This window comes from Papaver somniferum, chromosome 9, assembly GCF_003573695.1.
Source record: "Papaver somniferum cultivar HN1 chromosome 9, ASM357369v1, whole genome shotgun sequence".
NCBI lineage: Eukaryota > Viridiplantae > Streptophyta > Magnoliopsida > Ranunculales > Papaveraceae > Papaver > Papaver somniferum.
Window position 1 is genome coordinate 121,341,865 of NC_039366.1, and position 72,089 is coordinate 121,413,953.

A 72,089-nucleotide genomic window follows, 5' to 3' on the forward strand; every position below is an offset into this window, starting at 1 on the left:
ATTAGCTTGGTTGAATCGGGTTTTTCATCTAACTGTGATTATTGAATGCTTTGTTACCAAGGTAACTTGGATTGCAAACCCTGATTTGAAAACTATATAAATGAGAACTCTAGCAACCGGGAAAACTAATCCCCACACCTCCTGTGTGTTACTAGTTGCATAACTAGAGTCGATTCTCCTTTAACCTTAGGTTTCTTCTCGAGATCCTGTAGGTCAACGACTTGAACACTTCATTGGGATTGTGAAGCCAGTCCCAACTATTATATTTGTAGTTGCGTGATCTGATATTGCTGTTTATATCGTGTTGAGTGCAATTGAAATAATTGGCTCGAGATTTTATATCTCCGGTAGGAAAGATAGAAAAGTAATCACAAACAAACTTCGTCTCATCGTTTGTGATTCCACAATAACTTGTTTCGCTAGTCTCATCGTTTGTGATTCCACAATAACTTGTTTCGCTAGTCGATTAAGTTCATTGTGATATGATTGAAAATACTAGGTTGTTCTTAGGGAATATAAGTCTGGTTTATCAATTGGTTCCTGTTCACCTTGATTTATCAAAATACGGAACAAAAACTCTTGGGTATTTCTGTGGGAGACAGATTTATTCAATCCTATAAACTTTTCTGTGTAAGACAGATTTGTCTATCAAGTCTTCGACTTTGGGTCGTAGAAACTCTTAGTTGTGGGTGAGAACAGTTAAGGGAATCAACTGTGTAGTATCCTTGAATCAGTGTGAGATTGATTAGGGTTCAACTACAGTCCAGTCCGAAGTTAATTGGTAGTAGGCTAGTGTCTGTAGCGGCTTAATATGGTGTGGTGTTCAATCTGGACTAGGTCCCGGGGTTTTTCTGCATTTGCGGTTTCCTCGTTAACAAAATTCTGGTGTCTGTGTTATTTCTTTTCCGCATTATATTTTGTTATATAATTGAAATTTCACAGGTTGTGCGTTAAGATCAATCAATTAGAATATCCAACCTTGGGTTGTTGATTTACATTGATTGACACTTGAACATTGGTCTTTGGTACCGTTGAAGTAACTCCTCTTATATCCAGTCAGGCTCGCATATTTCTATTTGCTGATTGCGGATTGAATTTAAAGTTAGATATATTAAACTCTTTGATATACTTTATTCTAGATTGAGTATGATTGTCTAGTTGATTCTCTAGAAAGTGTATAGGAGTAAGTCCTCTCAGATTGACAAACGAATTTTTGGGTGTGGTTGTTAGACCCCCACTTTTTCAATTGGTATCAAAGCAGACAAACACATTAAAGACCTAATAAGTCTATGTTTGTAGCGATCTGATATGGACAAAGGTGCTATCTCTATAAACGTACCACCAGTCTTCGATGGATCTAATTACTTGTGGTGGAAAATTGCTATGCGTGCCTTTCTTCAAGCGCATGATTTTCAATCATAGGTTTATGTAGTTAATGGCTATGATGCTCCCGTTGTGGCAGTAGGGAATGCAACCGTTCCAAAGAACATTGGTGAATACAATGCTGCCGAGATAATTGCTGCAAAGCAAAATTCCGACGGTTTGAATGCCATCATACATGCCATTACCCCTGATCTTCAGCACCATGTGACTACGTGCACTCGGTCTAAAGATGCGTGGGATATCTTAGAAACCGTATTCGAAGGAAATACCAGTGAGAAGGAAGCGAGGCTTCAAAACCTTAATTCCGATTGGGAAAACCTTCATATGGCAGATGAAGAGTCATTTGATGAGTTTAATCACAAAGTGTCTGAAATTGTTAATGCATCTTTTGTATTGGGTAAGACTATTCCTGAAAAGGACATTATGATGAAAATTCTCAGATCGCTGCCATCTAGATACGATTCTAAGAAGCATGCCATCGTTGAAGGAAATAACCTTGATGCTCTTTCCAGAAACACGTTGGTTGGAAAGCTAAAGATCTTTGATCATGAGCATACATCCAAAATTGGAAAGGATGTTGCCTTCAAAGCACAAAGGAACACTAAATTACTTGATACAAGTAAAAAGTGTTTATGTCTCTGAGGATGATCTTTCTGAGGCTGATTCGTCAGATGAAGATCTTGACAAATCAGTCTCTATGATCACAAGACATTTTAGGGATCTTCTATTGAAGAGAAGTAAACGGTTTTCCAGAGACAAACCTAGGTCGTCAGTTAAACCTCACAATCGCATTCCTCCTAAAAACAGGGACGCTGACGAGGCTGATGAGAAGGATATGCCACAGTGCTTTAAGTGTAAAGGTTTTGGTCATTTTTCAAATGAGTGTCTGAACCGTAAAAATTACATTGGAAACAATGGTATTGCTGCAACTCTTGATGAAATGTCTGATCACTATGATTCCAATGAAGACGAAATCAAGTGTTGCACTTCTTTGTGAAGATATCGATTTTGATAACTGTAGCAATACATACATCAATCTTGATATTCTTCCAGAAATAAATTCAACCAATCTGGAAGAAGAAACTAACCTTTCTGTTGGAAACTCTCTGTCTTACTTTTCAGGTTCCACTCTGTGCCTAGCGGCTTGCACATTCCGGGCGTCTGAATCAGCTTATCCATTGACATACTCTTATTGTTCACTCAATGGTCATGAACTTTCAAAATGTTTCAAGTATAAACACAAGATGAGACATGTCAAGATACTTCAACGAAGAGCAAATCGCCTAGCAAACAAGCTCAAACTTGTTCAAAAAAACCGCTGAGGTATGTAAGATTTTATCCTCTTCAAAGAAGTTGATTTCCAAAGATAGGTCAAGACCATTAGAGAAAAGAGTATAGTCTAAACATTTTGATAGACATGGATTTATGAATTCCCTTCAAAAGGGTCATGGTGGACAAATTGTTGTTCACCACAACACAACTTGATTGTGTTATTTTGGTGCATCTTGTCTCATGTGCCTGATTAAAAGAGACAAGATTGTTCACACCTCAGGCTTAAAAATATATAAAAAAAAATACACTTTTTGTTTTAGTTTTCTTAGATTTGTTGTATGATTTGGAATTCTTTCATATCTAATTGATATTGGAAGGAACCTCCATGTTTATCAAAAGAGGGTTATTCTCGACAATTCTACTCTCTTTAGGGTTGTGAATTGTGCGTGCGTGAACCTGTACTGTTTAAGGTTCCGTGACCCTACATTCTTTTTGCCTTCTCTGAAACTCTTTTCATCTTAAGACTGCCTGTTGAGTTTATATTGTGATTTACTCTCACAAACCCATACACGTATGGAGGCTCCAAGCATCATGTGTTCTGATGGAAAGGATGTTAATACGATTGTTAAGCCATCAATCATGAAGGAAAAAGAAAAATCTACGTTGCCTCCAACTTTGAAAAAGAAAAAAGAAGGAATGTGAGGAAGCAAAGAGTTGTTCCTTCAAATTATCAGAAGTTTCTTGATGTTCTTGAAGAATTGAAGGAAGCAAGGAAGGAGATTAAACAAATAAAGGCTTTTGTTATGAGAACTCTCGAAATTCAGAAGGCCCTAGTTCGACATCATCAGCCTAGAAGGTTTGTTGGAATTGACTCATTTTTCCATGAACCCTATATACCAATGGTTGTTGACGACAAGGAGTTCGGGGATGATAAAGAATTCTTCAGAGGTCTCAATGTCTAGTAAATCTTCTTTTAGAGAATTTGTTTCTTGTTTTTAGAAGAATAACTAGAGTTTGGAATAGCCATTATTGTGAGTACACATAGCTCTGTCGAACGATTTTCATCTTCTATGTTTTTAGATTTATTTATTTAAATTCTAAAATTTTGGAAGATGATTTCTTTTTTGCAATTTTAATCCTTATGATTTTATATATTGCAAATTGTTATGGGATATTTTGTTTACGTCCGTGAACCTGTGACTGTCCCATACTCTTTTGACATTACAAAAGTTAAAGCCTTTTATGTCATATTTTGATGGAAGAAAGGATAAATTTTTTGTTTACGAGGATGAAGCGTATTGTATGTCATTGTGCAAATAGTGATGGAAAATAGGATGAATCCTTGTCTATTCCGCAGTATTTGGTCGATCTCCGATCCACATTTTTGTGCATATATTGTGATTGTTCCACAAGGTTTCTTATGTTGAGCACAACCGACTGAGTTGATCATTCTCTTATGATTAACTTAGTTGTTGCTCCGTAAGGTTCCCTATGTCGAGCATAACCAACTAAATTAATCATTCTCTTTTGGATATTTTAGTTGTTGCTCCGTAAGTTCTCTTATGTCGAGCATGACCAATTGAATTGATCACTTTGTGGTTAATTTGGTTGTGTATTTCAATTAAATTAATCATGGGATTTCTTGTGATTAATTTGGTTGTATTTTTCGATTGAACTAATCATGGGTTCTCTTTTGGTTATTTCAATTGAATATTTTTGGATTCAAATTCATGTTTTTCATGTGATTTGTTTGTCCAAAAGAAATCCTTCTTTTCTTGTGAAAGTAAGGTCGCCTTTGTTGTTCCTTCGGGGATGATATTTTATGGGGAGAGTTCATTTTGAACTTGTGCTTAAATGCCAAATCTTTGTGGGGAGTGCGGCTGTGGAATATTTAGGGGTTATCTTGTAACTTTATTAACTCCTTGATGAATGCATTTAGCTTCGGCTTTATGATTGCATTTAAATTTGTTGGTATGTTAATACACCTTTTGGTCATGAAGTATCTCCGTGGAAATTTCATTAGGATCCCACTAGTTTTCGTACCTTTGCCAATTTTTTTGACAAAAAGGAAAAAAATTAATGTGTAGTTCACACTACAAATACATATGGTTTACGGATCATTATGTAAGGGGGAGTGGTTTTCATGTTGAGATATGTATTGACTAAGGGGGAGTGATACATATCACCATAGTATTGTTGTCAAAGTTGTGATACAATTGAACTTTGATGTTGTGTAATAATACTATGACAGTGTATAACAATGATTGAGAGCATTTTATTTTCTCATTGTTATAGCTACGGATCTTCAACAACTGTGATGCTGAACTTACAACCTTTAGGATCATGGAGTACTTGGAAGTGACGAATATTTCGAGTCGCGTTGAAGATGCCAAGGAGATCAAGCATGTGGATAAGAAGCTACATTTTTTTATCTTTTTTGTAATCCATATGTATTGATAGTTTTGTCACTAAAATTGACAAAGGGGGAGATTGTTAGAGCATTGCTCGGTCGAACTCGCATGCGTTGCTATCTCAAGCATGTTTGTCAATGTTGGTGATCAAAACTATAAGTCTTGATTTCTAGCCTATTTATAGATGTTTCAGACTAGGACATAGATAGTGTAGTTAAGCTTAGATCTCTCGACGTTCATCTATTGAAGACGAAGAAATACTAAGGGGAGCTTGTGGAAATTCTTCGACAAAAGGTATGTGGAGACCTGAACTCATCTATCACTTGGAAAGTCTATTTCTACTATCTCCTATATTGAGACATAAGTCATGTTACGATATAGTTTTCTCTTTACACATTTGAGATTTCGAGCTGAGTATATCTCGCTTACATATTTCACAAAATATGTGTTAGTAAGCTTTCGCTTCGACCAAGTTCATCTTATATCATGAGAAAATTTCCGAGTAACATCTTACATGGTTTGTGTGATACAATCATTTGATGTAGGCTTGGAATGTTTCGATGATGATTATTTCAATATCTTGAAAATTGGTTTGATGCTAATAGTGTGTGAAAACGGCTATTATCATTATAGAAGAATGTTTCAATGATTGAAATAAAGATTTGATGATGTAACCATCTTTGGATATAAGCATATATAGTATGTTCACACATTAGTGTGTAAATCCATAAACCGGAAGCCAAGAGTATGCATATGTGTGCATACCAAATTGGTGAAGGAGACAAAATAAGTACACATACTGGTGGAAGTTTTCGAACCGAAAATATCTGCTGAGTTTGGGAATTACAAACTCCTAAACTAGTCACCTTAAGTATGCGTACCCGTACGCATACTGGCGGAAGTTTTCGAACCAAAAATTTCTGCTGAGTTTGGAAACTTAACAAGCTTAAAATCCGGTTGCTTAAGTGCGCATACCCGTACGCATACTTAAGCTGGTTACTTTGTTAAATCGGCCAGTTCATGGACTTAAACATTTAAATCATAAGGAATGCAATCTTTGCAAACCGTGGCTATAATGTCCATGATTAATTCAAGTGAATCAAACCGATTTGATTTCGATTGTGTTTTCTATACAATTGAACAACTCTTTAACTAATTTTATTTGAGTCATTTGAAATAGTTATAGTTAAGATGAATAAGGTTGATATGAGAGTAATCATATGGCTAACCTCGGTTAACTATTTCTGAACCAACCTGGTGTACACGTTTAGGTACGGTTACATAAACCTAAATGAGGGTACATTTCATTTGTGTGTAACAAGTTAAGTTCGATATAATGGTTGAAAGATATTAGCTTGGTTGAATCAGGTTTTTCATCTAACGATGATTATTGAATGCTTTGTTACCAAGGTAATTTGGATTACAAACCCTGATTTGAAAACCATATAAAGGAGAAATCTAGCAACTGGGAAAACTAATCCCACACCTTCTGTGTGTTACTAGTTGCATAACTAGAGTCGATTCTCCTTTAACCTTAGGTTTCTTCTCGAGACCCTGTAGGTTAACGACTTGAAAACTTCATTGGGATTGTGAAGCCAGACCCAACTATTATCTTTGTAGTTGTGTGATCTGATCTTGTTGTTTCTATTGTGTTGAGTGCAATTTAAATAAGTGGCTCGAGATTTTATATTTCCGATAGGCAAGATAAAAAAGTAACCACAAACAAACTTCGTCTCATCGTTTGTGGTTCCACAATAACTTATTTCGCTAGTCGATTAAGTTTATTGTGAGGTGATTGATAATACTAGGTTGTTCTTTGGGAATATAAGTCTGGTTTATCAATTAGTTCCTATTCACCTTGATTTATCAAAAGACGGAGAAAAAAACTCTTGGGTATTTCTGTGGGAGACAGATTTATTCAATCCTATAGACTTTTCTGTGTGAGACATATTTGTATATCAAGTCTTCGACTTTGGGTCGTAGCAACTCTTAGTTGTGGGTGAGAACAGCTAAGGGAATCAAGTGCGTAGTATCCTGCTGGGATCAGAGACGTAAGGAGCGCAACTGTACCTTGAATCAGTGTGAGATTGATTAGGGTTAAACTACAGTCCAGTCCGAAGTTAATTGGTAGTAGGCTAGTGTCTGTAGCGGTTTAATACAGTGTGGTGTTCAATCTGGACTAGGTCCCGGGGTTTTTCTGCATTTGCGGTTTACTCGTTAACAAAATTTTGGTGTCTGTGTTATTTCTTTTTCACATTATATTTTGTTATATAATTGAAATATCACAGGTTGTGCGTTAAGATCAATCAATTAGAATATCCAACCTTGGGTTGTTGATTTACATTGATTGACACTTGCTGATTGCGGATTGAATTAAGAGTTAGAGATATTAAACTCTTTGATATAATTTATTTTAGATTGAGTTTGACTGTCTAGTTGATTCTCTAGAAAGTGTATTGGAGTAAGTCCTCTCAGATTGCCAAATAAATTGTTGGGTGTGGTTGTTAGACCCCCGCATTTTCAATGAACTTGTATATGTTTTTCGTCGAAAAAGCTCCCGATTGCTGATGTTTCCATCTAATTTTATCTGTTTCTCCTTTATTTGGTAAAATAGGTAGAATTTTTTCTTTTATATTTGGAGAAAAAAATATCCTTTAATTTCTCATTATCCCAATTTCCTTCAGAATTTATTAGCTCTTGGACTTTTTCCGGTAACAGATCTTCTTTATCGCTCGGTGTTCGAGCATTGCTCGGTCGAACTCACATTCGTTGCTATCTCAAGCATGTTTGTCAATATTAGTGATCAAAATTATATGTCTTGATTTCTAGTATACTTATGACTAAGTCTCGGTCTAGGATAGTTAGAAATAGTTGAGCTCCAGACTCCATGGCGATTATCTTGCAAAGACGAAGAACTACTCAAGGAACCAGTGGAACTTCATCCGAACAAAAGGTATGTGGAGACTTGAACTCATCTTGTCACTCAAAAGTCTATCTACTCTATCTCCTACTCTTGAGACAAATGTCGTATAAGTATGATAGTTTTCATACATACACATTTGCTATTTCGAGCCGAGTTTACTCGCCTATCTTTTTCTCGAAATACGTGTTGATAAGCTTTTGCTTTAACCATCTTCATCTTTAACCGTGACGAAAGTCATGATGACGTTTCAATCTTGAAAATACCTTTGATGACGATAGCCGATTCTTTATGTCTAACGACTGTTATAACATTATAGAAGAATGTTTCAACGATTGAAATGTAGAGTTGAGAATATATAACCACCTATGGATGTAAGCATATAGTGTGTTCGCACATTAGTGTATAAATATGTGTGCCGGAAACCAAGTGTGTGCATGCGGTATTGGTGAAGGAGACAGGTTGGGTACGCGTACTGGCGGAAATTCACGTCCGTGAAATTCTGCTGAGTTTGAAGTTTACGAACTCAAAAACCAGTCACCTTAGGTACGCGTACCCGTACGCGTACTGGCGGAACTTTTTCATCCAAAAAAGTCTGTTGATTTTGGAAACTAAAACCAACTCAAAATCCGGTAGCTAAGGTACGCATACCCGTACGCGTACCCAAGCTAGTTATTTCTCAAATCGTTAGTTCATGGACTTAAAACAATAAATTATAAGGAATGGAATCTTTGCAAACAGTGGGTATATTTTTTGTTTCAATTGTGTCTATGTGTAAATACCTAAGCAATTGAACAACTCTTGAACTAGTTCTTATGAGTCATTTGAACTAGTTATGAGAAAGATGAATACAGTTAATATGAAAGCACTCATATGGATAACCATTGGTCAACCATTTGTGAACCAACCAATGTACACGTTTAGGTACGGTTACTCAAACCTAAATAAATACATTTCATTTGTGTGTGAAAAGTAAAGTTTCGATCTAACGGTTGAAAGATATTAGCTTGGGTAAATCAGGTCTTTCATCTAACGGTGATTATTGAATGCTTTGTTACCAAGGTAACTTAGATTGCAAACCCTGATTTGAAAACTATATAAGGAGACGTCTAGCAACTGTGCAAAACTAATCCCCACACCTCCTGTGTGATACTAGTTGGTTTGCTAGAGTCGATTCTCCTTTAATCGTAGGTTTGTTCTCGGAGACCTTGTCGATTAACGACTGAAAGACTTCATTGGGATTGTGAAGCCAGACGAAACTACTTCTCTTGTAGTTGAGCTATCTGATCTTACCATTTTCTATCGTCCGAGTTCAATTGAATAATTGACTTGAGATTATATCTCCGATAGGGCAAGATAAAAAGAAATCACAAACATCTTCGTCTCATCGTTTGTGATTCCACAATATCTAGCTTCGCTACCATACGATTTAGATTATTGTGAGGGAATATAAGTCCGGTTTATCAATTGGTTCTTGTTCACCTTGATTTTTATCAAAAGACAGAACAAAACTTTTAGGTTTATCTGTGGGAGACATATTTATCTATCCTTGTAGACTTTTCTGTGTGATACAAATTTGTTTATTAAAGTCTTCGACTTTGGGTCGTAGCAACTCTTGGTTGTGGGTGAGATCAACTAAGGGAATCAAGTGTGTAGTATCTTGCTGGGATCAGAGACGTAAGGAGTGCAATTGTACCTTGAATCAGTGTGAGATTGATTAGGGTTCAACTACAGTCCAGACCGAAGTTAGTTTGTAGTAGGCTAGTGTCTGTAGCGGCTTAATACAGTGTGGTGTTCAATCTGGACTAGGTCCCGGGGTTTTTCTGCATTTGCGGTTTCCTCGTTAACAAAATTTCTGGTGTCTGTGTTATTTCTATTCTGCATTATATTTTGTTATATAATTGAAATATCACAGGTTGTGCGTTTGTATCGATCAATTGTGAAATCCAACCTTTGGTTGTTGATTGGATATTGATTGATCCTTCAATATTGGTCTTTGGTACCATCCAAGTTTATCTCTCTTGTATTTAATCGAGACTCACAGATTGCTTGAGTAAGATTTAAATCAAGAGATAGAGATATTAACTCATTGATATACTTTTTATTAAGATTGAGTCTGAATGTCTAGTTGATTCTCTTAAAAGTATATTAGAGTTAGTCCATACAGATTGTTAATCGAAATATTGGGTGAGGTTGTTAGACCCCCGCTTTTTCAATTGGTATCAGAGCAGGCAAACACGTTCAAGACCTCAAAATTCTATGTTTTTTAGCGATCTGACTCTATGGACAAGAGTATTATCTCTGATGAACGCGTCACCAGAAATAAAAGTTTTGTTTCTAATAAATCTATCAAAGAGAAAGATCCCTCAATCTCTCTTATAAACGAACCCAGTGTTCAAACGAAACAGACTAACACTGACATGTGTTTCTCTAATGAATCTGATTATGTTATTCAATAGGAAACAACTAGAGAGTGTAAACTAATTCTAAACCTTGTTTGAATTCAAGATGATAGATTCAAACAGTTAAGAAAACATGTCAATGTTCTGTTTGGTGTAGTAAAAGAATGTGGCTCCAGTGAAAAGGCTTCTTCTAAAGAAAATCCTGAAGTGCGATCAACTCGTATCTTACTTGAGGCAAAACTTAAAAAGGATGCTTTGTATATTGAACATCTTCGGAATAATCTCTCCATTCAAGGATGTTCAGAAAAGTCTGTTATGTCATCTACTTCTATCCAAACTGAAAGAGCTCCAGTTTCAGAAGTAACTTCAGATTTTCTTCCCACTCAAACTAATGTGCAGGGGATTCACACATCAGTTGGAAGAAAGAATTATCTGAACGATAATGTTAGGTATAAAATCTTTAATCACTCTCGTGATCAGAAAGTGTGCTTTTTTTGTAATTCAAAAGGGCATACTGTGCAAAAAGGGAAATCAAAGTTTAAAAACAAATCGTTGGTTCAACTTCAACACACCTTAGATTTAATTCTTAAAGGTGTAACTGACATTCGTATGTCTAAACCAGTTGGTTTTAGTACACACCCTGTGATCCCTACCAGGAAGGTCAGTTCGATGAGTTCCTCAAATGCACAAAAGCATAATAGACATGTTAACGTTTATCGTACAAGAAGAACTCATGTTCTCTCTCCTATCAGAAATGGAGATAATATTAATCATGATGTGAATCATTTATCGAGTAAAGAATGCAGATATGAGCAGATGGATGACAACCTAAGATTGATTATTGAGGGATATAAGGATATCATCAACAAATTGTGTTCTCCATCGAGACAACACTCTTGAGGTAAAAATCCTCACTATGTGTCATATTATGATGATAGTAAATTCTATGATAATTTTTCACATCATAACAGTCTTCTTCTAAAGTACATAAGAAAGGGGTTTAACCATAAACAATTTACATTTGATAAGATGAAAGCTCATACTTGTGCCAATTAATCACAAGGTTGGAATCTCTCACACAAAAATCCTGGTTGAGAGGTATGTTCAGGTATACTTGTTGTCAAGATGTTTTTCGGATTCCTATGCTGACTTCTTATCGTCTTTAGCATGTGTATCCTGCAAAAATGCCTGCACAAGTATTTGTTTGTTATGTTCAAAATTTATATTTGTTTGATTGGTTAAACAAGGTGCTACTCTTATACTCTAAAAGGGTTGCTTCTCTATGAGACTTTTTTTGAGTCATTTTGATTGCAAGAGCCTTCAACAAGGTTGTGTAAGCACGACTTTTTGTCTTGGGTTGAGATTGTTCTCGTACAGGTTCCCATGTAACTGGCACGAGTCAATTAAGGAAACCCTAAAAATCCCTTCCCTAATAAACCCTTTAAATGCCCGACCTATTGAGTTACGCATCACATACGCATACTCTAGGTTATTCTCTGGGTTATCAAGAATGTCTTCTTTCTCATCCAGCTATGGTGATTTTGCAAAGGGATTTCTTGAAAAAGGTTTTGGTGTTGAATCGAAAGGGAGGAAGGAAAGAACTCTTGTACAAGAAGGTGCACCTAATGCTTCGTGCTACTATGCATACTCACACCAAGATGTTGAGAATGTGGATATGGTTTCGGCTGAAACGGTTCATGACTTTCTTAAGTATTTTGAGGAAGCAAAACTGCAACTTGTTGGTACAATGAAGGATCTTGATGTGATCAGAACTGAGGTGAAAAAGGTTACTACTGACCTTGGTCTCATAAAGTCACAGGCTAAAGAACTTCTCAACAAGGATATCTTCTCCGAAGACACAATTGATAATATGAATCACAAGCTCAAAAGCCTCGAAACCCGCGAAGCTTCCGAACGCGAACTTTGATTTAGCTGGTGATCGGTTTTAAAGTAGATGTTTTACTTTATTAATGTCTAGAAAGTCTTCTTATGAGAATTTATTTCTTATGTCTTAGGAAGAATAACTAGAGTTTGGAATAGCCATTATTGTGAGTACACATAGCTATGTCCATCGTTTTTTCATCTTTATTTTTTTAGGTTTATTTATTTAAATTCTAAAAATTGTTTGGAAGATGACTTTTGCATTATTAATCTTTATGGTTTTATATATTGCAATATGTTATGGGATATGTGTGTTTGCGTCCGTGAACTATTATTGTCCCATATGATGTCAAAAGTTATCTCTTTTATATGTCGATATGCGAGTATTGATACAAGATCGATGAACTTTTGGCAAACAAAAGTTAAGCCTATTATGTCAATTATTGATGGAAGATAGGTTAAAATCTTTTTTTTACAAGGATTATGTCTATTGTATGTCATTGTGCAAATAATGACGGAAAATAGAATGAATCCTTGTATATGCCGCAGTATTGATCATTCCCTGATCCATATTTTATGTGTATACTGCAATGCTCCATAAGTTTTTCTTCTGTTGAGCATAAGACGATCGAGTTAATCATTCTTTTATGGTGAACTTAGTCGTAGCTCTGTAAGCTCTCTTATATCGAGCATTTCCAAATAGATTTTTTTGTGGTTATTTTGGTTGTGTATTCCGATTAAATTAATCATGGGTTCTCTTGTGGTTAGTTTAATCGAGAATTTTGGATATAGAAAATCATTTCTTTATGGTTTTTGGTGTCCAATAAAATCCTTCTTTTCTTGTAAAAGTAAGGTCTCTCTTGTTGTTCTCTTGGGAATGACATCAAATGGGGGAGAGTTCTTTTGAACTTGCGCTTAATTTCCATATCTTTGTGGGGAGTGTGGCTGTGGAATTATTTAGGGGTTATCTTGCATCTTTATAAACTCCTTGATGAATGAATTTAGCCTCGGATTTATGATTGCATCTAAACAAGTTGATATCTACGTTTCTTTGGTCTTGAAGCGTCTTCGTGGAAATTTCATTAGGATCCCGTTTTCGTACCTTTGCACTTTTATTGACAAAAAGGGGAAGAATTAATGTGTAGTTCACACTATAAATACATATGATTTATGTGTTTTACGGGTCATTATGTAGGGGGGAGTGGTTTTCATGTTGATATGAAAGTATTGACTAAGGGGGAGTGATACATTGCACCATAGTATTGTTGTTGAAGTTGTGATATGAGAACTTTGATGTTGTGTAATAATATTATGACACTGCATAACAATGATCGAGAACTTTTGTTTTCTCATTGTTATGGCTACGGAACTTCAACAACTATGATGCTGAATTGAACATCTATGGAATCATGGGAGTACTTGGAAAAGACGAAGTTTTCAAGTAACGTTGAAGCACCAAGGAGATCAAGCATGTGGACGAGAATCTACAAAGTTTTATTTATTTTATAATCCATATGTATTGATAGTTTTGTCAGTAAAATATACAAAGGGGGAGATTATTAGAGCATTGCTCGGTCGAACTCGCATGCGTTGCTATCTCAAGCATGTTTGTCAATATTAGTGATCAAAACTATATGCCTTGATTTCTAGTATACTTATGACTAAGTCTCGGTCTAGGATAGTTAGGAATAGTTGAGCTCCATACTCCATGACGATTATCTTGCAAAGACGAAGAACTACTCAAGGAACCAGTGGAACTTCATCCGACCAAAAGGTATATGGAGAATTGAACTCATCTTGTCACTCAAAAGTCTATCTACTCTATCTCCTACTCTTGAGACAAATGTCGTATAAGTATGATAGTTTTCATACATACACATTTGCTATTTCGAGCCGAGTTTACTCGCCCATCTTTTCCTCGAAATACGTGTTGGTAAGCTTTTGCTTTAACCATCTTCATCTTTACCCGTGACGAAAGTCATGATGACGTTTCAATCTTGAAAATAGCTTTGATGACGATAGTCGATTATTTATGTCTAACGACTGTTATAACATTATAGAAGAATGTTTCAACGATTGAAATGTAGAGTTGAGAATATGTAACCACCTATGGATGTAAGCATATAGTGTGTTCACACATTAGTGTATAAATCCATGTGCCGGAAACCAAGTGCGTGCATATGTGTGCATGCGGTATTGGTGAAGGAGACAGGTTGGGTACGCGTACTGGCGGAAATTCACGTCCGTGAAATTCTGTTGTTTGAAGTTTACGAACTCAAAAACCAGTCACCTTAGGTACGCGTACTGGCGGAACTTTTTCATCCGAAAAAGTCTGCTGAGTTTGGAAACTAAAACAAACTCAAAATCTGGTAGCTAAGGTACGCATACCCGTACGCGTACCCAAGCTAGTTGTTTCTCAAATCAGTAGTTCATGGACTTAAAACAATAAATTATAAGGAATGCAATCTTTACAAACCGTGGGTATATTGTTCATGAATTGATTCAAATGAATCAAACCGATTTTGTTTCAATTGTGTTTATGTATAAAGACCTAAGCAATTGAACAACTCTTGAACTAGTTCTTATGAGTCATTTGAACTAGTTATGAGAAATATGAATACAGTTAATATGAAAGCACTCATTTGGCTAACCATTGGTCAACCATTTGTGAACTAACCAACGTACACGTTTAGGTACGGTTTCTCAAACCTAAATAAATACATTTCATGTGTGTGTGACAAGCTAAGTTTCGATCTAACGGTTGAAAGATATTATCTTGGATAAATCAGTTCTTTCATCTAACGGTGATTATTGAATGCTTTGTTACCAAGGTAACTTAGATTGCAAACCCTTATTTGAAAACTATATAAGGAGACGTCTAGCAATTGTGCATAACTAATCCCCACACCTCCTGTGTGATACTAGTTGGTTTGCTAGAGTCGATTCTCCTTTAATCGTAGGTTTCTTCTCGAGACCATGTCGATTAACGACTGAAAGACTTCATTGGGATTGTGAAGCCAGACGAAACTACTTCTCTTGTAGTTGAGCGATCTGATCTTGCCATTTTCTATCGTACGAGTTCAATTGAATAATTGACTTGAGATTATATCTCCAGTAGGGAAAGATAAAAAGAAATCACAAACATCTTCGTCTCATCGTTTGTGATTCCACAATATCTAGTTTCGCTACCATACGATTTAGATTATTGTGAGGTAATTGATAATACTAGGCTGTTCTTCGGGAATATAAGTCCGGTTTATCAATTGGTTCTTGTTCACCTTGATTTTTATCAAAAGACAGAACAAAACTTTTAGGTTTATCTGTGGGAGACAGATTTATCTATCCTTGTAGACTTTTCTGTGTGATACTGATTTGTTTATTAAAGTCTTCGACTTTGGGTCGTAGCAACTATTGGTTGTGGGTGAGATCAGCTAAGGGAATCAAGTGCGTAGTATCATGCTGGGATCAGAGACGTAAGGAGCACAAGTGTACCTTGAATCAGTATGAGATTGATTAGGGTTCAACTACAGTCCATACCGAAGTTATTTTGTAGTAGGCTAGTGTCTGTAGCGGTTTAATACAGTGTGGTGTTCAATCTGGACTAGGTCCCGGGATTTTTATGCATTTGCGGTTTCCTCGTTAACAAAATTTCTGGTGTCTGTGTTATTTATATTCCGCATTATATTTTGTTATATAATTGAAATATCACAGGTTGTGCATTTGTATCGATCAATTGTGAAATCCAACCTTTGGTTGTTGATTGGATATTGATTGATCCTTGGATATTGGTCTTTGGTACCATCCAAATTTATCTCTCTTGTATTTAATCGAGAGTCGCAGATTGCTTGAGTAAGATTTAAATCAAGAGATAGAGATATTAACTCCTTGATAAACTTTTTATTAAGATTGAGTCTGTCTGTCTAGTTGATTATCTTAAAAGTATATTAGAGTTAGTCCATACAGATTGCTAATCGAAATATTGGGTGAGGTTGTTAGACCCCCGCTTTTTTACTCGGCCTTTGGAGTTTATCTGAATTGGGGATCCAATTTTCTTCCTATATATTTGTGTTAGCTCCATTTTTCACTTTCCAAACAAAATATCCTTAATAATACTTGGGCCTTTGTATATACTTGTCCAAATCCAGGAAAGTTCATAGTTTCATGTAGGTTCCATGGGATTAGAGTTTTGAAAATATTTTGCTTCGAGTAGTTTCACCCATAATGGATCTTTTTCTGTCATTAGCCTACTTGTCAACTTCGTTAAGAGAGTTATGTTGAATTTATGAGGATTTTTGATACCTAGACCCCTTGCGATTTTAGCTTGCATATGCTAATCCACGCTTTTATATAACCTCATTTTCTTTTTGTCTCATCTTTATTCCACCCAAAATATCTTTGTATTCTATCCTAATTTGGTAAGTCGGATAAGCTTGGAGGATGGATTGAATTAGGACTTTCCTACCCGCTTGAGATAGAAGTTTTGTTTTCCAACCTTGCAATGTCGCATAATATCTATGGAGAAGGGGTTCAAATTTTTCTTTCCCATTTGTATTAAAGAAAATAGTTGTGCCAAGATATCTATCTTTCTTTGTCATCAAGGGAATTTTTAGGATATTCGCTATTATTTTTCCATGTCTTGGATGAATCTTAGGCCTAAAATAGATTCCAGATTTTTGGAGGTTTACCATTTGTCCCGTGATTTCTCCGAAAGTAGATAAAATATCCAGTAATTTTTTTTGCTTCTCCCAGGTCTGCTTTAGTGAACAAGAAGCAATCATCTGCGAAGAATAGGTGTGATATTGTTGGGGCATGTTTATTTATTTTACTCCTTGAATTTTTTTTATCCTCTGTTGCTTTTTCAAGGAGTCTTGATAAGATCTCCATGCAGATAAGAAAGAGGTAAGGGGATATATAGGGGATCACTCTGTCTAATTCCTCTAGAAGTCGAAAAAAATTGGGTCTGGAGATCCATGAAGAAGAACGGAGAAATATGTGGTGTAAATGCATTGTAAAATAAGGTTAACCTAGGCGTCACAAAAGCCTAAAGAAGATAGGGCTTTCTTGATAAACATTCACTCTACCCTATCAAAAGGTTTAGAAAGATCTATCTTTAAAGATAAAAACCTTTTTTAGCTTTGGAAGTTTTCATCGAGTGTAGGAGTTCATGGGCGATCATTATGATGTCGGTGATTTGTCTCCCTGGCAGAAAAGTTGATTGATTGGGCGAGATAATTCTATTTAGAACAGGTTTTATCTTGCTGGCTAGGATTTTAGAAATAATTTTATTGATGGTGTTGCTTAGGCCGATTGGTCTAAAATCTGTCGGAGTTTGTGGAGTAGAAGTTTTTGGAATAAGAGTAATATACTAGTGATTAAACTCGTGCACCATCTCCCATGTCCTAAATAATTCTTGAATATAATGAATTATATCCGGACCTATGATTTCCCAGTTTTCCTTGAAGAAACCCGGGGTTAGACCATATCTCGGTTAAACTCACCAAGCATTGGTATGTCAAGTTTGGTTGTCATATTTTAGTGTGTCAAAACTCATCTAAAGTCACTTGATTATATATTAAAGTCAACTTCGTTTAGGTTAGACTAGAAAGTCTAGGAATATTGAGACATACAAGTATTACTCCGAAGACCTGAAGAATGTGAAGAAGTAACGAACTACAACGACGACATCATCCTTCCAATTGAAGTTAGTAATATTGACTTGAATTGTCTCATTCCTAATGTATATTTCAAGTCGTGCTATATTGAAAACATAACTACGAAGCTGTATATACTGTACATATTGTATAATGCTCTAGTGATGTGACATGGTCATATTTGTATGATTTTAGAATTAGGGAATTAGACTACGAAGTATAACGCTTATCTTTTGAACTAACATCGACATAATCTTGTATATATTGTTATGATTATGTGAATGGGTTACGGTAAAGATTTCATCCTAGGAAACAATATTTTACATTTGTTTAAAGGAAGTACATTCATGAACTTACTTCATGAATCAAAAGGGAAATCATTAGGCTTATTGGTTCGACTATTCATTGCAAATATTTGGATTACCAATATGTGTGAGATGTTAGAACCGATCTTAACCTTGGTATAACTAATCACAATGCCTGACTTATGATTTGGTATGACTGGTTTTTATTAATTGGTGTAACCAATCCTAAGTAATCACCATGATATGGTATGATCGATATTTGTGATTGGTGTGACCGATCACAGAGTGTTGTGTAATCGATCCTTGTAATTGGTAACCGGTCCTGGTATAACTGGCATGGAAAATCCCAAGCAATACCATGGGAATATGGTAACAGGTCCTGGTAACTGATGTAACCGGTCCTAGTAACTTATGTGGCCGATCACAAGTTCTTCCATATTGAGGTATAACCGATCCTAGTGATTGGTAGAACTGATTGAACCCATGTATGTGATTTGATTAATCACATAGTTATCTTGGAATACGGGTCAACCAATTCTAAATTTTTTTGGAAGTGTGGTATAACCGATTCCAAGAATGTAAATCCATGTAAATATGAATAGGGATTTACGGTGAAGAGATGTCAACATACTTTGAACACGCAAAGTAACTCTTATCATTTATTTTTCAAAGATATTCCTTAGTACTCAAGGATATCCTGTGCCGAGATAAATTAAGAATCTTTTAATTAAGATTTTTGGTTTTATATGCTTTAATTACCAGCAATTAAATGCATATCTCTAGAGAATAAAAATTGGTAATGTGCATTTACTAATTGGAGATTTCGGAAATCTTGGACAAGCATTTATTGGAATTAGGAAAACCGAATCTTACCGTTCATTGCATATCTTGAAAATATTTTCGGTTTTGGAAATTCCTTGATGTCCAAACATCCTTGGTCTATAAATACCTAAGTTTTCATTTCTAGCAAACTATCCTAAGAGCTAGGCAAACTTCATTCTTGTTGTCTCTGGTAGAGCCGTCTATTCGGAGAGGAAAGTATCCTAATTAGGTGAAATCTCTTACGACCTCTCGTTTAAAGACTTCTGTGTGATCAACAAACTCTACAAGTATTGTTGGTGGAAAACTTGATAATTGCAGTATTATTAGTTTTCGATTGATTTGATTGACTAACGATTGTAGAAACTATGATTGCACCTGGTTTGTTTATTCTTGAGAATCTTCTCTTCTGATATAAGATTCACTCAAAATAGATAGAAGTATCGACGGGATCTTTAGAACTGTTGTTAGATCTAAAGACATCTTGTGATAATCCATTGTTAACAGACTCAGTCATGTGCGTGATTGATCACAAGAGATTCAAGTGGTGTTGTGCAGGTTATTGAATATTAAAGAATATTTGAAGACGAAGAAGATTTCTTATTGGTTTTCGTATCTTGTGAATTTGTGTGTACAAACCTTGATCAGCTGGGAATCAACTAGAATCGGATTTATTCGATTAATTGGTTGCGTGAGATCGGCATTCACAATATATCTCTTTGAGATTTATTTTGATTGAGTGCAAATCTAAACTTAATTATTTCGGTAGTTATTGGATAGATTGATCTAACCAGACAAAGGAGTTTATTAGATTAAACATAAGAGCCTTTGTCAACGACTCATCTACATCTTGTATCAAATACTGATTAGAGTGGTTACCAAACAGATTCTTTCTTTGCTGCTTGGATTACGATCCAAGGGACTTGCTATTCATGTGTGCGACTCTAGAAGTCGAAGGCGCAGGGATACTGAGGGAACTAAGTAGCTAGGGGTAGTCTTCTTGGTCTCAACTATACGAAGTTAGTTTAGATTTTGTATAACGGCTTAATTCTGAGAGTATTCAAAACTGGAATAGGTCCCGGGGTTTTTCTGCATTTGCTGTGTCTTTTACTTTGATTTACGCATTATAATTGTTTACTATAATAAAGTAAAATACACAAACGTAACTCCGATAAACTTGATAGTGATCATATAGAGTTTGGTTATTACCGAACCTATTATCAAGTATCACACTTTGATTGTTGTCGTATTGTCTCGATCTCGTATCCATAGACAATCACGCAAAGTGTGAATATCGAAGTTGTTGTATTATCTCGACTTTGTCCATAGACGATCACACTTGATAAGAGGATTTACAGGTTGAAACAAAAAGATTGTGGTATATTTGGGTACCCTCGTCTTTTCACACAATAATTTTGTCATGCATTGTTATGCATCCAAAATATTTTTAAAAAATATTGTAAATATATACGTCACTTTTAGAAGTGGTTGCATAATTTGTCATACAGTCGAAGAAATGGCTGCATAAATATACTATGCATCCTAATCGACGTATGTGCCTAAACATTCAATTACTTTCGATATTTTCATAAAAGAATTTAAGTTTCATAGTGTTGTTTGTATTCGTTGCGAAGACATCTTTGAAAGCTTTATAATAAGATAAATTTATAAAATTTCAGCATACGATTTTCATAATAATGTTAATAATTGTATGTTTAGGGATAATTTTGAAATTACCTTGGCCATTTGGAAATAGGAAGAAAAAGAAAAGGAAAAAAAAGTAACCTAAAAAGAAGAAAAGAAATGGGTACATGTTGTAGGGCTTTATCCCGTGGATGTGCGGTCCAATATAGTAGCTAGGGCCTTATTCTTATTGCATATAAAGGACTATATCTATGTAACATATACTTCCTCTAATGAATAGAATCTCCTTCTCTGCTTGTCTCTTTATCTTTTTCATCCACTGCAATACGTTATCAGGCACGAGTTCTACCCTGCGGCAATGAATTTTGATTTTTTTCTTTTGGGTTGCTATCAAATACACTGCGTTGGAATCAATGGAATCGTCATCGTCAAATCAGATAAGTTGGATCTATTTTGTCCTATTTTTTTTCGTTTCTTTTCTTTTCCCTAGAATCAAATCACTAGAAATTAATTTGATTTTTTTAATCTATTTTTTACCATATTGATTGATTAAAAAATAAATCTATACCCTATGCCATGATCTATATTTTTCTTTTCCATAATCTTCTATTTTGTTCAAATCAGTAATGTAAAAATTGTTTTAATTTAACAAGAAATTATGGATTATTCTGATTAATTCATGTGTAGTGAGGAATTACTTTGATTATCCTTTTTTCTCGTGTAGTGTATGCACTAATCAATCCTCTTTTTTTTTTGCGTACTGTGTATCTATGCACTAATCAATGAGGAATTACTATTATACTTTGATTATTCTATTTTTTTGGGGTACTGTGTATGCAGTAATCAATCAGTAATTACTATTACTTTGATTAATCTCAATCATTTGTAGTCTAGGTGTAATTTGCTTCCTGATCTAGATTTAGATCCGTGGAATCTGGTGGGGAAGAAAGTCCGTCTGTTCACGTTCCGTGAAGAAGAAAAAAATCTCGGGTCCAGCCCTGTCCTAACCGGCCGGTCCACACAACCCGACCCGGTCCATCCAACTCGACCCGGTCCAGACACCCGGTCCTGCTTAGCCGACCCGCTCCTGCCCAGCCGACCCAGTCCGGTTTAGCCTGTCCTGTTCTGCTGCTATCCTGTTCTGTTCTGGTTTTTGGCCGTGTACGATCAAGGTCGTTTCGGTTCTGCCTATGTATGTTGGGAACCAAAGTTTGAGGTATGTAACTAATGGAACATCTCTATTGGGCTTATTTATTTGTTTTTGGAACATTTTTTGTTGTCTTAGATAAGTCCATATTATATAAAGGGACAATTTCAATCTTGAATATGATATTTGTTATAGTTGAATGGTGTTTTTTTTGTTTAATTGGTTGTACCAACTCAATTACAATGCATCCATTTTGTGTTTAGAAGTACTTAAACACCATTACTTATTGGATACTTGATATTTTCTTCCCAAATTTGAAATGTTCTGTGGGATGCAATCCACTGGATCGACTATTTTCAAAAGATACGTTGCAAATAAAATCACATGTATTCCAAATTTTGTGGAAGAACTCACAAAAGATGATATGAGTCAGAAAATTTCTATTTCTCTACTTCATCCATGATACTAACGAACCAGTATATTTAAAATAAGACAACAAGAGAACTATCTTTAGGAATCTACTCAACCTAAAGTAATTGGTTGACATGTGTAGTGAGATTCTCTTGGCCTATTGAGATAAAGAAATTTCTTAAATTAAGCTAAATGTAGCAAAATTGAAAATGGAAAGAACCCCGAAGTAATAAGGGTTAGACGTAATGACTCATATAAAGCATGTGAAAAGGGACATATATACCATGAGACAAAAATGTATTTTTTCCCAGTAGTAATGACACCAAAGTACATGTATCGGCTGAATATGGGATGAAGCTAAGATGTAATTCTAGCTCCCATCATAAATGAAAGAGTTGGAAATGCACCTGGTCATAGGTGTTGATATATACAATGTAATGTGTGTATCATAGTAGCAACCAATTTTCACTTTGACTTTAATGGCAACAAGAACTTTGTTGGGCCAATTGACTATCTTATTCTGTTGAACTAGATCCAATATCTGCACCTATGGAATGAAAACGCGAGACATAAATTCTCTAAAGCACTTGAGATATATTGGGTGAAACGTAATATATATTCAGTCTAAAGTACTTGAGTTGAATCCAACTTTTATTGCGTAATAAGGCCACGCCACTTATTAAAACTCTCAAGACCCAAATGTCTAACTCATAGTTGTTTTTCTTCCACTAGCTTAAGGAATTTAAACTAGTTGTTGAACTATTTCCTTATAATGTGACTACGAGGATTGAATCATCGAGCACAACGCTGCTCAAAGATTTGTGTTCAAGATAGAACAAAGACGTCACAAAATCTCTATATGTACCGAGAGATAATCACACCTTGTTTAAATTCCAAAGAAACCCATGTAAATGGATATCATGTGAATCCTGACTGTGATTATAATGTAATTGATTGCATCTTTTATAGTGACGGTATGTATTTGGAAGGAAGCATACTTTAGAGAGACTAATGAGTCAATTTAGTGAAATGTAAATCACTATATTATTAATTTGGATTATTGAATCCATATTGACTCTGACGATGACTTGTTGGAAATTGACTCATACAGAATTTGACATAACCATAAAGGCACTTTGTTTGTAACATGATGTTTCGTTTTGAAAGGACTCATACGTACATCGATGTGTTTGAGTGGACGAGACAACGGGAAAAAGATTCACCGAATGCGAAGTAACGACATTTCTCTCAACAAGTGTTTTCTAAAGTACCAGATGCACAACCCCGTCCTCCCTCCCATTATGCTTTTAGGTAAGAGAGCATATCACTCATTTTACAAAGTCTTCAGTAAAACAGGATCGAGACCATCCTAAGATGCAAATGGTAAATAATCCATATTACAAAAATAACAAGGCGAAATTTAGAAAAATATTCATGCGGAATGCGGACCATTAAAGTGACTTATGGCTCTGGTGAATGTTTTGACATTTTGTACTAGTTATAGTTCCTAAGAAATTTGCGTTTAAAAACTCCTAGCACATATTACACAATACAAAGTGCAAAGGCTCACCACCCTTATTAATGCTAGAGAATTTACATCAAAAGGACTTGATGAATATTACATGTTTAATAGGATCAATATAGAGCATCTTATACCCAATGGTCTCGCAGAGGCTACCATCAAAGGTTACAGATGGTGCCTAAGGAATAGGTTATGCGTACCAACCTATCTTTTATTGCTTTGGGGATATGCAATATTACACGCATCTTACTTAATTCGTTTTTAGAACCCAATATTAGTCAACATTTTCTGCGTACCAGTTGGTAACTGGATTTAAGCCGGACATCCGTGTTCTTACACATTTTTGGTTGCACTAATATGTGCCATTACGACTCCACATCGTACTATGATGGATCTTCAAAACTGTTAAGTAGTTATGTTGGAAATGAGTTCCCAATAATTATCCGCATTTTAAGACTTTTGGCAGGAGATATCTTACCGCTAGATTTGCGGGTTATCACTTTAATGAGACAGTCTTCCCGTCGTTAGGGGGGAGATAAGAAAAAGTATTTTCTAAGAAAACGACAGGAATTATCGTGGTTTGTTCCCACTGTGTCTCATATTGATTTTTGTACTCCACAAATGTAAATGTGAAGTGATAAAGAATATTCGATTTTCAAAATGTACATTGATGTTGCTAAAGTGATGAGATCACACATACCAACTGAAAACCTACCTGCAAAGTTACAAATTCTTAATACGGGATATACACCATTGTTGCAACTACACTCAGTGGAAGTGTGGTTGAGGTCGTGGCTCCATAAAGGAAGTTGGAGAGACCACTTGGTTCGATCAAGCCTCACCTAGAAAGGAAGTATGTGAGTAAGGCACAACTTATTTATATCATCAGAAATCATCTCATAAGATTGTCTCTGAATATTTCCATGAATCAAACTGGAGGACGCTCCGAAGTTTTAAATGATTTCAGAGAATATTGAAATCCTGACGGATTATGAGAATGCATATGAGTCAATGAAAGGATCGTGCGTGCACAATGATGATATAATCCATAAATAGTTGCTCCAAAAGTAGAGCACAATGAGATCGAAACATGTTTTATTTTGATTAATTTCAAATAAATAGCATATTTGGCCTACGCAATCCAGGCAGAACTTAGTTCTTTGACAAATATACGGGTATTTAGTGTGGTAGTGCTAACCAGCCTAGTGTAAAGCCTGTGGGACATACGTGGTTATTTGTCGTAAAGTGTAGTGAGAAGAACGAGGTCTTAAAGTATAAAAAATCACTTTGTGACGCGAGGTTTCTCACAAACTCCTGGATTGCTTACACTTTTGAGCATCATAATGTTCAGTTAATTAGTTTACTTGGTAGTTTCAAAAGAATTTGAAACATAGTAGATGTGGTTAATATCTCTGGAGATTTAGACTCAAAGATATTTGCAAAAGTGCATGACGGCATTTTGCTTCCCAAGTCGAATGACTCTAAACCACGGAGTGTGTTTGCAGTTACACTAGAACACTCACTTATTGATTTAAACAATCAGGCGAATGTGGTATACCCGTCTAAGTGACTATTTGATTGGTAAGGGATAAACAAGTAAGGTTTCGTACCATGCGTATTAAATAAGTTCCTGATTCAGAATTATAGCTATCTATGTCGACGGTATGGACATGATAAGTACTCTTAATGGAATAAGAGATCTTACAAGCTATTTAAAATCTGAATTTGAGATGAAAATCCTGGGAAATCTCGATCTTATCAATGTTCTAACCTAGAAGACCGAGCTTGTGGTATATTATTCCACCAGTTTGTATATGTCCATTGTCAAGAAATTTAACAAGGACATGCATCATGCTAGCACTCCCATGATTAGTCGAGTTCCAAATGTACATAAATGACCAATTCGTCTAAAGGAAGATGACGAAGTTTTGTTGGGAGATGAACTTTCCTTATCTAAGTATAATAGACGCATTATTGTACTTAACATAATGTACTCGGCCAAATGTTACATCCTCAGTGAACTTGTTAGCTAGATATAGCTCAGCGCCAACACAATGTCATTGGAATGGTATAGTGAATGTAATCATGTACTTCAAAATAACCATTGACATAAATTTATTTTATCCCTGCAAAGACATAAAAAGGAATGCTAAAGAAAGTGCAATTCAAAGGTTGTTGACTATAAAAGAACAACAGTATCTTCTCCAACGAAAGTAATCAGGGGAGATATGGTAGACTATTTTCTAAGTCATTACCGATATTCAGTTCGAAAAGTACATGACTAAAGGAACTGTTTAGAACAACTCTGAAAGTAATCAGGGGAAGATGCCGACATCAGAGGGAGGATCCAAGGATATGATGTCGACATATTTTACTTCGAAATTGAAGATGTGTTGTACTCTTTTTCCCTTCGATCGAGAATAGTTTTTCCCAAAGAGTTTTGTTACTCGACAAGGTTTTTAGCGAGATAACGCTAAAAACATCAAGTATGTTGAACGTTACAGACTTGAAGATCGCGTTGATATTACTGAAAATGTCTGAATCAAAGAAATGAAACGCGATAGTCTGTTAAGCAACGTAACTTCTAGAATCAACAACATGGTCTTATAAACATTCAAGTCACCAAAGTAAAGTGTGATTAAACTCCTTTTGACTGCATTAGACTAATGAAAATTGTCTGACATCAGGGGGAGCATCTAATGGTGTATTGAACTATTTTCCTTCACCGAGATTGCTTTTTCCCACAGGGTTTTGTTACTCGGCAAGGTTTTTAATAAGACAACAACAAACACCGGGAATGTCATTTCCCAGCTAAGGCTATTGTCTTTCCCACGTGGATTTTCTTCCTTAGGAGTTGTGAAGCAACTAGTCAACTTCAACAGAGCAAAGTGATCATCTGCAACAGATCACCTTTACTGGCATCTGTCATGTTGTACTCTTTTCCCTTCGTCGAGGTTTTTATTCTACTGGGTTTCCCTTGTCAAGGTTTTAATGAGGCAATGTATACGCACCTAACTGTGTTCTAAGTTTAATTAATATTTTACTCTTTTTCTTTAGTTCAGTTTCTGTCCCACTGGGTTTTTCCTGACGAAGTTTTAACGAGGCAATTAACTTCGGTGGTATTTAAAGATCTTGTTACATGTGATGAACTACATGTAAAATACGAGACAACATGTGAAGAGTTGTACGAAGGTTTTGTCCCACTGGGTTTTTCTTTGTTAAAGTTTTGATGGAGAAATTGTCTTTGACAGAAGAGAGCTACATTTGAAGACCTACATCCGAAGCACTGTATGTGAAGTACTACATATGAAGTTCTATTGGACCGCACAAGGGGGAGTGTTGTGGGGCTTTAGCCCATGGATGTGCGGGCCAATATAGTAGCTAGGGTCTTATTCCTATTGCATATAAAGGACTATATCTATGTAACATATACTTCCTCTAATGAATAGAAACTCCTTCTCTGCTTGTCTCTTTATCTTTTCCATCCACTACAATAGTACATTATTTATATGTCCCTACTTTTGACACCCAATAAATATATCCTTATACAACAATAAATATGTGTCTACTTTTTAATAACCTTATCCATTTAAAATTAGATTACCTTAATACCCTCACCCATTTAATATTTTTCTTTATTTCAAAATGAAACAAATTTCTTCCTCTACCACTTCACCACCACCACTAGCACCGCCAACATTCAACTATCATTCCACTACCACCGTTCAACGACCACCACCTACCAACCGCCACCACCACTAATATTCCAACACCACTCATTCATCGCCACCATTACACCACCACAAGTTCCTCCACCACCACTAGTTCGCCGTCGCCACCATCACTAGTTCGCCGTCGCCACCATCGCCGCCACCACTGGCTCGAATATTTTTGTATCAACAATAGTAGTTGATCCAAATAAAAATATAACCAACAGTAGAAGTTGATCCAATTTAGGGGATCAACAATGGTAGTTGATCCAAAAAAAAAGGATCAACAGTAGAAGTTGATCCATGTAAATGGAGTGAAATTGGCGTGATTCGAACACGCATCATCTGACATGGAGTCAGTCATGCTACCATTGCACCACAAGTTCAACATTTGAAGAAATTTGCTTGATTTAAACTACAAGTATGATTTAAACTACAAGCATGATTATACTAATCCAAGAAAATGTTGTCAACAATAGGAGTTGAAAGGATCAACAACAGTAGTTGATCCCATAAAAAATTGGATCAACAACAGGAGTTGATCCCATAAAATGGATCAACAACAGTAGTTGATCCCATAAAAAATTGGTTCAACAACATGAGTTCATCCGATAAATGGATCAACAACAGTAGTTGATCCATAAAAAATTGGGTCAACAACAGGAGTTCATCCGATAAATGGATCAACAACAGTAGTTGATCCATAAAAAATTGGGTCAACAACAGGAGTTGATCCATAAAAAATTGGGTCAACAACAGGAGTTGATCCATAAATGGGATCAACAACAACAATTGATCCCATAAAAACGTATAAACAACAACAATTAATCATCACTTGTAGCTTCATAAACAGCAATCCAGACTTCATAAACGTATAAACAACAACAATTATCTCCAATCCATTCTGACATACATTAGCAGCAATTCAGTTATACTAAAACACAAACCCATTCCTCCACCGGCTGCAGTTTCAGATCCACCAACAGAACCATCAACCACCATCTATAATCCATAGCAGCAACCACCAGTTTCAGTATCAATAATTTACCAAAAACTAAAAATCAAAACTTAATGATACCAGTTTCAGAATCAATAATAACAAAAAAAATCAAGTTAAATCATAATATTGAATCGATATTTGGCTTCAATGAATCGAACATGCAAAGATATCTTTGAATCTTCAACTCGAAATTCAAAAATCAAAACCCTAAAAATCAAATCGATCTCTGCATCCGGTTTCGAAATAAATCCCTAACCTAAGATGATGAAGAACAATTAATAACTAGTTGAAATAGAAACAAAGTTATTGATCAATCTGTTGATAGTAGTGGCTGATGCGGCGGAGCTGGTGGTGCTGGGTTTTTTTTTTTTTTGCTCGGTAAATAGATTTGTATATAGAAATGTAATGTACAAAAATTATTGTACGAAACCCAAGTACAAATTACAACCCACAATGATATTTCGAAGTTGAAATGCCTATAAGATCCCAAAATGGAAAACCCCATTACAAAGACCAAAACAGATGAATGTCTATCCAAAACTCATAAATCCAAAGAAAAAATCGAGCCCATATAAATACCTGAGAAACACTTTGAAAGCCCACATATCATATGGACATAAGTCCACAAGTAAATCCAAGTAAACCCTAACATAGGTCTTCCATCACAGTTTGCCGACAACCCCACTGTTGCACCTGCTGCTTTTGCCGATCACCGCCATCTGCTTCCAAAGTCATCTTCCATAACCAAGCCACCAAACGAAATCGTCGCCACTTCTTTCACCTTAAACATGTACCTAATTATGAAATCAGTGATTTCTTTTGATGTTGATCGAAAAAGATGAAATATATAAACGGATTGACAAGACAATCTGGCCACCATAGTTACTGGAACCCCAAACACCCTTTCACCAACTAAATCATTACCCATTGCCGCCACCCTGGAAAAGCAAACTGCTTACTAGATGAACCCACCTTCACCATCAACTGCCGCCATCATCAAACAACAAATTTCAGACTTTCATGACCCTGGTGGTGCTGGTTTGTGGTGGCGGCGACAAAGAAGAAGAATGAAGTTTCTGTATAGAAACGAAGAAGAATGAAAGAAAAATAGGAAGGTTAAATAAGGTAGTATAATAATTATTTTTTTGGAATTTATAATTATACCGGATATTTGTAAAGTTCTTTAAGGATATTTGTGAAGGCTCGTCAGAAGGAGGGACAATAGTTCAATTACCATAAAAAAGGAATCTTATTTCCCGTAATAATCATGTATTTGTCGGACTTGGGCTTCTAGATATGTAACCTTACTATCCAAACCTCGAACTATCGAACTATGTGCTAGACAAGAAAAAGACATCTGATAAATTTCAAAGACCTGTCAAAGTTTGCTCCTTCGGGCATTACACAACGGCAACAGAAAGGCATGGAAATCGCACTCTTCTCCCCATCTTCGATTTTTGGCCACGATGAAGACGATGATGATCAATCCTCTCCACGTAACCTCTATCTCCTTCACTTTGTCTGTCTCTCTACACTGGTGATTTTGTATTTGCTAATGTCATTCAGTTTTTGCAGAAAGAGAGGCTGTCCAAACTTACGAGGAAAGAACCCACAAATTTCCTGAACTGGTAAGCTTAGTTTATAGTTACCCGCAAAAAGAAAACCCAGAAATAACGAAAGCCTTGTTCTATCTCTTTGCTCTCGTTTTTTTACTAGTATATATTGTTTTACTTAGATGTCTATGACGTGCTTGTTGCATTGCCTGCAGGAATTGTCGATTCGGGAATTTACATTCCATGAATTGAATGCCAACTTACTCTGGCCGGGAACATTTTCATTTGCTGAATGTTTAGTTGACAACAAGCCTCGGTTCCAAGGAAGCCGCATCATTGAGTTGGGAAGGTATGTTCCAATAATTCTTTTGGTATTGTTGGAAATCTAGAACTTCACTAATGATTGACATTGTGGTCTAATTCTGAGCAAGGGTCACGGTCAATTTCATTCGATAATCTATTAATATGCTCAGCGGTTAAGTCCTTATCATAGCTGTTAATGATTTATTTTTTCCGTGATAGTGGCACCGGAGCTCTGGCTATTTTCCTGCGAAAATCTTTTGGTGTAGATATTACAACTTCAGATTTCGACGATGAGGAAGTTGAAGAGAATATAGCTCATAATTGTCGGGTTAATGGAATAATCCCTGCTCTACCACACATCCGACATAAGTTTTTATTCATTCTTGTTATGTAAGTCATCAAGTTATACTGTCTAATCAACCTCTTTAAGAACGGATCTCAAATCCGTTGGAAAACTTTTATTTCACCTAAGATAGCTCACGTGAAAAAACTGGCATGATCTGATTATATTCATCCATGCTGCCAGTGGTTAGAATATTAACAATTTTGTGATATTTTTTATGGAGTTGTTGATTATTAGTCTAGGAACAAAACCTGTGAATATCTTGTGAATATATCACCATTTCTTCTACTATATGACCAGAGATTGGGAGAATGCATTTGTGAATGTCAATTCTGTGTGTTTGTAGCTTTGTATTATTTGAGCTCAAGACTTGAGCCTCCTCCTCTTCTTTTTTTTTCAGATTCCTGGGGAGAAACGTTTCCTACCTCTGATCCAGATTGGGACTTGGTCATTGCTAGCGATATCCTACTATGTAAGGTTTGGTGTTTGGTCCCGTTTTGAGTATCATCTGTCTGTGACTGCTGGAGTCTGGACTAATCAAATAAGTTAGACCCTTCATTAAACTAATATAAACATCATTTAGACACTAAACAATGTTCTGTAAATAAATTGTGATTTGATTCTTGTAGATGTAAAGCAGTACCCAAACTTAATCAAGACTCTCTCCTTCCTTCTTAAGTTATACAAACCCAGTCTTAGCAGTCCACAAGATACTTTAAACGGTAAAGTACTAATCAATCTTTAAGTTTCTGAATTCTTGCAAGTCTGCGAAAGCGCTTTTGGGTGAAGTAACATTCTCCTGTGCCATATATGTAGGATTTCCATGTCCAGCATTCTTAATGAGTTGGAGACGCAGGATTGGAAAGGAAGATGAAGCATTGTTCTTCACTGGGTGTAAGGATGCTGGTCTTGCTGTAGAACATGTCGGATCTCGTGTGTTCTGCATCAGCCCTATTGAATATACTACAACTGCCGAAACAAAGAAAGTGAACGATCACAGTAACGCCACTTTTAGTTATGATTCGGTCTTATGGATGGTTGGGAACCATATTCTTTTCTTTTTCTTTTATGTTGTACACTTATTTGATTTGGAGAATGTAGTGTGTAAGACGGTCACCATCAAGTGTTTCATCTCCACTGCTCAGACAATTTTGCAAGGAAACCTAAAAATCTTTACTATTTGCAAGTTCCTCAATAATTTCTTCGATTGGCATTGTGTTCTGTCTGCTATGTAACGAAAGAAACTATCTGAAGACCAAGCCATAAGTGATCACTCGATGTACTCCATCAGTTCTTTGAACCAACAATCTATCCAACCATCTAAAAAGAGGAGATTTATATTCATTTGAATCCCAATTGTTAAATATCCTCAACTCTATTTTACATCAGTAGAATAGAATTACATCCCTCTGAAACAATGTTAGTAATCTCTTGTGTAGTTCACCTTTTCGGCCCACTTTTGGGGTTTATACAAATAAAGAAAGTAAAACGTATAAATTAATATGGATCCCAACCAATGTAACATTCTTCCCGGCCACTAATTAAATGATTGAGATGCCAAGCCTGGAAAGAATAGAGGAGCCAACCTACAAAAAATGGGTAGCTGAAGCTAGGCATTGCCATCGGATTTCAACCTGACAATGCTTTCCTAAACTGCAGAAGCCAAACAGCAATCTGCATACTCATCAGACGAGCTTCCAGTAAAATCTCTTCCAACCATATGGTCAACCCCAATAAGAATGACTTTCTTTGCATCTTTTTTGTCTCCAGCACTGCCTCAGATGAAACCCGTCCTATGATCAAGAATGTCTCAAGTGAAGATCCCTGCAACTGTCAAGAAGAATACTGGTGTCAGTAAAAAAAAGCAATTAAGCTAATGCATGCAAATACATTATATGCAGCAGATATCCTTGACACAAATCCCCACACTAAAAGGGAGCCACCTTGGAAATCAAAGATTTCCCTGTTAGACATCAAACATGTCATAATTTTCAACCAGTGTACTAGCTTGTTCTTTTTCTGTTTATGGAACTCTTCTTTTCTAAATGAAAGGGTGATTGGTAAAAAAAACTCTGGATGTGACTATGATCTCCAGAAGATTGACCTAGCCCAACAGATCCATCAATTCAACAAACATTTGGCCTGAGAGAAACCAACGTTCAGAGGCTAAGGGAGCCGAACTAGGGAAGTGTCCAAAAAACTTCTACTTAGTTAAGGTGTAGTATCAATTTAACACAATCACGGAGAAGAGTGAACCACCAATAAAGTTTTCATGACACAATATGCAGTTATGTTTCTTGCAAGCTGATTCAGCTGAACGTGGCATGTTTAAAAACAGCAACCACTTGAAGATGCAAAAGATGCATTGTGTCATAATTGTAGACGAAATAAAAGAAAAGCAGAAAATATAATATATGTGAAACCCAAACATAGTACTTTGATCAGCAAAGTTGTAACAACTAACTGCTTTTATATAATAAAACCCACTGCAAAGAGTTAGGGCCCGTACCAGTGACCTATTGACTGATCGCAAGCAATCGTTTGTCTTCAGCATCAGCAGAATTACACGCGGAAGTCTCCCCAAAAGGTCGGTGATCTGCGGGAAGTACTCAGAAGCATACATCTGGCGAAGAGAGAGATTCAAAATCAGGACGTTTCAACTACCTAGAAAGGTGTAACTTTAAGGAAATCCATGGTTTCGACAACTTGATATTGATGAACTTGAAAGTCCAGAACGATGCAACTTTGTCATATGTGAATTACATGGTGAGCAGATCATCCGCACTGGCTAAATTCCAAAGATTGTGTTACAATAAGATAGTTTAGCAGAAAAGAAGAAATAAATCTGAAGAAGAACCTGGAGTTCTGAGACATCACTATCAGTGCCTTTTACCACCAAATGATCTGTAGCTGGGTCAATGACCTTATTCCACGGTCTCATTGTTAGAATCCCAGCAAACAATGCATACAGATCATCTCCTGCACCCAGTTTTACGCTATATTCTTTTATTGCCCTAGCATCAGAAAATACCAATGCCTACAAAAACGATAAAGTTTCAGTAAGAGACTGCTTAATAGAAGTGAAGTCGTTGCAGTGCAAACACAGAAAGCACGGAAGTAGTTACTTGTTGGGCCAAGAGCTGACATTTACCTTCCACAATGCAGCATAATTGGTTCTAGTGGCAACATCAAGCTCCTTGTATAAACCATGGTCAAGCAATACTAGTTGTGGTTTTTTTCTACCTATACATGAGCCATTATATGATCAGGCACACAATTAAAAAAAAAAGACCTTTCATTTATGTTTACTTAGTAGATGCTCTTAGAATCAAAATGACATTAATGAACATTGAACAACAGTCTTACCTAGAATACTCCTCTTGTTAGACGGCATAGGTCGAATTAGCAGGTTCGCAGCATGTGGATCACAATGAACAAACCCATGTCTGTAAATCATTTCTGCAAAAGTTTTGCTAACCTGTAAAGTTAGGATACACAATTAAACAGCAGAATCATCACGATGCTAAGAATAATTACTCGTCGACCAAAAAAGCAGTGATCAATACTTCTTTTCTCGGTCCCTTAACCAGGAATGCCTGTTAGGATGTCAACAGTCACCACATCCAAGATGTGTACAGCCTACCAGTCTCATTGGTATGGCATACTACACAAGAAGCAGTGGCAGTGGAAAACCAAATTGATACATAAGGCTAGCCCATTCAAGTCAGACTACCTTGGGTGTTGGTCCAGAAAAGACGTTTAAGCTTCGATAATCGGATTTATTTGATGTGTCTTTCTTTAAGACCTTCATGAACTTAACTAAAGAGTTGCCAAACAGCACATGTGATTTACTAAATCTGCACATATCGAGGTTGATAACTTACTAATTTTGCTACATCACTTGGTTCAATTCCACGCCTTTTAATCTCCTTCACATCACTTACTTGAGCGCCATCAATAAACTCCATGGTCAATAGCTTTGACGTAGTTAAATTCCAGTAAACCTTTGGAGCATATACATAATCTCTCAGATGAGGAGATAACCTCCTGAAGTTATCCAAACACTTCTCACTGTTCTTGGCCTCCACCACGAAATCAAGTTCCTGATAGACAAAAACTTAAAATTTAAAATCATGTTGTAAGAAGATACACAATAATGGAACCAAAATAGATGGAAGAATTTCTGTATTCAATAAGGTGAGTGACCTATTTTGAGATATTTGCAGGCTTCATTTATATTTTATAGTTATGCCCCCATTTTGCGAATAAGACTGCACACAAAATCATGTATATTTCTCTAATTTGTATTACTGTTTAAGGACAATTGGAGTTTAATTTTCAAATGAATGTTTACAAAAGAGATGAGATCGAACGTTGATGTTCTATTCACAACTGAAATTCCAAATTTGCATCAGCTTCCCATTTTCTATAAAGAAGTTTTGATTGTCCTGTACTACTGCAAAGAAAGTATTAAGTGAACCTACATGCAAGAACTAATTGTATTATTGTGTTTGAAAGCATTAAAGCACACTTGCCTTCGGCAAACTTTCACGCATTTCATCAACCAACCATCTACATTTGCAAAAAGAAAAGAAATCATGATTAGCGAATCCAGAGAGACAATACATTCACATGCTGACATGCATGTACACCGATAGGCATGCAGCTGATTATGTATGCTAATCTGCTGCTTCTTAAAACTAGAAACACCTAAAGCCTATGACGAGAATCAACATTTAAATAAGTAGTACCTGTAATCAAATGAAGGGAATAACCAATGAACAGTGTTGAGAATCAATTCAACAGTGGCGTAGTCTGCGGACGCGGTATCTGTCATGTGAGAGTGTTGAACCTGGATTTGGAGGTAGCAAAAAAATGGGATGGAAAATATTTATACATTTGTACCCATTGAAACCAGAGAGTACAAACACAACTTATTAACAAAATAGATCAATATGACATAATCATAACCTTGACAGCAACTCTTTGGCCGTCACGAGTGCGAGCATCATGAACTTGTGCAAGGGATGCACTTGCCAATGGGACAGGATTAAATTCTTCGAAAATCTGCATAAGATATTTCATTCAGTATAGAACAAATGCACATCACTATACCATTCTACTATCTAAAAGGACCAACCTACAAGAATGGAAGGAGTAAAACACCCAAGTAGAATACGAAGACAAACACACGGAGAACGAAAAATAACTTACATCTTCTGGCATCGCTCCAAGCTCTTTCTTGAAAAGTTTACATACTTCATCATAAGAAGAAACTGGACATCTGTTCAACATTGATTTTCTCATTGTCTTGACGTACTCTGGAGGAACCACATAGTCCTACAAAAGAAAGCATATAACATACAGAGCCCATAAAGAGGAATTCCACTATCCGCATTGAGCTACAAAGAACCCTCATGTAGTTTAAGGGTGTACTGAGAAAACCCCGATATCTTCGAGCTTGTAACGCAAACATAACACATAAAAGATTAACGAAATTCAGCTGGGAACAATTGACTCGATTAATCTTTCTAATTACAAATGAAAAATATATAACTGAACATACCAGCTGACTAATGTGCTGACCAATCTTGATATAAATCCCTCCATTTCTAAAACATAGTTCTTCAAGTCTACGGGCAGAACGTGTATGAACTTCGTGTTTAATTCTCTCCCTTTCAGCACTCTTCTCCGGAAGTCCCAACAAAGAACATTCATAATCTAATTACATAAAACATAATTTGAAAATTCAACAACAAGATAAAATATCTTAAGAACTTCACCAATTAGAACATCAACAACACCCATTTTAAAGCCCTAAATAGACTTTGGACTGTGATTTCGTAAAAGAGAAACTAACCCTAATCCAAACAAAAAACAGCGACATTGAAAATAGACTAACCTAACGCGATGGTGGCAACAGTAAATGAATCTCGAACGAGACGAAGAGGAACAGCTGTGTAGATCTTAAAGGTAGTTTCTGGATCATCTGAGGTTGCAATTTTCGCTGCTGCAATTCCACCACCAACAGTGGTGGCTAACGCCCCTGCCTTTGCAGTAGTCCGCAATAGAAATCCCAAAACCATTTTTAAGAAGCTTCCGCCCCAGATGGTTGAGGGCTTGGGGGAAATTGAAAAATAGTTGAAAGTACAGTGGAAGAAAGAGGAAAAGAAGGCTGTTAGTTGATTTTCTATTCAACGAATTTCAGGTGACTCGTCGGATCTACAGCGCGCACCAAGCTAACCGGTAACAGCCTTGTTGGCTGATTTCTGTGCATAAGCTTATGCGGTGGCGGTGGGATCATCGTTTCTTGGGAACTAAGCTGCTAAATTTGGTTTTACTCTTTGGAAGAAAGGGCAGGTAGGATGATCTACGACCCCCAACAACAGCTGGTCATGACATTTGAACCCTAAAAAAAGCGAAAAAGCTAGGGTTTCACGTGGTTGGGCTCCGGTTTTCTCTCCCTCAAAATTTTCTTGGCGTTCACAAGTTTTCTTTTGATTTTGCGCTCTAATGGCGCAAAATCAAGGCAATAATCCACCAGTTTTTGTTAATAGTTATGATAATCAATCAACAAAGATAGGGAAAACTATCTATATCCCTAAGAATTCTGCTGCTAACCCTAATGCTTCCGTGTTTGGAAGGCAGCTCGAAGAAGATGGAGTTTCAAACCCTAACGCTGCAACTCCTGAAGCGTTTAGGAATCATGGTGCAAACCCTAACGCTGCTATTCCTACAGCGTTTAGGAAGGTGATGGGGACGGATTCATGGCGGTCTAGGAAGGAAGATGGAAATCATAACTCTTTAGGAAACCGGTGATGATGGTGTTATGGAAGGATCCTATGCATCTATATTAAAGCGAAGAACCATGTTTTATCAAAGATTGATGCCGAGACTCTTTCTCACCCCAATTTTCTTCAACAAATAATGATGTTTTGATCAAATCCCACGAGACACTCATACAAGGATTAAGGCTGTGTGGAGATTCAGCTTGGTTGGTCGTTTGGTTTTTTTCAAAACCCTAAAATTTGATGATGTTAAAAGAGAATTATTGAATCAATGGAAGCTATCTGGTTCGGTTCAATTTATTCCATGGAAGAAGGGATATTTTGTTATTAAACTAGACAATGAATGATCGTAAACGTGTAAGCTATGATGGTCCATGGAAGATTCATTCTCCAAACGGAATTCAACAGCTTAAAATTCATCCATGGACACCTATGTTTGATCCTGGGAAAGATAAGATTACTAGAGCTGCAGTTTGGGTTCGTTTCACAGCTTTGCCAATGGAGTTTTGGGATGAAGAGACGATTTTTAGGCTGGCAAGAGGGCTTGGTAGGCCGGTTTCGGTTGATCCGCGTACTTTACGCCATGAATATGGTTACTTTGCTGCAGCCCTGGTTGATATAGATTTCTCAACCTTTGAGACGAATTTTGATTGATGGTGAAGAGAATGATGAAATTTTTGTTCAGGAATATGAAATTTTAAACAGGCCTAGCTTTTGCGATTATTGTAAATCTATTGGCCATAAAAAATCTGATTGTAGAACAAAAAAGTTTGATGATTTGAAGGATAGGGCTGAAGTTGAAACTGATCCTGAGATTAAAAAAGCAATTGAGGCGGATATGGATGATCTTAAGAATTTTTGGCAAAAGGAACGAATCCCTAAAGGTAAGAAGCATATGCCATCGGATGTTCCAATAGAAACCGAGCAATCTAAACATGGTGAGGAGGCCATAACGTTGAAGAAGAAGAAATCTATCCTTGAGATAGCAACTGGAACACGTACTATCTTTTCTGAGCACAGTGAGAGTGGTGCTACATTAGAAGATGATGATCTATATCGGATCACACTGAAGATGATGCCTTGTCCGTGCCGCATATTGCTGCAACTCATAGTGCTGAAGCTTGCAGTGATATCAGTCCGTGCAGCTTGGAGGATGGTGGCTTATCTAAGCACCGAGGAGATGTTGCTAATCTGGTGAAGACTTTACCTGGTTTGCGTAAGAGATGCGGAATCTGTCCGCAATGATGATGCGGAATTGGTTTTGCGAAGTGTTGGTGCAGCACTTGAGGAGCTGGTGCATGATAATTTATCTAAGGAAGATGATGTTGATTTGGAGATGCAAGAGATGGAAGCTTATAGAAATTATGAGGCCATGAAGGAGGCAACTAGGCAACGGGAGGCTGATGCTGAAGCTGCCAAAATTCAACAAGATATTGCTAGAGCTAAGCTAGAGAACTTGAGGAAGCAGGTTTTGGACTTGCATCATCTCCGGCTAATTTCCAATTGTGGCTGTTACCGAGGAAGCTAGTTTTAGTGAGGCCACTAGGACTTCAAGAAGATCTTCACCAGCTAGATCTTTAGAAAACTTAACACTTTCTAATAGATTTGAAACTGGGACCGAGGAGATTGATAAGGTGATTGTTGAAGCTGATGATGTGATTGAAGATGTAGTTGCAACTAACACTTCAAGCATAGCTGAGGAGGATGCAAGAACTTTGGAGATTCTTGCTAATAAAGTTAGCTGATCATGAGAAGAAGGAGTTGGCGGAAAAGAAGAAAAAATCTAAAGCTCCTAAGAAGAAGACAGCTGCTGCTGTGGCTACGGTGAGTCAAGTTCAAACTCGAAGTGGAAAATCTTCTAGACAGGGTTCGGCAAGCCCTTCAAAGAATAGAGTTAATTAATGCGTGTCTTCTATTGGAATGCTCAAGGCTTGGCCAAGGATGGTGCAAGGGCCAAGTTGAATGAGCTTTACTACTTGCACAAACCTGACGTTATTTGTATTGCGGAGCCTCAGGTTCGTTGCACTACACGTTTTGTTAGGAAGCTTAATTTGCTTGATTTTTGTGAAGATGTTATTACTAATGAGTGCATGGTCAGAAAGGTAATATTTGGGTCTTTTGGAGGAATACTCTAGCAAGGCCGATGTTTATCTTCGTCTAAGCAGGCTATCACTTTGGATTTTTCTGGGAATTTGTCACGGCTGTGCATGCTTCTTTTGATGCGGTTGAAAGGAGATCTCTTTGGCGTCAATTGGGTCTGGGATATATTTCCGTTCCATGGTTGGTGTTGGGGGATTTCAATTGTGTTCTGCGTCTTGATGAGAAGAAGGGTGGTAGGCCGATCAAAGAAATTTATATAAATGAGTTTCGAAGTTGGATATCTGACAATGGTTTGGTTGAGGCCGATGCTATTGGGAAGAAGTATACTTGGTCCAATTGTCGGAGTGGTATGCATAGAATTGTTTCTAAACACGATAGGGCCGTGATTAATGGTGCGTGGCTTGATAAGTTTGCTAATGGAGGTGCAAAGCTTTGCCGAGAATCTGCTCGGACCATTCTCCTCTTTTTGGTTTTGCTTTTGACAGTCCTAGGCCGAGAGCTCCTTTTAGAATTCAGAAGATGTGGCTTTCTCATCCATCATTTTTGGACTTCGTCAAAGACAATTGGAGTGTTAGGCTGGATGGTGCTCCTCCTTTTGTTTTTTCTTCAAAGTTGAAGCGGTTGAGGGAGGCTTTGAAGATTTGGAATAGATTGGTGTTTGGAGATGTTCAGTTTCGTTTAAAGCAAGCGGAATTGAATCTTGATAAGGAGAATGATATTTTGGACCATAATGTTAGTTGTGAAGTCCAATTTTTGAAGGTTGCCGATGCTAAGAAGGCTGCTGATGATGTGCGGTATGAATTGGCCACTATGCTTAAGCAAAAATCGAGAACTAGCTGGTTGGAGGATGGTGATCAGAACACTCGTTTTTTTCACAATTCAATAAGAATGAGGAGGAGCCAAAACACAATTTCCGAGCTGAAGATTTCTACTAACTCTACTTTGTTTTTGCAGGATGAAATAAAAGATTACATTGTTGATCATTATCGTGCAAAGTTCAACGGTGGAGCTGTTCATATTGATCCGAGACTATTTGATTATGAGCATGAAAGCATTCAGCTGCTGAGAGTGCTTGTATGGATGCTATTCCTACCTTGGATGAAGTTAAGGGCTGTTTTTGATCTTGGAGCGGATTCTGCTCCTGGCCCTGATGGATTTACAGGTTCTTTCTTTCGAGTCTGTTGGAACATTATTTCTAGAGATCTTTTTAATGCTATTGCAAACTGTTGGGCGATGAGGAAGATTCCTAATGGCATTAACTCTAGTTTTATTGTGCTCATTCCAAAAGCTAATAAGTCTGATGCTATTAAAGACTATAGACCAATTGGTTTAAGCAACTTCTTCTTCAAAATCATTACCAAAATTATGGCGACCAGACTTGGCACGGTGTTGAACAAATTGATTTCTGAAGAGCAAGTGGCGTTTATGAAAGGAAGAAACATTCATGAGAATATAGCCTTGGCCTCGGAACTGATCAATGAGATTAGCGTTGAACGGAAGCATGGTAACGTTGGCCTTAAATTGGATATAGCCCAGGCTTTTGACACGGTGAGTTGGGAGTTTGTGGTTGAAGTTTTTCGTCAATATGGCTTTTCTGATGCATGGTGTTCGTGGTTGCTGAGTATTCTTAACTCTGCCCGTATATCTATTATGATTAATGGTAGCCCTGAAGGTTTTTTCAGTATCACAAGAGGCCTTCGTCAAGGTGATCCTCTTTCACCTTTGATTTTTGTTCTTATTGAAGATGTTTTGAGCCGCAATCTCTCTAAGTTGTTTGCTGCTAGAAGTATGCATCACATGGTGAGTAAGAAAGGTGTGGCTCCAACCCATTTACTCTTTGCGGATGATATTCTTATTTTCTGTAAGGGTAATCTTCATAGCTTGCGGAACTTGAAGGAGATGCTTGGCATGTATCAACGTGCTTCCGGTCAGTATGTTAGTTACGCCAAAAGCAAATTTTATTATGGTGGAGATAGGCAATCTCGTGCTATTGCTATTGCAAACTTTATGGGCATGGAGAGGGCGCATTTCCCGGATAAGTATTTGGGAATCCAATTGAAACCTGGTATTGTGCGTCATATTCATGTTCGTCAGGTAATGGAGAAGATTATGGACAAGCTGGCAGGTTGGAAGGGTAAGCTATTGTCTTTTCAGGCCAGGTTAGTTTTGATCAAATCAGTTATTTCTAGCTATTTGCTTCATTCAATGGCTGTTTACAAATGGCCATGCACGGCCATCAAATCTGTTGAGAGGGCCATTCGCAATTTTTGTGGTCTGGAGATGCTGAGAGGCGCAAACACTTCACGGTTCTTTATGATGTTTATGCCTTTCTAGACGTGAAGGTGGGCTTGGCCTCAAGAAGTTAAATGATGTTAATAGGGCCATGCTTATGAAGTTGTGGATTTCGATTCGAGACTCTGATAAGACTTGGGCTAGATTTTTGAAGGCAAAATATTTCAAGGTTAATGGCAACTTGGTTGATTATAAGTTGGGTTCCTCGGTTTTTCCTGGCATTAGATTGGTGCATAACTTTGTTCAAAAACACACGCGCTCAATTATAGGTAACGGTGCTAATACTTCCTTATTTTTTGATAATTGGTGTGCTGATTTTTCAATTGCTCAACGTCTTGGCATCACACAAGAGGCCCTAATGATTTTAAGGCCAAGGTGAGTGATATTATTGTTGATGGCTCTTGGGCTATTCCTCCAAAGACTAAAGAATTGATGTTACGATGCAATATTGATGTTGATAATTTGCCTCTTATTGGTGGTGGAGATGATTATAAAATTTGGGACTTGGACAGTAAGGTGTTTTCACTGTCAAGTCGCCAAGGCTGCTATTCGTGGGCCAACTGAAATTTTGCCAGCTGCGGCACTCTTTCTAGAAGTGTTATACATCCTACTTTGGGTGTGCAGTATTGGAAGCTATTTTATAAACAGTGTTGTGCTTCTGATGATAATGTTATGAAGAAGACTGGTAGGGAGATGCCTTCTATGTGTCGTTTATGTAGAGAAGCTGTGAAGATGTTAGCCATATTACTTGGCATTGCAAAATTGCCAAAAGAATTTGGAAGTGGGCAGCTGAAATTTTCAGATTGACGCCGAATGAGGACCTGGTGGCCTCCTACAAGGCTGCAAAGGGCGGAGTCGAATGATTAAGGATCTGTGGCTTGTTGCAAATCTTGCAATAGTTACGGAGCTGTGGAAGATGCGTAACAAAGCTTATTTTGAGAACAAGCAGTTCGTTGGCTGGAGTTTAAAGGAGAGTTCATCAGGTAATTCGTGATAACTCTATTAGATTGAAGGGCCATATGCATAATACTTTGGATGATTTGCGTATTGTTAATTTCTTTAGAGTGACGCATAGATCTTGCGATCACTCTAACCAGTTGAAGTTACTTGGAGCCCACCAAATCCTGGTGAGATTATGATCTGTTGTGATGGTGCATCTCTTGGTAATCCGGGGCAGGCTGGTTCTGGTGTTGTCTTCCGTGATTCTAGCTCGGTAGTCTTGGGAGTTCTGTGCGTTGGCCTGGGCTGGCAGACTAACTTCTATGCTGAAGTTTGTGCGGTGATCTATGGTGCTGTCGTTGCTCAACGATGGAATGTGAAGAACCTATGTGTCAGATCTGATTCGATGAGTTGTTTATATGCTCTTCAAAAAGGCGATTTGCCATGGCAGCTTATACCGAGGTGGAGACTAGCGAAGAGTTTTTATAACAATATTAGCTATATTCATAGCTACAGAGAGGCTAATTTTTCAGCGGATGTCTCGGCCAAACAAGCATGTTTGTTGGCTGAGGATCATTATGAGTTTTACGAGGGTAGACCAGGTTTTATTCATTCTGTTGAATGGCCTGGAGAGGTTTACTATCGTTTTTAGGCTTTTTAGTGTGCGGCCTTCTTGGCTTAGCACTAAATTAGCCTGATCCTTGTACATTTTCGCTTTTTTATTCTATTTTATTGACCGAGTAAAAAAAAACATGACATTTGAACCCTAACCACCAGCAAACTACAGCAACAAAACACCGTAATTACGCCGGTTCCTATGGGCATGGCAAAGTCATGAGTTTGCCATTTTGGTTTGTTCTTTACAGAACGACGGAGTCTCGACCGCTCCGTATACATTACACCAAGCGAATTAGACATGGCCGCTAGCGATGAAGACTCGACCACCCGATGCAGACTACACCGCTCAGTATATCTGATCCAACTGCCATAAATCCATCCCCTTGTAAATACCCAATTCTCATTACATTTCAACTCACACCTTCTTCATATTTTCTTACCTCTTCCGATTTTTCAAAATATGAACACGACTCAGTTCATAGAAGAGCAATATACCGCCGAAAATCAAAGAGTTATAAAACCGAGCCAATGCAAATGAAAAAAATAATTAAGAGCTAATGTGTCAAGAGCACATAGTTGGGAAAGAGTTTTTTTCGAATGTAAAGAAAAAATGATGAACCTCAACAATCGTTATGCGATGGTATTGAGTGCTCGGTTCAACATAATTTCTAAGAATGTTAAAAAGTATATTGCTTTAATAATGCAAGCGGTTCGAAATATGAGGAGTGGTGAAAGCCTGATGGACCTTGAACAAAGGTGTTGTGCGGAGTGACTCTCCAACAACAGAGAAGAGTTCCGATATGGAAATTGTTATGAAATTTTAGGAGTGTGGCCCAATTTTAATCCAGCTTATATGTTTTAGTTTCCTAATTTTTAACTTAAGCATGAATGTAAAAGTAAATTTTCATTTATCAAACAAAAGTGCGATTACACTAAATGATCATCCAACAAAAGTGCGATTAAATTACATCTATCATAAACGTGTGATTAAATTACATCTAGCATATTAACGATTTCCCTAACCTCCAAAGACATATTCCCTTAAGCCTGTTTGATCCATACTCGCAAGCTCATCAATTTGAGTCTGAGATGGTGGTTGAGTAGCATCATGCGGTTCACCATAACCTTGAAATGGTACAACAGATGGTTGAATTGGCTGAGGAGGTGCTTGAAATTGGTGAAATGCTGATGTGGTTGCGGTAAAAATTACAAATTGCCTAAATACATTAATATTTGAGCCACGACCATGAGTGTGTGCCTGACCTTGGGGCATTTGAAAGAAATGACCAGGGGTCACACCAGGGGTCTGGATCCGGATATCCATCATCTCCACATCTCCTCTTTCACCTATTAAAGTGTCTTCCATTGAATTTGGAGTAGAATGACGACTTCTGCGAGCTCCACGGCCTCTACGACTTCTTTGACTGCTACCATCAGGGTTTATACTCAGGTCATCAGGACCACTTGTTCCTATATCGGGACGACATGAACCACCACGAATTACGCTCATACCATCGTAACTAGAACCTGTTGGAGTCTCAGGCATTGCAAATGTCAAATTTTATCTCTGGACATGTATCTCTCTCAAGTGGAAAGTTTGGAATACATTAGGAAGATTCTTTAAAGTGTTCAACAGGTTCTGATACTCTTATGGTGATGCCACTACCCCTTAATATGGATACCTCTGAGGCATACCTTAGTAACTAAGGGGAACAGTTGTAATATCTCTTGAAGAAGATAAATACTTCTCAACATATTTGAACTATACCAGACGAACCCGTTTGACTACTAGGGTACGTATATGCTTCGCCAAACTGTGGTGGAGGTTGGAATGAACGATCAGTAAGTGGCATATTACCGATTGCTGGAAAATCCACATTACCCAAGTTTTGTGGTTGCACAACAATATATAGTTTGCACACTGGAACCAACTATACTAATCAAAATCATTATCTGGAGTTTGGATCAAATATTCATCTTCTTTCCAAGGTTGTTGATTAGTTAACAACTTCACCCGATCATCAAATAAAATTAACGAGGTTGGAAACGGGTTGATTGCTTTTACCTTTCTGCCTTGTAGCCAAGGTAGTCAATATCGGTTGTACATGACGAGATTACAGGTTTTTATCGGGTATCGAAAAATACCTATATGATATCGAAAATATCGGCGATACAAGGACGGAACGATATTATCGGTTGTACAGGCCGATATAGACCAATATATCAGTTTTACCTATACACCGACAATATCAGTTTTAGTTAATAAATTTTACATCAACATGCATCTAGTCTTTACAAACAAGTACAACGTCAATTGGAGAAGGTAAAAATCCCTAATATATTTCTGATACAAAATCAATGACTATATGGTAGGATAACAATCATAACACTGGCTAATAAATCACCTTGTATTTTGGAAATTTGATATATGTAAATGATTTTTATTATTTTTTTACTATGGTTTATAAATATTTGAAATTCTAGTTTTAATGATGTATCACCTACAAAAACCAATATAATCTTTTGTATATGTGTATAGGACCCGACTGATACGCGATATTAACTACCTTGCTTGTAGCTGAAACATATGTCTCTCATCGTAGTACCAATTAACATGACCGTAAAACACAAGTCGTTTAATGCTTAACTGTAGCATTCTCTGTGTTGTTTCTTGGTCGTACTCCTCAAGAATAATATATGCATCTCGTTCATGTTTAAAGTTGTTGCAACCTCTGAATTGCAGCGACATTTTAACTATCATCTATCTGACAATCAAATTTTCGGCTCTGTACTTGTACACGACCGAAAAAAATTATACGGTTATCGTGAAGCTCAGGTTGAAACACACCAAAATAAGCATATCACAAATGCTGAAAATAATATTGATAAAAACGTCTTAGTTTTAATATATTTACCAGTTTAATAATTGAATCCAATAAATAAAAAGATATTGTGGTACTTACTTCCAACACGACCCAGAATCCATTCAAGCTATCTGAATTACCAGACGAGGTTTCACTGAGAGTTAAGTATAGTTCAACTGAAATTCCCCACCCCCTCCCTCCAATCATATGCTGGTGCTTTAGCTAAATCTTCTAATTAAGAATCGAGAAAACCAACTAATGTCACTGAGCTAGCATTTGGGAACATAACTTTTCCTAGCACGTATAACACAAAAATATGTTCAATCTCAGGATAATCGTAGTGCTTGAATGTCCCTGTTCTTCAACCCTCCCACTTCATTTGGTTAAATGGAATTAAATCTCCCTCAAATGCTATTCCCGTCAACATGTACAAATCTAATGGTGTAAACCCTAAAACCAGCATGATCATAATTAAAGTCTGTATTTAAATCTAAAATTTTAATTTAAATAAGATTGAAACAATTGAATTGGAAAAATAAAACTTACCACGTTCGAAATCCTTGAAAAAGATCGTATTTGAAGTTTTCCATCAACGTTCCAAGATCGTATGAGTCTTGTGGATTTTAGTTCTCATATGATATAAACGTTGTCAAGGATATCTTCGCACGCTTTCTTGAACAGGCAAGAGAAGGAACTCAAACTCATTATTGATCTCATACCATCCACCTATTAGTTTAGGTAAACCAACTCGCCCGGGGTGGCTAGATACATGCATATGTACAACACCAGGACCAACTAGTTGTCTAACATTTGCGAAAAAAAATTCTTTATCCTAAATCCAGACACCATCGCATATTGTAGATATGGATTTTCCTTTGTGTTTTCTATTTCTTTTTCTTCGACTAGCTGTTTTGGTACTCATTTTCAGATTAATTGCTCACAAAAATTGTTTAATTTATTCTCTATAGAAGGGAAGGGAAGAAGAAATATGTTTGAATGAAAATTGATGAGGATGGTTCTATTTATATACGATGGAGCACAGACCGTGGCGATGGAATCTCTACCGTTCGGTAGAGAATCCATCACCTAACCTTGTTATCATAGTGGCCGACCAGTTTTCCAAGCCACCTGGCATGTCATATGTGGGTTTTCCACCCTCATAGGAACCGGCCTTAATAGCCACTTGCTAATAATGTCGTGGTAATTAGTACTTTGTATTTTCAACCGTTTTTTTTCCTTTTATTGTGGCACATAACCCGACAGGTTATAATTAAAGGTTACCTGCTCAACGATGATTAAGATGTCCATATACCGGCGGTCAACCATATCACAACTCAAATGAATAACTCCGCGAATTTGCAAAATAGTTTTTGTTTGATATATTTGATTTAGATTACCCAAGGAGAAAATACATCGTTTTTAATATGTTTTTAGGGGATGTTTAGATTCACATTAACAGAACTTTTTTACTTTCTTTTGATAGAAAGACAAAATATATTAATTAAACAATATAATACATGAGATCTACAACTTCATTTTTATCAAAGATATTAGTAGCAACGCTCTTTTCTTTCACTCGCTGGTGCAAGTGCTTTGATATGCGTTGAAGTCTTCTGATTCTTGGTTCTTTTTGAATTTAAGTAAAAAAGTTAAAGGTTAAAATAAAAACAAAACACGAGGAGAAGATTTTTAGAAAAAAAAGTTAACTTTTTGTTAAATAATTTCTTTTTCGTGGCGACTTTTACGATTCATTCTGCTTATGATATCCAAACACCCATAAAATATTCACGTAATTTAGAGCTTCAGTTAAGCAGCATTTTTTTTTGTAAACCTGGATACGAACACCTAGCGAGTGCACTGTTGTGATCATTTACAACAACAACAAAAACTAGAAAAAAAAAAGAAAAAAAAACTCATTATTGCATTATTGTTGTTTTAATAAAACTCTTTCGTTCACTTGAATCATTTCCCACTTATCACGAGAATCACGATTAAACTGTAGGAACTTGTAACCAAGAAACCAACTGGCATTAGCCCAGTTGGCCAGGGGTTGGGCTCCCAACCTACAAGTTGTGGATTCAATTTCCGCGTTGATCGTGTCAAAAAAAAAAGGAACCAAGATGGTGGCAAAACTGTTTTGTCACGTAAGAAAAGTGTACACATGACACGACCAAACTACGTTTTGTTTTTTAAACTCAATCGGACTGGAAGAGGACATAAGGCGAAACTCAAGCCTAATTGTCTAATAAATTGAATCTAACCTAGCTTCTTGGTTTGTTGTGACCGTGAAATAAAGACATCACATATGGCTAGACATTAAAAATGATATATCTGTACTGTGCAAATAATGATTAAGTAAGATACAAATATCCATAACTGAAGATTATAACAGCTTGATGATATTTGTGATGTAACTATTATGTTGAAAATAATGACATTATTTACTTAATCTCGTTTATGAAATCATATTAAAATTAATTAAATTATTTTAAGTAAACTTAGAAAATTTATGAACGAAGAATAATGATAATAAATATTATATTTAAGAGTACATAACACAATTTGGCTAAGTTTTCCTATGTAAGTGGTGGTCAGGATTTGTCCTTGCAAAAGATAAATCCACCATTGTGGTTGATTCCACCGGTTCACCTCCCTCCTTTTCTTCTGTTTCGTCCGCATTAATGATTATTAGTTTTGCCCTAACTTTTATCCATAACTCGAAAGTGTTCTCTGATCCCTACTCCCGTTCATTGCATTTTCCTCCCAGTATTCTCTGATCTTACATTTATGAAAAAACCTAGGTATTATCTCAATCGGCTATTTTGCTGAAACACTATTGTGTTGTATTCTTTTGATTTTATTTAGCGATGGAAAATCCCATTGGAGGAGGAACCAGATTTTTTTGTCTTTCTTGGCATCTCTTATTTTAGGCCAATTTTTTCTTACCGCAAATACATATTTGGGTTTGTTCTGATTTTTGATTTATATGGAAGTGCATATGAAGATTGGCATTCTAGATTGGAAGTTATTTTCTTCTTAAACTTAAGGTACATCTATTCTTAAATTTAATAAACTAATGGAATTTTTTTAGTTGATAATTTAGTAATCTAATGGAATTTTTTTAGTTGATAACATTGCTAAATTTATGGTTAATCAATTGATTTTTGTATTTGGTGCAGTTCAAAATATCTGGTTGTTATTGCGGACTTAAAGTTTGTCAAATCACTAAAAGAAGAAAAGACTGTGATGTCTGATTTTTTACCTTCCCTTATGTAGATAATTCTCTCAATAATAATGGAAGTACCCAAAGCTTATTCGTAGCAGAAATCACTTTTCACTCATCTAAATCTAAGTGTTGCCTAACCATCATGCCAAAGTAAGTCTATCTATCATCAATTACCCTTATAATTCTTTGATTAGAATCTCAAACCCTGGCATTAATGGAAATGCTTTATACATATTAAACTAGGTTTGTGATGTGTCCAATTTCTTGGAAGAACATCCAGGAGGAAAAGATGGCATCTGGAGGTAACTTTTTTATGGAATTAGTTTTATTCTAATTTTGAAAACAAACTTTAGATTTTTATTGGGGTTTATTTATGAATAAATGCAATGAATATGATTAACCTAATCAATGATTTGAATGTTAGTGTTTCTAGGTATGTGGTGTTTGTAATGGTTTGATGAACTGTTAAGATATTAGGATGTCCAGTGACTCCTTACTTATTTGCACCGGCATTTAGGTGTATGGTTTTTTTAATGGTTTGTTAACCTAATCAACGTTCACTTTTGTTGATTATATCTTAATTTTCCATAAAAATGGTTGGTTAGATGCAATCTTGAGAGAAAATCGTGGGACTATAAATTGTTGAAATGGAAAGGAGAGAGATAAATGTGGTGATGCATGTTGTTAATGCAACAAATTAATAAAGATATTTCCCACTAATTAACTGGTAATATAGCGGTAGTAAGAGATCGTTCCCACATAGAGCTGTGTAATTGATAGGTTATTTGATCAGCAAAATAAGGTAAATAACAAAAGGAGGTTTTGTTTGTAGGATAAAAATAAAGACAATAAAGAAAATAGATGATCAAGGAATCCTTCGCCGTTACCAAGCGTTAACAGGATTATAATACTTATCTATTGTTAGTAAGAACCATTCATCACCAACCGTAGAATAATCGATAGAGCAGTGTTATCCTCAAAGTTCCTTGTGTAACCGGATACCGAAGCGCTCGCATATCAAGTTCTATCAAACTGAACCACCAAGTAGTAGCGAACTCAAGGTGTAACCCAATCGCAAGCTTTAAGTTATGTGAACTTAGGTTGATCCTAGCAGTTAGACTCTTAGCGCAAGGTCCACTTACTAGTGTTGTCTTCACACACGATTGCTCCACATAATCCCTCTGCGAGGTGTCGTGTTCTCTACTTGTGTAGGAGTTGCACGAAAATTACGGAACTCTCCAAATCTCTACTAGAAATAGAACAATCACCTCCCAAATTAATATAAGAATCACTCATAAACCCTAGATATGATAAAAATACAAACGATGATGATAAAAACTCTCAATAGATTTGTATTATTAATAAAGCTTCACGCTTAGAACATTGAATAATCAACAAAGTTTTAATTTCTCATGATTACACAATTACCCGGTTTCCCCTAAAGGGGTAAACCCTAAAATATTAATGAAGAACAAAAGTATAATATGAGATGCTCTTGTCAATTTTATCCCCTCGTGCCGGTTACCAATTCATAATCGTAAATGATGTTGTATATGACTAGGAGATCAAATCAGAAGTTAGTTTGCGATTTGGGAACACAACCTTTTAAAGAATCTCTAAATTACAACAAAAATATAAAACACTTGCAAAGATACCCCATGGGTTGGGGTTAATCGATCTGTATTGTAACATACATACGCACATTTGCTATAACAACTCTAGATATCAATTGGATAGCAGTTTTACTCAAAACCAATCTCATAAAATGAAATCTGGGGATGTAAAATGAACCGAGAGCGTAACAACCAGATCAACTTACTAATTACAATTTAGACATGGTTTCTCTAAACAGCTCCTTAGGCGCTGCAGAAAGAAGGATAATGCAAGTGTCAGGACTAAGTTTAATAGGAAATAGGACAAAAACAAAAGGATGAGAGGAGAATGGTTATTCACCTGGCAAACCAGTGAACCTTTCATATTATTCGTATGCCTGCCCGATGAACATCTCTACCTCGGTAACAACTGTGGCTCCAGATTCTTCTGCTTTCAGCAAGAGTCTTGTCATTTTTGGAGTGTAGACGACATCAAAAACCAGTGCATAAGCACTCGAGGAATGCTTTGGTATGGGTTGAAAAAGTGGGGGTCTAACAACCACACCCAATATTTTGCTTAGCAATCTGTATGGACTAACTCCAATATACTTTCAAGAGAATCAACTAGACAGTCAGACTCAATCTCCAGAAAAGTACATCAAAGAGTTATATCTCAATTTCTCAATTCAATATGCAATCAAACAAATAGGAATTTGCGAGCCAGATTGAATATAAGAAATAACTTGGACGGTATCAAAAACCAATATCCAAGTGTCAGTCAATTTAATCAACAACCAAAGGTTGGATCCACAATTGATTGAACTTACGCACAACCTGTGACATTTCAATTATATTGACAAATATAATGCGGAAAAAAATAACACAGACACCAGAAGTTTTGTTAACGAAAAAACCGCAAATGCAGAAAAATCCCGGGACCTAGTCCAGATTTGAACACCACACTGTATTAAGCCGCTACAGACACTAGCCTACTCCAACTTAACTTCAGACTGGAATGTAGTTGAACCCTAACCAATCTCACATTGATCAAGGTACAGTTGCGCTCCTTACGTCTCTGAATCCCAGCAGGGCTCTATGCTCTTGATTCCCTTAGCTGATCTCACCCACAACTAAGGTTGCTACGATCCAAAGTCGAAGACTTGATAAACCAATCCGTCTCACATAGAAAAGTTTATTGAATAGACAAATCTGTCTCCCACAGATAAACCTATGAGTTTTATTCTGTATTTTGATAAATCAAGGTGAACAGGAGCTAATTGATATACCATACTTATATTCCCGAAGAACAACCTAGAAATATCAATCACCTCACAATAATCTTAATCATATGGTAGTGAAACAAGATATTGTGGAATCACCAACGATGAGACGAAGATGTTTGTGACTACTTTTTATCTTGCCTATCGGAGATTAATTCTCGGGAAAATCTTAGAGAAGATAGTACTCAATCACAATAGAAAACATCAAGATCAGAACATGCAACTACAAAGAAAATAGTTGGGCCTGGCTTCATAATCCCAATAAGTCTTCAAGTCGTTAACCTACAGGGATTTAGAAAAACCTAAAGTTAAAGTAGAATCAACTCTAGTTGCAACTAGTATCACACAAGAGGTGTGGGGGTTAAGTTTCCCAGTTGCTAGAACACTTTCATATCAACCTTCTTTATCTTAACTATATCTAGTTCAAATGACTCAAATGAAGCATCTTTCCTTGAAATGTGCCTCCATTTTATCTTTGGGATTTTCGCTGACAATTATTCAACGAGCTTCTTGTATTTCTTCAAGGATGGTTCATTTGTAGTGTACTCTCCCTTTATTTGGCGAATAACTAGCTGTGAATCACTAGTGATCCCGGCATTTTCTAGTTTCATTTCTATTGCGAACTTTAAGGCATGTATCTCAGCTTCATATTCTGTTTCGTTATTAGTGGATGTGAATTCCAATCTGAATGAAAAAGCCATCTTCGCTCCTTCTGGTGAAATTAAAACAATTCCAACCCCATTGCCTTCTCCATTTGATGATCCATCTACCAATATCTCCCATCTATTTGGTTCTGTTAATAAGTCTTTTGGATCTCCATGTTCTTCTTCTATATCCATCATATCCTCCACCGCTTCATCATCTTCTAAAGGAAATTCTGCTAAGAAATCTGCGACAACTTATGATTTTGATGAAGATATTATTTCATACTTGATTTCAAAATTTCCAACTTGTGCATTCCATCTCTCCACTCTACCTGATCTTTTTGAATTCTTCATCACTGATTCAATTGGTACTTTTGTTAGCACCCTTATTTTGTGTGCTTGAAAATATATGCGAAGTTTAAATGCGGCGTATACTAATGCTAAAATTAGCTTCTCAATCTTTGAATAATTCCTCTCTGCAGCATTAAATGTTTTGCTGATGTAATAAATGGGCTATTCCACTCCTGCATCCGTTCGCAATAACACAGCGCTTAAAGCATGTGATGTTGTCGCAAGATAGATCAATAGTTCTTCTCCTGGTTCTGCCTTTTGTAAAATAGATGCATTCATGAGGTGTTATTTGATCCCTTGAAAAGATTTTTCACATTTATCAGTCCATTTGAATTTCACACCCTTCTTGAGTATATTGAAAAAATGTTTACATTTGTCTGATGATCGCGAAATGAATCTTCATAGCGAAGCTAAAAGTCCGTTCAATTTTTGGACATCCTTTATCGTTGCTGGTATTGCCATGTCACGAATTGCTTGTACCTTTTCTGGATCAAGTTGTATTCTTTCTTTTGATACAATGTAGCCTAAAAATTTTCCCGATGCAACCCCAAAAATGCATTTTTCAGGGTTCAGTTTAATGTTATGATGCCACATATGTTCAAAAATCTCCCTCAAATACTGTACATGATCTTTGGATTCTTTACTCTTCACCAACATGTCATCCACGTACACCTCCAATGTTTTGTGTGTCCATTTTGCGAACACCTTCTCTACCATTCTTTGATACGTTGCTCCTGCATTTCGCAAACCAAACGGCATTTTTGTATAACAGTATAAACCTCTTGGAGCGAAAAAAGCAGTATGCTCTTGATCTTCTTCAGCGAGGGGGATTTGGTTATAACCTTTGTACCTATCTAAAGAAGACACTCTATCATTTCCCGCTGCTGATTCAACCATTTGAGGAATATCCGGCAATGGAAAACTATCTTTAGGGCAAGCCTTGTTTAAATCAGTGAAATCTATGCAAATTCTTATCCCTTTATTTTTATTTGGAACAACAACCATGTTTTCTATCCACTCCGGGTAATAAATACCTTTTTATAGGTTTACATTGCTTGCCCTTCAAGTATTTAGTTCGGTTCAAGAACCCGACCCAAAAATACGAAGTAACGTTCCCAAACGTGCCCTTAGTCCTTCCAAGGAGTTTATACACGTTTCCTACTTGCTGGGTATGCGTACCGGTACGCGTACCTCATATTCCAGCGGAAATTTTCGGAACTAGGGTATGCGTACCCGTACGCGTACCCTAGTGTCTTCGGTATTCAATAAAAACTCGTTTTGGCCACAACTTCTTCGTACGAATTCGGAATGACCTCATTCTTTTTGCATTCTTTTTATATTTCATCTATATTCAAGATGGTGATGAGAAATCCTTAATTTGAATGAGTTAAGGTCGGTCTTTGGCCCTTCTCTTGATTTTGAGCGTTTTGCTCCTTTTCGTTGCGCTTCTTGCACTTCTCTTGGACTTTGGCACTTGGATACTTGGAATACTTCTCTTCCTAACTTTTTTCAGCACTTTGTAGCTCCTTTTTGTATGATTCACCCAATTGAGACAAATAAGAGAAAACAAGAGTAATAATACGAAAATATGCAAAAATAATAGCTAAAACAAGTTTGGAATGGACACTAAAATCATATAAATTATGCACTTATCAAATTCCCCCACACTTAGATTTTGCTAGTCCTCATGCAAACTAAATAAAACTAATCCTAAATACAACAACTCCATGTCGTGAGGATACGATTACTCTTAGCATGAATAACAGGTCTTTAAACCCCTAGGTGTAGAGCTGGCAAACGGGCGGGACGGGGCTGGCTTGTGACCAACCCGCGGGTTACAGGTTAATACAAGACTAATCTTGTGGGTTGAAATTCTTCACGGGTGGTCATTTATCCGACCCGTTCCCGTCCCGGATAAAGCTTGCGGGTTCACAGGTGCTCACGGGTTAACTAGAAATAAAGAAAACCATAAATTCTCAAAATCGAGAAACGGGTGATCCTTCTTCTTCTTCTTCTTCTCCTCTGCGATTTTGAGAGAAATCTAGGTTCTGAGATTGACCATCGTAGGGGTTATGTTAAGGATTGACGGTTGGTGGTGGTGTTGATGTTTATCGAGTTCGGGAAGGAAGAAGCTGATGATGTTACTCAGTTAATTAGGGTTTTTAGATTGGAGTTGGGAACTGAATGAAATTGATAGTAATCGAGTGATGATAGATGAAGAACAAATGGGTTCTCATTTAATTTATGTTTTGGTGTTAGTAGGATTACGAATTTGAAGACTAGGGTTTCTGCTATTTTTGAGTTAATCACAGATCGGGAGGAAGGGTTGTTTTAGATGGTGCAGTTGCTTATTATGGATGCGTATTGAGTAGGTTGAATGAATTAGGTTAGAATTGCTGATGAAGTCAAGTTTCAAGTGAAGAAATTTATGGTGGTGATCGATTTCAAGATTTGAGATGATAATTCTAGGGTTCAGTGGAGATGAATTAGGGAAATAGCAATTCAGAGGACGCTAATGCTTGGGTAAGCCTCTAAGTTGATTTAATTTTAGTTTCTGAATCGAGTTGTTTCAATTATCGAGTTTTGTTGGTACTAATGGAACTAAGGCTTGAGTTTGGGATGGAGTGGAGCTGCATGTATTTGTAGTTAGAGTTATGTTGATGTTCAGTGATGGGTTCATGTGTATGTGAAATTGAAAGATGGGTCTGAGGTAATTTTATCTGTAACGATTGTTTCTGAGATATGAAATTCAGAGAAGAAGAAGCCATAGGAATTGTGGGTTTGAATCAAGAGTTCAGGGAAGAATCAAGATGGGTTCATAGTCATTGTCAAGGAATTGAAGGAGTTGTCGATGCTGTGAAGATGAAATGGGTTTAATCGGTTGCAGAAGGAGATTCGATTGGTGGTGCTGTTGATACTGCAGCTCAGTTCAAGAACGAGATTTCAGAGAATCAAATTAGTGGTGTTGATATGAGGAACTCAGTGGGAAGAAGAACAATGGATGGGGGAGGTAGTGATTGATTGCCGCTGTCGAAGAAGAGGCTGGAGCCTGGATCTGTTGCTCTTTCACAGTACGGGAATGAAATTACGGGTTTACGGGCCAGCCGCAGGTTTCACAGTACGGGCCGGGTTAACCCGTTTCTTCACAAGCCACTAATTATACAACCCGCGCCCGTCTTGTTTAGTTATCATCCGGGACGGGTGCGGGTTTACACAGGACGGGACGGGCCAACCCGCGGGTTTTGGCTTGGTTTTCCAGCTCTACCTAGGTGTCCCTAGTGGACGAGTTATAGTCTCATGAGGGCTTACAAGAGATATACCCACAAAACCTACTCCAATTTCTCGCCTTGGAAGAACCACTAAGGATAGACACAAAGTAGAAAGCCAAATAATTAGCTTGCATATGTCCTTTAGCTGCATACATCCCACATATATTCCAATCATCACATAAAAGCAATTACTTGCGTGTGTCATTCAACCTGACTGCAAAACTCTACTAAGATAGTCATCGTACTTGTTGCAACGTTTATCACAACACTCGCATACTTAAATCACATGGATAGATAAAAAAATGGAAATAGAAAAGTGAAGTATGCAAATGTTAACTAAAGTGAAAGATGTTACCCACAATACTTGTATGAATGTCGTCAAAGGATATATATTTATAGCGCAATAGTTGAGAGAAACACCCATTTAACTCGACCACATGATTAGATACTCTAAGCGCATGTTCCTTTTCAGCAAGTATGTGATAGTTGCCTTGGATCCTGCATTCCACGCTTGTTTAGGCGGCAGAGACAGAGACAACGTTTCACACATACTGCTATCCAAGTGTCAAAAATCTCATCAATAGTCTTTTTGACTTGCTATATAATGATGATATGGTTTTTGTTTTCATCGACTATGGCAAATCCGGATCTATCATTTATTAGTGTCGATAAATGAAGAGGAGACTTATTTATTTAATTGTTTTTTTTCGGCTCACACTTTATGAGTGTAAGACAATTGTCTATGGGCCTTTATGTGCTCAACCTGTTAGAGCGTAGCTCGGTCGACCTCGCATGCGTTGCTATATCAAGCATGTTTGTCAATGTTAGTGATCAAAACTATGAGTCTTGACTTTTAGTCTATTATAGCTAAGTCTCGGACTAGGATAGAAAAGTGTAGTTGAGCTCAAGGACTTCATGGCGATTCATCATACAACGATGAAGATCTACTCAAGGAACCGTGTAACTTCATCAACAAAAAGATATGTGGAGACTTGAACTTATCTATCACTCAAAAGTCTATCTATTTTATCTCCTACTTCTTATGAGACAAAAAGTCGTATGCTATATAGACTGGATCATACACATTTGACACTTTGAGCTGGGTATTCACTACTTATCTTTTTCTCGAAATCGTGTGTTGGTAAAGCGTTTCGCTTTGATCAAGTTTATCTTCACCTAGTGGCGAAAGTCATGAAAAGTTTCAATTACTTTGAGAATTGCTCCGACGTGAAACGGTCTGTGAATACGGCTATATAACGTCCTCTGAGAATGTCTCAATGATTGGAATGAGAGTTTATATTACATAACCATGTATTCCTTAATCCGAAGTTTTCAAACTTTGTTGATTGAGAGAAACCGGAGGAATTGGCTTTGCAAAGTCCGCGAACTCAGTTTGCGAACTCATTCCGCTAACTGACGGAAGTTCTCTTGCCGAGAATTTCTGCTGGGATTTTCCAAAAACTCGTTTGCGTGTTTAGTCCGCGAACTCAGTCCGCGCACTGGCGGAAGTCTCTTTGTCGAGATTTTCTGCTGAGTTTGGAAAACTCTGCCGGTTGCCTTAAGTCCGCGAACTTGTTTGTGAGCTTAAGTAGTTATGATCTAAAGATGTACTCTGAACATGAAACTTAAATTACTAAGGAATGCTTTATGCAAACCGTGGCTATAAAGTTCATGAGCCGATTCAATCGAATCAAATCATCTTTGTTTCAATTGTGTCTCGTGTAGTTACATAAGATTTCATAGCAATTGAACAACTCTCTAACTAGTTCATTTGAGTCAATTGAACTAGTTATGATGAAGAAGAACTAGGTTAATATGAATTGCTCATATGGTTAACCTTTTGGGTTACTATGTTGAACCAACATATACGTACACGTTTGGGCATGGTTTTCACAAACCCAGTAAACGTCTACCCAAGTGTGTGTGACAAGCTAAGTTTTCGATCTAACGGTTGAGAAATATTAACTTGAATCTAAATCAAGTTTTCATCTAACGGTGAATATGGATTGCTTTGTAACTAAGGCAAAACCCTGATTTGAAGGATATATAAATGAGACATCTAGCATTGTGCAAAACTAATCCCCTCACGTCTGTGTGATACTAATGCGCTCGGTAGAGTCGATTCTCCTTTAACCTTTGGTTTTCTTCTCTAAAACCAGGTTAACGACTTAAAGACTTCATTGGGATTGTGAAGCCAGACCGATACTACTTTTATCGTAGTTGTGTGATCTGATCTTGCATCTTCTATCGTACGAGTACAATCTATTGATTGGCTTGAGATCGTGAGAGTTCTCCGATAGGCAAGATAAAGAAGTCACAAACATGTTCGTCTCACTGTTTGTGATTCCTCGACAAACCGCTTGTGTAGTCAAGAAGGATTGTTGAGAGGTGATTGATTAATCTAGGTTGTTCTTCCGGAATATAAGACCGTATTATCAATTGGTTCCTGGTCACCTTGATTTCATATCTTAAGACGAAACAAAACCTAGGGTTTTTCTGTGGGAGACAGATTTATCCTTTGATAGACTTTTCTGTGTGAGACGGATTTGTTTATTATCAAGTCTGCGATTTTGGGTTGCAGCAACTCTTAGTTATGGGTGAGATCAGCTAAGGGAATCAAGTGCGCAGTATCCTGCTGGGATTAAAGGCGTAGGAGTACAACTGTACCTTGAATTAGTGGGAGACTGATTGGGGTTCAACTATAGTCCAGTCCGAAGTTATCTTGTAGTAGGCTAGTGTATGTAGCGGCTTAATACAGTGTGAATTCAATCTGGACTAGGTCCCGGGATTTTTCTGCATTTGCGGTTTCCTCGTTAACAAAACTTCTGGTGTCTGTGTTATTTCTTTTCCACATTATATTTTATATAATTGAAATAATACAGGTTGTGCGTTAAGATCATCAATTGGAAATCCAACCTTTGGTTGTGATTGATATTGATTGATCCTTGGATATTGGTCTTTGGTACCGTCCAAGTTATTCCTTGTATTTGATAAAGACTCGCTATTGTTTTTAGATTGAGTAAAAATCAAATCAAGAGAGAGATATTAACTCCTTGAGATACTTTAATCTAGATTGAGTCTGAATGTCTAGTTGATTCTCTACCAAAGTATTTCGGAGTTAGTCCATACAGATTCCTAAGCAAAATATTGGGTGGTGTTGTTAGACCCCCGCATTTTCAATTGGTATGAGAGCAGGCAAACACGTTTAAGACCTCAAAAGTATGTGTTTATAAGCGATCTGACTCTATGGACCGATGTGCTATCTCAGTAAATGCACCACCAGATCCAGGAATTTATGAATACTCTTCCATGACTGATTTTTTCATAAGTGTTGAAGAGTTGTTTTCCAGGCCATTTACTGGTATGAAATCCTTAGAAACATTCTCTGAAATTGAAAATAAACTTGAAAGCCTATATTCTGAGATGGATCTCTATATTCCAAATGAGCAAGAATCTCTTTACAGGCTAGATCAAGTTATGATCGAAAATCATGCCATTGTTGACATTGATATGATTATTAAAGAGGTCTCTCCTCCGAAGTCAACGATGAAGCATGAATTAATTGTTGATAGGACACTTAATGTTACTAATGCTATCATTGATTTTGATGACTCCAACATCTATTACATTTCCAAGACTGTCCAGTGTAATCTTAATAATTTTCTTCATTGGAGATGGAAAAACAAAAATCAGAGAAATCGATCGTCACTGATTATTTTCCTTGATAATCTCAAGAAAAACTTACTCTGGAATAGGTTCAGATATTCAAAAGGGTTTTGTTCATGGAAGGAAGCTTTATCTTCGTGTCATAGTATGCAAGCGATAAGGTCTTGGTCTTGTACCAATCACACCCTTAACCAGCACGTGCGACTCACACACTTTGGTTCATGAACCGCCTCCGTACCAAATCCGGATCGCAAACATGTCGCTTGGTTTGCTCAACTTAAAAAAAGAACTCTCTTCTCGTTCTCATCTCCTTCTCCTGTTCAAGAACTGAAGAACAGTTCGCACACCTCTCCTCTCTTCATCACTTATTCGCAAGTTTTTTTTCTTTTGTTGATTGCTTTGATTTCAGAAGAAGCTTTTGCATCTTGGGTCGAATCTCGTTTTTTGTTTCGAGTTTGTGTACGAGAATCACCCTTGTTCCAAGTCCACGAACCGAGGAAGTCTTCTACTTCCTTTTTGGGTTTCATATTTTCAATTATGAATCATAGAAGAACTAGTAGTTCTAGCAATCAACCCAGGGACGAATCGTTCCTTGACCTAAATTTAGGAGTTAGGTTCTTTAATCATGCAGCACGTGAACTGTATCTAGAACTTATGAACAAAACACCTATTCGTGAACGTTTTCTTGAACCGACTATTGATGATGTTCCTCACTTTAACAACTTGTTTAGTCATCATCATTGGGGAATAATTCACGAACCCTCGGGTAATGTTCATAATGAATTGGTTGTACAGTTTTATGCAAATATTCATGATGTAAACCGTGTAAACTGCTCTTTCAAAACCATGGTGGGAGGGACTATGATTGATGTTAACAAAGAAATTGTCTCAAGACTGGTTCAAGTACCCATTGGTGGCACTCATTTTCCTTCAACCGAAAGACGAACTTTAGAAGACCTTTCTGTCTTACTGTTTAATCAAAATCTTGTTAGAAATGATGGTAAGGTTTGTGTACAAGGAGAGGGTATTCATCTCAAGGTTTCTGCTAAGCTTATTGTGGCAAATATGTTGCCAAGCACCTGTGAAAACAATCGCTGGACGAAGGATGTTACTGAGTTATCTACCTAATTGTTGAAGGGAGGCAGATTGATTTTTGTGGAGTGATTGTCAATTCTATGATCAGTGTTAAACAAAGCAGTAATAGGAGACCTGGACTTCCCTGTCTCATTTCAAGAATTTGTGCTGGCTACAACCTTCAAATGATTGGAACCAATCTCGGAGGACCATCAATGATAAGAAGGTCAAGCATTGAGAAGATGATGCCCTCGACTGTCAGAGGTACTCCTGTTGCTCCTGTTGCCCCACCAGCTGTTGATGCTGATGAGATGGACCTTCTCCAATAAATCTTCTTGAAACAAGAGAAGAACTTGCTCGTGCCAAGAAATAAATTGTTGTTCTTAAAGAGAAGGTGGAGTATGCTGAACTTGTTGTACCAGCCATTGGAGAAAAGTTCTATGAAATTGAGAGAGATCACTTTTATTAAAGTGAGTAATCTCTAAAAAGTATGAATGCTGATGTTTATTTTTCTAAGACTCTGCTTTAAATTCTATATGGGTTGTAATAACTTTTATGATTGGCTTTGAATACTTTGGTTCTTTATGAAAATATTTGCTACATAAGTTTCCCATATTTTGTCAAAAGTAAAGTCGTTCACAAATTGATATTCGTATTGATGAAAGGACGAATGGACTTTTGACAATTACAAAAGTTATGCCTATGCAGTCATTTAATTGATGGAAAATATGATGAAATCTTTTGTTTGACAAGGATAAAGTCTATTATGTGATAAGTGCATAATTCACATATATTTGGTGTAAATTCCACGTTAGTAATTGCTTATATTCTTGAAAATTATTGTATATTACGTTTGTTTTCCCTTATTTGTGTTTCATTAGGAGAATCGTCCAAAAGAAGTGAATTTGCACTTAATTGTGCAATAAAAGAAGCTAGCTACAAGTGAAGAAGGGCCAAAGACCAAGCGGTACTCGTTCAAGTACAAGATTTCTACTTTTCATTGTGTAGGGGAAGAGAAGATAAAGGCAATGGCGAAAGAACGGAGTCACTCTGAGTTTGTATGAAGAAGTTACGAGCAAAACAAGAACTTAGAAGTAGGGCTGCACAAAACCGACTCAACCCACCAACCCAATCCACACCCGTCTGAAATTACCCTCATCCGACCCAACCCATTTAGGAGCGGGTCGACTATGGGTCACAACATCAAAACCCATCGTATGGTGGGTCGACTGTGGGTGACAACTTCCCTCACCCGACCCAACCCACCCACCCACCTAAATATTTCTAAATTAATGCTAACCCTTAGATTACCTATCCTAGATGAACCACATCCATTGAAGTGATAATATATAATGCCTAAACCTAATCATCGGTAGCTTCTCTTCACTGAAGAGTCTTCAATCAGTTCCCTTCAACGGCAGTCTCAGAGGCTCAGTTTATTTTTTCATTTTCTCTTCGCTTTGTAAATCAAATCACATCATCACCAGCAACAATCAATCAACATCGTCACCAGTAAACCAACAACCAAACGTGAGATTATGAATCATTGTAATTTGTAAATACTAATTAGGGTTTTGTTTCCAAAGATTGATTTTGGGTTGGCTTATTTCAATTGGGTTCTTAATGTAATGTTCATTGTATTTTATGGTGGGTAACCCGCCACCCACCCGATCCAACCCACCGTAATGTGGGTCGGATGAAAATCGACCCATTGTAATGTTGGGTTGGTTGCGGTTAACAACTTCTGTTACCCACCATCAATGGGTTGGGTGACGGGTGAGGCCCAACCCGACCCATGTGCAGCCCTACTTAGAAGACTATAAGGGCAAAATGGTCATTTTACAAGACAAGTGCCATTGGCATCCCAACTGAATGTTAAGGGACAACTTCCGGTTAAGGGGCAGTCTAATTCAAGTGAATTGCTAGAGGAAGTCCGGTCTTTTACTTAAGGGGCTGTCAAGATTCAAAGACCGTTAAAGACACCTTATTAATTACTCATGGCACCTCTTCTTCATCCTTATTATGAACATGAAGAACATGAGCTGTTCTTAGTGGTGTTCATCATGATGATCACGATGGTGATGGATTTGATCAACAATGATATTCGAATTTGGATACATCACTAGGTTCCTGGGGACGATATAAAGCATGGGTACTAGCCTGATTTCGATAAATCAGTCATACTCGAGTTTGGCAATGGATTATTGGTTGCTGCCATTAAACCGAGCTTGGTGATGAATTTCAATTCAGAGACTCGGTTATTGTGGTGATGCCAATATCGTGATTAATGCTGCTGCTGCCATTGATGACTATTAAGGAGACTCGACAGTGATGATAATGGAGACTCGACAATGATGATAATGGAGCTTGGGTTGATGATCATGGCAGGGAATTGATGAACAGGAATATTGTGAACGGATGGCAGTTGATCGTGATGGGAAAAGAAGAACTCGAGAATGGTGCAGTCGAGAAGAGAATCAACGGAAGTCGATGGTGAATGATGGTTATGGCTTTCTGCCATTATTGATGTTCAATGGAGTGAATGTTGTTCGAGAAAGTCACAGACACCATGAAGTTTGGCGATGGACTATTGCTGCTGCTACTCCCAGCAATGACGATGATCTGATGAGCAGTGATCGATGAGAGTTTCTGTTGGAGGTACATGGAGCTGTAACGATTATGAAGCTGTGATGGTGGTAGTCGGTGATTCAGGGAAAGAGAAATTATTTCTCTTGTTTACAATTGCATGCCATTGGAATAGGTGGGACCCATATCACATGGGAATGTTAGTAAGAAGTATGGAACTCTACATCTGTAGAGAGCAGTTTTGGCGCGAAAACAGATAGAGAAGACGTATGGTGGGGTCGGTTACATTTTGGTAAGGGAACAGTTCGACAAAATCTGACGGGAAGAGAAATGTCTGACGCATTTTGGGAAAAGGCTATGATCTAATGTAATGCGGCCCACTGAAGCTGGTCAAACCTACGTACCATATGAAGACACGTGCATCTCTGGATGATCGAATGGACTGGAATTACTGTACACATTTCTCAGGTGCACCCTGTTACTCCAAATCAGCACCAATTGATTCCAACTGCAACAAGACTGTTTTGGCAGGCGCTTTACTTCTTATCGCATACGGATTGTATGAGAAATTATGGGAATTATGGCAGTGACTCTCTTGTATAAATAGAGGTCCATAGTGAGAGCAAAGTTCATCTCGGCTTACCACTTCTCTTTTTACCACCTCTTTTTTTGGATTAATTTGCAAGGAGGAGAAACACTTCTTCCTTTGCTTCTCTTTAGCCATTTGGTTTTGTTGCGAGTTGAACATAGAGAGAGCTAGCTTTTTACTGTGAGAGTTATTTTAAATTCTACTTTTTTATTTAATTCTAGTATTTTTTAATTATGAGTAGGTAAATTTTAATTAATTAGGGACGATTTCAAAATCCTGAACCATGAAGCAGTATTTTCTTTAACCACGTTTATTTCGAGTTTTATTTATTGTTGATTATCTTTATTATTTTTAATGTCTAAGAATATTGAGGGGTTATTTAAAATGATCAATTAAATTAACCAATCAATATTTCTTCTACTAGTTTAGGGTCGTGTGATACGTGTAATTGTCACATCAACTCTTTACACAGTAGTAAATCGCAAGAGCTGACAGAGGGATTTTGTTAAGCAATTGTGTGTAAAGATAACACTAGTAAGCAGACCGAGCTTATGTGCCTGATGTTAGGATAAACCTGATTCACAGAGTGTAAAGCATTCGACTAATTTACACTTTGAGAGCTTATTCTTGGTGGGTTAGTTGAATAGAATCTGGTAGTCGAGCGCTTCCGTATCCAGTGGCAGTAGGAATCCGGGGGATAGCAGAGCTTATTGCTATTCTACGGTTGGTAACAATATAAGTTCAATAAGAAATAAATTTGTATTTAATTAAGCTTCAGTTCAGTGACGGCGAATGATTCCCTAATTATCTTCTTTATTATTACAGCAAAGTATTATTATTTTCTTTTATTAGTTTCTTTTATTGGTTACTTTTAACAACTAGAAACTCCCTGCTCTTCGTGGGAACGAACTCCTTGCCATTATATTACCAGTTAATTGTGTGGAAAGGTGTAATTAATTTGGTGCGCAGACGACGCAACCCAAATTTTGGCGCCGCTGCCGGGGAGCAGTCGGTAGCTTTAGTTGTTTTATTTCTTTTAGTAATTCTATTTAGTACTTTTGTTTTTAGATTTTTCTTTAATTTATTTTTCTTTTAATTTTAGTTGTTATTCCTTAATTTATTTTCTGTTAATATTTATCTCCTGTTAATATTTATTTTAATTTTATTTAGATTATTATTGTTATTTTACTTTTATTTTTATTTTCAATATGTATTAATATTATTTTCTGTTAATATTTGTTTTTATTCATATATATAAAAAAAAAATCTATTTTAGTTGATATTTATTTCGTATTTTAATGTTTTCTAGATTTTACTCTAGTTTTTGTTGTTTCAGGTGCTTAATCTCTGGCACCTAAACGGTGGAATTACGAAAGGTGTGGAATCACAACTCGCAGGGGAACAGTACTGCAAGAACATCAACAATCGCAACAAGAATCATCTACTGAAGAGATGGTTAATACAGACGACGAGAGAGATCCTCCACCACAGGAGAAGAAGCTATGAGAGTTAACATCTCCATGCTTAGATGCGCAACCATTGTGTATTACTTTAACTGACACAGTGGAGCTGAAGTCGAGTCTGATTCATCATTTACCGAAGTTCAAGGGACTTCCGGGTGAAGATCCAAACCGTCATCTTCAAAAATTCCAGCACAAGATGACAAGTCTTAGGCAAGGTATCGAAGACAGTGATACGGCAATGTTGCAAGCTTTTCCGTTCTTTTTGATAGATATGGCGGAAGAATGGATGTATTATCTTCCCCAAGGGAGTATTACAACATGGAGTGAAATGAAAAAGCTATTTCTTGAGAAATATTTTCCTGCTTCCAAGGCTATGAAAAAGCTATGTCTAAGAATATTGAGGGGTTATTTAAAATGATCAATTAAATTAACCAATCAATATTTCTTCTACTAGTTTAGGGTTGTGTGATACGTGTAATTGTCACATCAACTCTTTACACAGTAGTAAATCGCAAGAGCTGACAGAGGGATTTTGTTAAGCAATTGTGTGTAAAGATAACACTAGTAAGCAGACCGAGCTTATGCGTCTGATGCTAGGATCAACCTGATTCACATAGTGTAAAGCATTCGACTAATTTACACCTTGAGAGCTTATTCTTGGTGGGTTAGTTGAATAGAATCTGGTAGTCGAGCGCTTCCGTATCCAGTGTCACTAGGAATCCGGGGGATAGCAGAACTTATTGCTATTCTACGGTTGGTAACAATATAGGTTCAATAAGAAATAAATTTGTATTTAACTAAGCTTCGGTTCAATGACGACGAACGATTCCCTAATCATCTTCTTTGTTATTACAACAAAGTATTATTATTTTCTTTTATTAGTTACTTTAATTTAAAAATCTAAAACCCCCTTTTGGTTGCTTTTAACAACTAGAAACTCCTTGCTCTTCGTGGGAACGAACTCCTTGCCATTATATTACCAGTTAATTGTGTGAAAAGGTGTAATTAATTTGGTGCGCAGACGACGCGACCCATTATGTCGTTATGCAAATAGTGATGGAAAATAGAATAGATCCTTGTATGTTATCCACGGTATTGATCTTCATTGATCCATTTTGTTATGTTTTACCGTGAAGGTTCCATTGTGTATCTTATGTTGAGCACCTTACAACTATGTCGATTAATATTGGCCTTGTTGGTTGTTCCATGAGATGCTATATGTTAAGCATTCTTGAACTAAATTAATCATCTTGATTGGTTATTTAGTTATTTGCTCCGAAAGTCTTCCTTTGTCGAGCAAAATCTTTTGACAATTAAATTGATTGCTTCGGTGATTAGTTTGGTTGTGTATTCCAATTAGATTAATTATATGTTCTCTTGTAATTAATCTAGTTGAGTTTTTCATATATTCCACAAGTTCTTGTGTTGAGTATATGAACGGCTATACTAATCATGTTCTGTTGGTTAATGTAGTCGTATATTCCGTAAGGTTTTCCTTATGTTGAGTATTTGAACGATTAAGGTAGTCATCTCCGTGTGGTTATCTTAGTCGTAGCTCCGTGAGTTTTCTTATGTTGAGCACAATCAATTAAATTGATCACATTTGTGGTTTGATTTAGTTGCGTATTCCGATTAAATTAATCATGGGTTTACTTGTGGTTAATTTGGTTGAGTTTTGGATATACAAAATCATTTCCATGGTTTTTGGTGTCCAATTAAAAAATCCTTATTTTCTTTCGAAATTAAGGTCGCTCTTGTTGTTCTTTCGGGAATGACATCAAATGGGGAAGAGTTCTTTTGAACTTGTGCTTAATGGTAATATCTTGCGGGGTGTGCGGCTGTGGAATTTTATAGGGGTTATCTTGTATCTTAAAACTCCTTGATGAATGCATTTAGTTTCGGCTTTATGATTGCATCTAAATTAAGATGGTATGTATTTTTTCTTTTAGTCTATGAAATATCTCTTGTGAAAATTTCATTATGATCCCGTTCTTTTACCTTTGCCAATTTTATTAACAAAAAGGGGGAGAAATAATGTAGTTCACACTACAAATACATATGGTTTTCGGATCATTGTGTAAGGGAGAGTGGTTTCCATGATCAAGATGGATTATTGACTAAGGGGGAGTGATACATATCACCATAGTATTGTTGTTAAAGTCGTGATGCAATTGGACTTTGATGTTACATAATGATACTATGACACTGTATAATAATGATCGAGAATCTCGATTTCTCTCATTGTTATAGCTACGGATCTTCAACAACGGTGGTGCTAAACTTACAACCTTTGGGATCATTGGAGTACTTGGAAGGACGAAGATTTCAAGGAACGTTGAAGATTAGACTATGGAATAGGAGGCGCTAAAGTTTATCTTTTTTGTATACCATATGTATTAATAGTTTTGTCACTAAAATTGACAAAGGGAGAGATTGTTAGAGCATAGCTCGGTCGACCTCGCATGCGTTGCTATAACAAGCATGTTTGTCAATGTTAGTGATCAAAACTATGAGTCTTGATTTTTAGTCTATTATAGCTATGTCTCGGACTAGGATAGAAAAGTGTAGTTGAGCTCAAGGACTTCATGGCGATTCATCATACAACGACGAAGATCTACTCAAGGAACCGTGGAACTTCATCAACAAAAAGGTATGTGGATACTTGAACTTATCTATCACTCAAAAGTCTATCTATTCTATCTCCTACTTTTTATGAGACAAAAATTCGTATGATATATAAACTGGATCATACACATTTGACATTTCGAGATGAGTATTCACTGCTTATCTTTTTCTCGAAATCGTGTGTTGGTAAAGCGTTTCGCTTTGATCAAGTTTATCTTCACCTAGTGACGAAAGTCATGAAAAGTTTCAATTACTTTGAGAATTGCTCTGACGTGAAACGGTCTGTGAATAACGACTATATAACGTCCTATGAGAATGTCTCAATGATTGGAATGAGACTTTAGATTACATAACCATGTATTCCTTAATCCGAAGTTTTCAAACTTTGTTGATTGAGAGAAACCGAAGGAATTGGCTTTGCCAAGTCCGCGAACTGACGGAAGTTCTCTTGCCAAGAATTTCTGGTGGGATTTTCCAAAAACTCGTTTGCGTGTTTAGTCCGCGAACTGGCAGAAGTCTCTTTGCCGAGATTTTCTGTTGAGTTTGGAAAACTCTGCCGGTTGCCTTAAGTCCGCGAACTTGTTTGTGAGCTTAAGTGGTTATGATCTAAAGATGTTCTCTGAACATGAAACTTAAATTACTAAGGAATGCTTTATGCAAACCGTGGATATAAAGTTCATGAGCCGATTCATCAAATCGAATCATCTTTGTTTCAATTGTGTCTTGTGTAGTTACATAAGATCTCATAGCAATTGAACAACTCTCTAACTAGTTCATTTGAGTCAATTGAACTAGTTATGGTGAAGAAGAACTAGGTTAATATGAATTGCTCATATGGTTAACCTTTTGGGTTACTATGTTGAACCAACATACACGTACACGTTTGGACATGGTTTTCACAAACCCAGTAAACGTCTAACCAAGTGTGCGTGACAAGCTAAGTTTCGATCTAACGGTTGAGAAATATTAGCTTGAATCTAAATCATATTTTCATCTAACGGTGAATATGGATTGCTTTGTAACTTAGGCAAAACCCTGATTTGAAGGCTATAGAAAGGAAACATCTAGCATTGTGCAAAACTAATCCCCACAAGTCTGTGTGATACTAGTGCGCTCGCTAGAGTCGATTTTCCTTTAACCTTTGGTTTTCTTCTCTAAAACCAGGTTAACGACTTAAAGACTTCATTGGGATTGTGAAGCCAGACCGATAATACTTTTATCGTAGTTGTGTGATCTGATCTTGCATCTTCTATCGTACGAGTAAAATCTATTGATTGGCTTGAGATCGTGAGAGTTCTCCGATAGGCAAGATAAAGAAGTCACAAACATCTTCGTCTCATTGTTTGTGATTCCTCGACAAACCGCTTGTGTAGTCAAGAAGGATTGTTGAGAGGTGATTGATTAACCTAGGCTGTTCTTTTGGAATATAAGACCGAATTATCAATTGGTTCCTGTTCACCTTGGTTTCATATCTTAAGACGGAACAAAACCTAGGGGGACAGATTTATCCTTTAATAGACTTTTCTGTGTGAGACATATTTGTTTATTATCAAGTCTGCGATTTGGGGTTGTAGCAACTCTTAGTTGTGGGTGAGATCAGCTAAGGGAATCAAGTGTGCAATATCCTGCTGGGATCAGCGGCGTAGGAGTACAACTGTACCTTGAATTAGTGGGAGACTGATTGGGGTTCAACTATAGTCCAGTCCGAAGTTAGCTTGTAGTAGGCTAGTGTCTATAGCGGCTTAATACAGTGTGTATTCAATCTGGACTAGGTCCCAGGGTTTTTCGGCATTTGCGGTTTCCTCGTTAACAAAAATTCTGGTGTCTGTGTTATTTCTTTTCCGCATTATATTTTATATAATTGAAATAATACAGGTTGTGCGTTAAGATCATCAATTGGAAATCCAACCTTTGGTTGTTGATTGATATTGATTGATCCTTGGATATTGGTCTTTGGTATCGTCCAAGTTATTCCTTGTATTTGATACATACTTGCTATTGTTTTTAGCTTGAGTAAAAATCAAATCAAGAGAGAGATATTAACTCCTTGAGATACTTTAATCTAGATTGAGTCTGACTGTCTAGTTGATTCTCTAGCAAAGTATTTTGGAGTTAGTCCATACAGATTCCTCAGCGAAATATTGGGTGGTGTTGTTAGACCCCCGCTTTTTCACAACCAATGATTACCTTGCTACAACATCCATGGCAGTATCAAGATTCCACCAAATCACTTTAGAGAAACATATAACTGCAAAAAATAAAAAGAAAATGATTCAGTAATGATTAATTGCGAGGATGAATCTTTCAAATGACTACCATAGCTTAGTTTCGCATTGAATTATGAATGTATATATTTGGATTGTAGAATGATAAAGTGGAACTCAATCTATAGCCGTAAGAACTGTTTCAACCTGAAAAGGTGTAGAGTGTCATCCTAAGTAGCTCATAATTAACTCCAAAAGATGAAGTCTCAAGAATTCAAGAAATCAAAGAGTATTACATTTATTTTTATTGTTTTTATGCAACCCAAACATGCTTAAATACTCCCCCACACTTAAACTCAACATTGTCCTCAATGTTCAAAACCGAAAATTCTGATTTCTGACATAACATCCCTGAAAAACTCAAACACTGTACAAATGGGTAGGTAACTAGCACAAATATCCTAAACAAAATTTGTTCTCCTACGTCTTTTGTATAAGGTGTCAAAATTTCACAGTGTTTCGATAAACGGTCTGACTTTTATGGCCTCCGGACTGACTGACATGCAATCTGAAAAAGTTCTGGAAAAATAACGAAACTCAAATGTCCAGGCCTATCGATCCAACTTAACAGACTCCGAATTCAAATTTTCTTTGGAAAATAAAATTATGTCTCTCCTCTTTAAAAGTTGGGGTCAACCACTCAAATAGGACTCCGTATGAAGTCTCGAGAGCTATTTTCGTGACAAGTACGCAGCCAGAATTTTTCTGAGGAGAACATTTCGTCAAAACTTTCACTATAGATTTAGGAATTTGTAAAATCTAAGATGGGAATGCAATATATGATATGAAAAACTAAGAAAACTAAAAACAAAAAGGATAGAGATACAAAACCTATGGGTTTCCTCCCATGAAGCGCTTGGTTTAACGTCGTCAGCCTGACTTTAATGTTATCATCTGTACACCAATAATCTGAAAATTTGGTAATCCTTCCAAATAAAAATCTGCAATTCAAATAACATCTTCACAAAAACATTAGCACAAAACATAAATATTGAAGCTATCACTTTATTGAAGTTTCCCCCACACTTACTCCTTTCTACACCCGTAAGTGGATAAATAACATAGAATTCGGGAACTTCAAAAGGTTCCTCAGTTTGGTAAACCTGTACAATACTCGAATCAAACACATCAAGTGGTGGATATTTATAAGCAAAATAATTAGTTAAAACCTTGGAAGCACAC

The 72,089-nt window shown here is 36.9% G+C and overlaps 2 protein-coding genes across 2 annotated transcripts; one reads left to right on the plus strand and one right to left on the minus strand.

Annotated features, from left to right (window-relative positions):
* The first annotated feature begins 28,569 nt into the window (after positions 1-28,569).
* Positions 28,570-31,912, plus strand: LOC113312509. Its single transcript, XM_026561259.1, has 7 exons — positions 28,570-29,974; positions 30,054-30,106; positions 30,247-30,380; positions 30,554-30,702; positions 31,081-31,149; positions 31,307-31,399; positions 31,494-31,912. Exons 1-7 carry the CDS (start codon positions 29,902-29,904, stop codon positions 31,910-31,912), a joined length of 990 nt encoding a protein of 329 aa, XP_026417044.1. The 5' UTR covers positions 28,570-29,901.
* A 74-nt stretch (positions 31,913-31,986) lies between these two features.
* LOC113313430 (putative ABC1 protein At2g40090) lies at positions 31,987-37,043 on the minus strand. The gene is made up of 12 exons (XM_026562198.1): positions 36,580-37,043; positions 36,244-36,398; positions 35,892-36,017; positions 35,649-35,744; positions 35,429-35,529; positions 35,213-35,249; positions 34,562-34,780; positions 34,044-34,155; positions 33,829-33,920; positions 33,535-33,714; positions 33,187-33,300; positions 31,987-32,507 (listed from the first exon to the last, which is right to left on the minus strand). Exons 1-12 carry the CDS (start codon positions 36,761-36,763, stop codon positions 32,307-32,309), a joined length of 1,617 nt encoding a protein of 538 aa, XP_026417983.1. The 5' UTR covers positions 36,764-37,043; the 3' UTR covers positions 31,987-32,306.
* Between the last annotated feature and the right edge of the window lie 35,046 nt (positions 37,044-72,089).

What these genes read in the sequence shown, in the direction of transcription:
- LOC113313430 (XM_026562198.1), bottom strand. Translation starts at nt 36,763, where the DNA reads ATGGTTTTGGGATTTCTATTGCGGACTACTGCAAAGGCAGGGGCGTTA. An exon ending in TGTTGCCACCATCGCGTTAG is followed by an intron (nt 36,399 to 36,579) that starts GTTAGTCTATTT and finishes TTATGTAATTAG; the next exon opens with ATTATGAATGTTCTTTGTTG. An exon ending in TAACAAGAGGAGTATTCTAG is followed by an intron (nt 33,921 to 34,043) that starts GTAAGACTGTTG and finishes GCTCATGTATAG; the next exon opens with GTAGAAAAAAACCACAACTA.
- LOC113312509 (XM_026561259.1), top strand. Translation starts at nt 29,902, where the DNA reads ATGGAAATCGCACTCTTCTCCCCATCTTCGATTTTTGGCCACGATGAA. An exon ending in TGATGATCAATCCTCTCCAC is followed by an intron (nt 29,975 to 30,053) that starts GTAACCTCTATC and finishes CAGTTTTTGCAG; the next exon opens with AAAGAGAGGCTGTCCAAACT. An exon ending in TCCACAAGATACTTTAAACG is followed by an intron (nt 31,400 to 31,493) that starts GTAAAGTACTAA and finishes CCATATATGTAG; the next exon opens with GATTTCCATGTCCAGCATTC.